Genomic DNA, 72089 nt, shown 5'->3' with positions numbered 1-72089 from the left:
AGAGAGATTAAATTCAAAGAACAGAAGAGAATAGAGAAGAAAAATAGGTTAATAGCTCCAGTGGAGCAGATCTCAAAGTTATTTGCAGCTGGGGTAGTAGAGACCCTAAAATATAATTATGTGCTGTCAAGAATATGCAGACAGAATTTGCAAATCCCTTAAAATACACACACACACACACACACACACACACACACACACACATATGAGCAAAAAAAGTAAATAGCAAAATGTATATATGAAAAATAAGAAATAGAGTTACATATGTGACTAGAAAACTGTCAATAAGGAGCACCTGGATGGCTAAGTCAGTTAAGCATCCAACTGCAGCTCAGGTCATGATCTCACAGTTCATTAGTTCAATCCCAGCACCAGGTTTTGTGCTGACAGATCAGAGGCTGGAGCCTGATTAGATTCTGTGTCTCCTTCTCTCTCTCCCCCTCCCACGCTCATAGTCTGTCTCTCTCTCTCTCAAAAATAATAAATATTTAATTGTTTTAAAATAAAACGGTTAATAAAACTTCCCAGTGAGAAGGGGTTGGTGAAAAGTGAATACTATTGCAAAAATCATAAACCATAAAATGAAACATTAAACACATGTAATTAGCTGAAATGCTATTATAATAATCCAAGAAAACCTGTCTCATCCTTATTCTTAGTTGTTTTGAGTTTCTTTCAAATAATATTTTTGCTTTTAAAATTACTTCATTCAGATGCCATCTTCACAAGACTTCTGGTGTAGTTCAGTGGGTGTAAGCCCAGATTCAGGCATTAAAACTTCTAGACTTGAGTCCCGGCTGGACCACTTACTCTTTAAATGATAGTAGGCAAACTAAACTTTCTGTACTTCAATTTAACTCTATAAAAAATTATGATGAAAGTAGTGTCAATTTCATAGACTTGTTGTCAGGATCAAATAACATGGTTCATGTAAAGTACCTGGAACATGGTGCTCAGTAAGGTACCACTATTGTAGAAATATTTAAATCCAAATCAACTAACCGGTCTTCACATGAGTGGGTGCCCGGCAAGGGGAGTGACACATGATTTCCAAAAGCACATATAATAGTGAATCCCTGAAGCCCTACCTGTTTGAAAATATTGGGGAGTTGAGGTGCAGGAAAGCACCTAGGCATGAATGATACTCCTACACAGATGGAGTCACCTCCTTCTTAAATCTTACAGATTGGAGATTGGATTTCTGCTTTTTTCCTTTTTTTTTCTTTTTTTTGGTGGGGTGGGGATGCTGAGGCCTCCATTTCCTTCCAGCCCTTTCCTTCTACTGATCCAGCGCTTTTAAAGCCAAAACCTAGAGGTGATGGTTGGAATACTGAAGGTGAACAAGGGGAAAGGCTGAAAGATAGTTTTTCTTAACAACTGAAAAAAAATCTCTTTTACCTTTCTCTGTTGTCAGAAAATGATTATTATTGTCCTATCTATAAAAGAGTCTCTGAGGTTTTCTTATGTATTTCCCCCCTATTTTTAGAAAACAAGTCAAGATGGTAGACCAGGTAGGGCAAATCATGCTAGGTAAGGCTTGTCAGGAATACAATTCATATGTTTGGTTCAAATTTATCTATTTCTTCATCTAGAATGAGAGTTAAATAACTAAAAGAGTAGTTTCCTGCCTCCCTTCAAATCAACTAAAATATACATAGGTAACTTTTGCCTTCATGCACCCTTGTACATACCTCAATAAGATGGGTATATGCCAGGCCATTGCTATCAAATGGTTCATATTGTACATATAAAATAAAACAAAATTTCTTGGAGAATTGAAATACAAAAGAAAAACAAATGTTATAAGTGAAAAAACATCCAATAAATGTTATAATTTTTATAAATTATAAAAGTATATTAATAGTAAGTATATTACTTTGTCCTGCAATTATAATTCTTTGAGAAGGAACTAAAAAAATAATGTCATTGAATACCCAGAACCTTTCAGTATAGTATGTAACTGAAAAATTTTTCACTCATTTTTCTTGTCCAGTAGATGAGCATAATTATAATAAAATTCTCCACAAATGTGCTTTAACTATCTGCTACCCAATGCTCAGTTCTCCCCTGCATGCCAAAGAAATGGTGTTCTTAGGGAACCCAGAGACCTTCTATGTCAAGAAGATATGTAATATATAAATACAATTTTTTTGCTGAGTCAAAGTTGCATAATCTACTTTATATTAAAACTCACAAAGCGAAATTAAAAAGTTTTAAAATAATTGCATTTATTCCTTAAAAATTATACCAAGCATCTTTTCTGACCACAACAGTATGAAACTAGAAATCAATTACAAGAAAAAACTGGAAAAAAACATGAACCCCTGGAGGCTAAAAAGGATGCTACTAAACAAGCAATGGGTCAATGAAGAAAGAAAAGAGGAAATAAAAAATACATGAAGACAAATAAAAATGAAAACGCAATAATCCAAAATCTTTGGGACACAGCAAAAGCTGCTCTAAGAGGGAAGTTTATAGTGATACAGACCAACCTCAAGAAACAAGAAAAATCTCAAATAAACAATCTAACCTTAGAGCCAAAGGAACTAGAAAAAGAACAAAACTCAAAATGAGTAAAAGGAAGGAAATAATAAAGATTAGAGCAAAAAAATGACATAGAGACATAGGAAAACAGTAGAACAGTCAATGAGATAAAGAGCTGGTTGTTTGAAAAGATTTTTTAAAAAGTTGATAAACCTTTAGCCAGACTCATTAAGAATAAAAAAGAAAAGATGAAAATAAATACAGTCAGAAATAAAAGGGGAGATATAACAAGAAACAACAAAGATATACACATAACTGTAAGAGAATGCTATCAAAAACTTACATGCCAACAAACTGGATGGCCTAGAAAAATGGATAAATCCCCATACAATCTTCCATCAGTGAATTAGGAAGAAAGAGAACATTTGAACAGATAGTGAATAACATTATTGGGTCAGCAATCAAACAACTTATAAAACATCCTGGGCCAGATGGTTTCACAAGTGAATTCTACAACACATTTAAAGAAGGACTAATGCCTGTTGTTCTCAAACTACTTGAAAAAATAAAAGAGGAAGTTAAACATTCAAATTCACTTTTTTTCCAAATTCATCTTATGAGGCCATGATTACCCGGATACAAAAACCATGCAAAAACAGTACAAAACAAGACAAAACTACGGGCCAATATCCCTAATGAACATAGATGCAAAATTCTTAACATAATATTAGCAAACCAAATTCAACAGATTAAATCATGGTCAATGATCAGGTGGGATTTCTTTAAAAAATACAAAGGATTGAATATATGCAAATCAATCAATGTGATATATCACATTAATAAGAAGATAAAAAAGACAGGATCATCTCAATAGATTAAGAAAAAGTAAATGACAAAATGCAACATTCTTCATCATAAAACTCTCAAGAAAGTAGGATTAGAGGGAACATACATCAACATAATAAAGGCCACATATGAAAAATTCACAGCTAACATCATACTCAAGTGTAAAAAAATGAAACCTTTTCTTCTAAAACCAGGAAAAAGACATAGATGTCCATTATCACCACTTTGTTCAACATAGTACTAAGAAGTCCCAGCCACAGTAATGAGACAAGAAAAATAAATAAAAGGCATTCCAAATGGTAAGGAAGAAGGGAAGCTGTCACTCTTGGCAAATGACATGATACAATATATATAAACCCTAAAGACTCCACAAAAAAAGCCATTAGAATTAACAAATGAATTTAGTAAAGTTTCAGGATACAAAATCAATACACAGAAATCTGTGCATATATATACACTAACAATGATGCAGCATAAAGGAAAATTAAAAAAAACAATCCCCTTTACAATTGCACCAAAAAGAATAAAATGCTTAGGAATAAATTTAGCCAAGAAGGTGAAAGACTTATACTCTGAAAACTATAAGACATTAATGAAGAAAATTGAAGATGACTCAAATGGAAAGATATGTAATGCTCATGGACTAGAAAAATTAATATCATTAAAATGTCCATAATACTCAATCTATAGATTCAATAAAATCCCTATCAAAATACCAATAACATTTTTAGAGAACTAGAACAAATAATCTTAAAATTTCTATGGAAACACAAAACACCGTGAATAGCCAAATCAATCTTGAAAGAGAAGAACAAAGCTGCACTATACTAAGCTATACTAATCAAATCAGTATGGTACTAGCACAAAAATAAACAATAAACACATAAATCAATGGAAGGATAGAGAGTCCAGAAATAAACCCATGCCTATATGGTATATTAATCTCTGACAAAACAGGCAAGAATATCTAATGGGAAGCAGACAGTCTTTTCAATTAATGGAGTTGAGAAAACTAGACAGCTACATGCAAAAGAATGACTCTGGGTCACTTTCTTACAAAAAAGACAGAAATAAATTCAAAAAGATTAAAGATCTAAATGTAAGACCTAAAACCATAAAACTCCTAAAAGAAAAACAGAGGCAGTAATCTTCTTGGACATCAGCTTTAGCAACATGTTTATGAATATGTCTCCTTACATAAGATATACAACAGTAAAAAATAAACTATTAGGACTATACCAAAATAAGCAGATTTTGCAGAGCAAAGAAAACCACCAACACAGCAAAAAGGCAACCAACTGAAAGGGAGAAGATATTTGCAAATTATATATCTCATAAGTGTTAATACCTAAAATATATAAAGAACTCACACAAAAAAAATAAACCATTGGATTAAGAAATGGTCAGAAGAACTGAACAGACACTTTTCCAAAGATATACAAATGGCCAACAGACATATGAAAAGATGCTCAACACCATTAGTCATTAAGGAAATACAAATCAAAATTACAATGAGATATCACCTCACACCAGAATGGATACATTCAAAAAGACAAAAAATAAGAAGTGTTGGCAATGATGTGGAGAAAAGGGAAAACTTGTGCATTATTGGTGGGAATAAATTAGTACAGGTGCTATGGAGAACAGTATGGAATTTCCTCAAAAAATTAAATATAGAAATACCATATGATCCAGTAATTCTACTACTGGGTATTTATCCAAGAAAAATAAAAACATTTATTCAAAAAGATATCTACAACCATGTGTTTAATGTCTCATTATTTACAATAATCAAGACATGGAAGAAACCTAGGCTTCCATCCATAAATGAATGAATAAATGGATAAATGAATGAAGATATGCATACATGTGCGCACACACACAGACACAGACACACACACACACAATGGAATATTACTCCACTACACCACATCCAAAAAAATCAAATATTGCCATTTCCCAAAAATATAGATGAACTCAGAGGGTATTATGCTAAATGAAGTCAGAGAAAGACAAATATTAGATGATTTCACACATATGTGAAATCTAAAAAACAAAACAAATGAACAGACAAGAAAACCAACAGTGGACTCTTAAATACAGAAAACAAACTGGTGGTTTCCAGAGGGGAAGTGAGTAGGGGATGGGTAAGTAGGTAAAGGAGATTAAGAGGTACAAATTTCCAGTTGTAAAATAAATGAGTCACAGAGATGAAAAGTACAGCATAGAGAATATAGTCAAGAATATTGTAATAGCATTGTATAGTGACTACACTTATCATGATGAGCACTGAGTAATGTATAGAATTGTCAAATCAATATGATGTACATCCCACACTAATACTGTACGTCAACTACACACCAATAATATTTTTAAATAAATAATAAATTTATAAAAACCAAAAATGGAAGGTTATATGAAAACTTTTCTTATAAAAGGACTTTAAAGAATAATTATCAACAATCATTTGTACCGTGCTGCAGTTCCTCATGTAACTCAATAGATCAGGCAGTAGGAAAACTACTTTTAGCTTAACTCAGGTTGCAGAGAGGCCCGAGTGGTGTATCAGCTCCACATTAGAAAACATGATGGGTGGAGCCCAGCTCCATATCATAGAGACCTGCTTTTCCATTCTACTCTGGTACTGAGCCGGTTGTTTGGCAACTGAGATAGCTCAAGTGGAAAATGCCTGTCTCATAAGGTAGCTGTGAGGAGTAAATATGTTAATCCATATGCTTAACGGAGTCCTGGGGACTGTGAGTACCTGAGAAGTCGTGGTTGTGGTAGTGGGTATCAGGCGGGGTCACACCTGCCTAGATGGGACATGCACTCAATGTTGCAAACTATACACAAGGAGATGTATCTCAGCTGCTACTTCTGGCAGATGCTAAATCACTTTGTCAGGGACTCCTGCAAGGGGAATGGGAGCAGTCCTCATATCCCATGAATACAGATGGAAGAAGGCCTTCCTTCCAGAGGGACAGAAAGAATGTGCCTCAAGAAAGACACATTATAGAGGGACTTTATGCCCTGAAATGAAGCCCTAGAACTCTTAGACAGTTATAGTTCATGTGAACAAAACTGGATTTATCATCAGAAGTTTGACATGTAAGCCTCATGGCTGCAGGGGCTTCATTGGTCTTGTCTATACCTGTATCCCCTAAAATAGAGTATGGTATATAGAAGGTATTCAATAAACATTTATTGTATGAATGAATCAAACAATTACACCATCACCCTCTCCATGATCATCTGAGTTATCTTGGACAAGTTATTTAGCTTCTTTGAACCTCTATTTTATGATTTATAAAATAGGAATAAAAATAATACATATTTCACGGGACTACTCAAGCATTAAGAGAAGTAGCACTATATTGAAATGCTGTATCTGGTCAGGAAAACTGTCAACAGTGTACACCACAAATTCAGAAAGAATTATCACCATTGTGCTGTAAAAGTGACAGTGGTCATGGCCCTGCAGAGGCTCACTCCGGCAACTCAGCAGTCCCTCGGAAGCCACGGCAGAGGAGAAGTCAGAGGGCACAGCCAAGCTCCCTAGACGCCATGCAGCTTTCTTTCTCTGAAGCATGATCTTCTCCCCCTGCCCCAGGGTAACCTCCCTGAAGGGAACCCCACACATCTGCTGCAGGTGGACTTTCTGGTGTTTGGTTTATCTCACTATATTTTCATTACATATATGTATACATTATATGTACATATACAGAGCCAAGCAGAGAAACACCTCATGTACTTTTTCTTTATCTCATTTTCGTCTCATCTTCCTTTTTCATCATCTGTTCAGTTTGATCTCTGTTGCTGTGTCCAGCCTCTTTGGTCTGGCAGATTAGTATTTAGAATTTCTGGGGTTTGCCTTGGTTTTGCTACATCTAATTGACACATGACTGGTTCACTGCTCAGAATGTCAATTTCCCCACCTTCAAATTTGTGATGTTGTGATATAATAAAAAAATAGAAATTTGGTCTTTTTCCAGTTGCTGGCAGAAAGCTTCTAAAACCCTCATCACATCCTCAGTGGTTGTAGCGACAGAAGCATCGCTTGTTAATAAGCCTCCTGATTCACCAAACCTGAGCCTATGCTAATTAGATGACTTTTGGAACATGGGGACTGATTCCTAGAGGAACCACGCATTGATTAGAGAGGTGAAACTTTCTTTCCCACCACCTCACCTCCAAGGAGAGGAGAGAGGCTGGAGCTTAACTTGTTCACCAATGGCCAGTATTTAATCAATCACACCTATGTAATAAAGCCTCCATAGAAACCCTGAAAGACAGGATTCATAAAGCTGTCAGATTGAATACAATGAAGTGCTGTGAGGGTCATGGAAACTCTATGCCTCTTTCTACATCCCTTCTACTAGGCATCTCTTCCATTTGCTCCCAAATTGTATTCTTCATAATAAACCAATAATAGAATGGAAATCACTTTCCTGCATTCTGTGAGCCATTCTAGCAAATCACTAAACCTGAGAAAGGAGGTATGAGAACCACTGTTTTATAGCCAGTTAGTCAGAAGTACAGGAGACAATTTGGAACTTGTGACTGGCATCTGAACTGGACACAGTGTTATAGGAGTGAGTCCTTAATCTGTGGGGTCTGTACTAACTCCAGGTAGTTAGTGTCAGAATTACTTGGTGTGGAAAACCCACACATTTGGTGTCAGAAGTGTTAAGAGCTGAAGAAACAGGAGGTGACCTTTAAAAGAAAAGACACTCGGGTGCCTGGGTGGCTCAGTCAGTTACGTATCCAACTTCGGCTCCAGTCATGAGCTCATGGGTTCGAGTCCCACGTCAGGATCTGTGTCAACAGCTCAAAGCCTGGAGCCTGCTATGGATTCTGTGTCTCCCTCTCTCTTTGCCCCTCCTCTGCTTGTTCCCTCTCTCTTTCTCAAATAACTAAACATTAAGAAGAAAAAGACACTGATACCAAACTGATGGGCTAAAAGGCTCAACTGAAACAATAGAAGTGAGAACATTCTATACATTGCAAAGTACGTTTTTATTTAGTACATTCATTTGCTCATTCATTCATTCATTCATTCTTGGTGTTTTTAGGCACCAACTATAAGGGATCATTATTTTTTTAATATTTATTTTCAAAGAGAGAGAGAGAGAGAGAAAGAGAGGGAGCACAATTGAGAGAGGGGCAAAGACAGAGGGAAAGAGAGAGAATACTAAGCAGGCTCTACACTGTCAGTGCAGAGTCCCAAGTGAGGCTAAATCTCATGGACTGTGAGATCATGACCTGAGCTGAAATCAAGAGATTCTTAACAAACTGAGCCACCCAGGTGCCCCAATATTCTAACTGGTCTCTACCTACTTTAGCTGATAAGAAATGTAAACTCCTTTAGTAAGTGAACCAGAAACCACAGAAGATAAGAAATCAGAGGTCCAGCAGAAGCATGAGGGGACAGAATTGATAAATTCTCAATAAGGGACCCTGTGCCTATGAGCTGGTATTTTTCTGTATCTGTGTGGCTCTCAAGCTCTCTTTGGCTCCATCCCATTGTGCCATTTTGACAAAGGCACTAGAAGCACAAACCTTGCCAGAACCACCCTAATCACTTTCACACAGCCTTGTTACCAAGCTTCAGGAGCCTAGGCTCTAGTGAATTACATGCTTCAGTAATTAACCTTCTCCATCCTGAAGCACTTATAATGTGGGAAGCCACCACCAAAGCCAAGAATGATGTTGCAGATTAGTTGTTTAAATACAGCCTCGAAGCAGCCTTCAGAGTGAAACAGTACTAATCAAACCCTGCACCCTCACCATGGTGGGTGCTCTCTCAGAGAAGCAAGTGGTTAATTATGGCCTGGGCACCATTTCAGAATTTGATGATCAACTCCTAAGAGGTTTATTAGTTCTTAATGTTTTAGCATCTATTTATTTTGGGGAATCCCATGTATAAGGAATTCTCTGTTGATCTTGGGTCTTTTTGTATTAATTAAGTCATAAGATTACTTGAAGTTAAATGAAGAATTCCCAACCATGAAGCAAATTGGCATTTTTAATAGCAATTATCATTATTATTATTGAAAATTCAGGCATAGGTAATAAAAAGAATACATCAAAATTATTTTGCATTATACATAGAAACAGAAGTATATTTCCACTAACTTAAAGGTTCAGACATTAGTTAATTTTATCCTTTGAAAATCAGAATAGAATATAAGGGAAATAATTGTACTTAAATATAATGTTTTGTTTCTCTTAATACATTTAATGTAGTAATTTAATTATGTGTGGCTGGTAACATCTACAGTAAGTGTACTAATTATGGAAAATCATCTCATTATGATCTGAAGAGGGTGAAGATAAGGTGGCATCACTATTTGAATTATTGTGAAAGTTCCATTAATATTTCTCTCCTGTATCAAATTGACTGCTGTGAAGTTTAAAAGCATAATAAGAAGTGAAGGAACAAGTAGCAAGAGATAGGAAAAACTAATATGCCCCACAAGCAGATATTTCAACAAAGTCTATTTCTACATGTATTCACTGATTAGTTTTTAATCAAAAATCAGTCAAACTTCGTTGACCAAATTTGGCAGAATTATGATCATTGAAATAGCTCTAAATTTGGGCTCCATCTGCGCATTTTGTGTATGTACACAAAATCACATGAGTTATTCAATAACGCATTTTTTGTAAAAAATGCTGGAAATACAGAGAAGCAAGAGAAAGCAAGGAAAAACAAGTCATTGCATTTTAATCAGAGTCTAGGTTATAAGGTGTAAGCAGCTAAGACTGAAGAAAAGAACTATAGAGGAATTCTGCTTCTTGACCTAAGTCAAGAGAGGAAAACAGTAAGACAACCCAAGGAAAAATCCTATAAATGATCATTTTAGACAATATTTAGTAGTGCTTACCTAGTGCCAGGCACTTTATGGATATTACCTTATTTTATCTTCCCAACCAGCCTATAAACATAAGAGATTATCCTCACCATTCTACAGTTGAGAGCACTGAGGCTTACAGAGGGTAAAACAACATGTCCATGGTCATTTCTAGAAGGTGGCAAAGGTAGGACACAAACCCATCAGTCTGATTACCAAGACCATGTTATTAACTACCACACTACTTGCCTCCTTTGTAGTTTTAGAGATTCAAAAACCATTGCAAATCACTGTAAAATTCCATGCAACAATTATGAACCAGAAACTCTACAGATTGATACTGCTCTTAGTTGTAGTAACATGTCAAATCTTTTTCTCAGGTAAACTTTGAGACTTACATTTAAAATATCAAAAAGTCAAGGGGCACTTGAGTGGCTCAGTCAGATGAGCATCTGAGTCTTGATTTGTGCTCAGGTCATGATCCCAGGGTTGTGGGATTGAGCCCCACCTTGGGCTCTGCATGGAGCAGGGAGCCTGCTTAAGATTCTCTCTCTCCCCCCACCCACCTTCCTTGCTCGCAATTGTGCTCTCTCTTTCTCTAAAACAAAAAAACAAACAAAAACAAAGTAAAATAGGATTTTTAAAAAAACCTAGATCTGATTGCACATTATCAAACATGACTTGAAATGACCTCAATGTGTTTCATACTGAAATCACAAAAAACCAGTTTCATTGACCAAATTATTAATTTTATACCTAAACATGCAGTCTTTATTCATACAAGATGAGTAGTTTTACCAGGACCTCACCAAATAGGATATATCTTTTTTTTTTAATGTCAATTCACTTGTGAGAGAGACTGTGATCAGCTGAGGGGCATAGAGGGGTCTGAGGATCCCAAAGCAGGCTCTGGGCTGACAGCAGAGATATCGATATGGGGCCTGAAGTCACCAACTGTGAGATAGTGACCTGAGCCAATGTTAGATACTCAACCGACTGAGGATATATCTTATTTCCTTAAGTCTAAGATGCATTTTCCCCCCAGAAGCTGTGATAAACCTGTTGATGCAGTTTACAATCCAAGAAATATTGTGTTCATTGGTTCCTTGTCTCAGAATTCTATCCCTAGTGTTAACTCTTATGCAGAAGCAAGCCAGTGCCGGTGCATTACCCAGTGTCAGGCCATCATGAAGTACAATCTGTGAATCTGAATAGGAGAAATACACTAACCATTGATAGGCAGGAGAAAACCTCTCAATAGATACCAGAAATAAATATCTTTACAAGCAGTTCTCAAGTTTAGACACAAAAGCTGTTGCAGGAAACCATGTATCCCTATATGTCACATTATACAACTGACTATAAAAACTCAGAACTGCATACTTCATCATGAGCTTTAATTATCTGAGCTATATCTATATCGCTATTTGTAACATGGGTATATAATAGCATAGACAGTAATCTGAAAATTATATATAAATATAGTATAACACTATCACTACTGTTCCTAAGATTCCAAAGTATTTGCAGGAATTGTAGTCCTTTCTACATAGCAAACACATTTCCAGCATGATCATAGGTACTGTCAAGTACAGTAGATTTAAAACTAAAATGGCTTACCAATTTCTAAATAATCCCCTAGGAAACAGTTTAGTCTAGACCATTATCTTGATAGTTCATAATTAGGTTCAATAATAAAGCTTGTTTTGCTGACCTAGGTCAGATCAGCATGTCCACAGCATCTGAGCACAGTGACCTTGCTTTGAGAGGGTATTGTTAGAAAATCCATTATTATCATCACATACACTTCAGAGAAGTGGCTGTTTTGTGAATTGATGGTGTGATGTTGCCACTTTAGATAAAAGAGTCCATGAATTATTGACTTAATGAGTTAATGTTGCCTGATTTCACAACAAAGTCTTTACAGTCTTCCAGTGCTATTTACTGAACACATAATCACAGCATATGAAGGAAAGCTCAGGTGATAGTTTGTGCTGTGCATTTTTGAGCTACATCAAATCTGAAAAAGGTATGACCTCACAGAGGTGTCACTGTTTCTCTCTCCTTGGTCGGTGTGTCTTAGGGCAACTCATAGACGGTCATTTGAGATGGCTTTCTTCCCATTATTTTTGCCCTGTGGACACCAAGCAGTTAATTGTTCCTTCCTCTCTTCCAGAGTTCTTTTTGTGCCCTAGGCAAGTCCTTGGGATCAGTCCTGCATAATCATCCTGGCTATATCACGTGGTAGAAGCTGGGTAGAAGTTTAAAACAGCCTACAAAGAAAGTATCCCTTGCAAGGAATATCCCACTACCCTCATGCATACCATGGCAAAATGGAAGCAAAGTCTTCTGATGTGATGGTATTTTCTTTTAAAGTATGTCAGACACAGGGGAGAGTGTAAAAATCTATATACAAAGCACTTAATAGGTTTTCCAGAGAAATTGGTGAGCAAGTGAGACACACTGAATCAGTGGACTATTCCTAAGTTTGGTTTTGCTGCCATTCATGGATGCTTATTGCCTCCTCAAAGATTTATACACAGTATTTTATTCAGGCCTCCAAAGAAACTAACTAACTGTTTACATATGAGGAAACGGAGGGCCAGAGAGAAAAAACAACCTTCTAGTAGTGGTAGGACTAGGTGGGAGGAGTAAGGATTCAGAGTGGAGTCTGGCTAACTCCTAAGCCCTGGTAAAGGCTCACCCTTGCTCTTTGGCATTGCGGCCTCCTGACTATCTTTCTTTCCATGTATTTCAAGGGTATGTCAATAGTCTATAAATCTCTTGGCCTATGGGATCGAATTTGTAAATACTTCTTATAGCTGCCGCCCCCCCTCCCAAGTCCAGCTGAAAGTCCATGAATTTCAGGATGGCTTACATTTCAGTTCTGACATGACTTTACATCTTCACCTCTCTCAATCCCTACTTGTATACCTTTACTCTCAGCACACACCTTGCTTTTTAATTGTCAAGGTCTTCACTCAGATTTTCTCTTCCTATCTCTATTCAAATTTGATCCATTTTTTCAAAAGGTATTTTTGTAGTTTTGTTTTCATGAAGTCTTTCCAGATCCCCCACCTCCTTTAAAAATTATTCCTTATTCCATTCTTCAAATCCCATAGCACTTGCTTGTGCTTACCTCTCCAGGGGTATTTCATTACAGCCTGATTTGTGATAATTATTTGTTGGCTTGTCTAGCTTCTTGTTGTGGGAACTGGGGGGTCTTTTGAGGAAAGGAACAATGTCTTAGTCATCACTGTATATCCAGGATTTAGCATCATGTTCAAAATGAGGGATACCCAAGGGCATCTGAGTGGTTCAGTTGATTAAGCATCTGACTCTTGACTTCAGCTCAGGTGACAATCTCATGGTTCATGAGATGAAGTCCAGCATGGGGCTCTATGTTGACGAGGTGGAGCCTGTTTGGTATTCTATCTCCCCCTCTCGGTCTGCCCCTCCCCCCCAACATAAATAAATAAACCTTTTTTTAAAAAGAATGAGGGATACCCAATAAATGTTTGTCAAATAAATAATTAGGTAAATTAATTATGAAGAAATAGCGAGACAAATGAGTTGACTCATGGTTCAGAGTATTCCATGCAATTTCTTTGTAAAAAGACTGCTTTGAAAAGGTAGAGAAAGTGGTCTTTCCGTGCCCATTTATCCTTTTGTCTCAGGCACCTTGGGAAAAAAAAATAGACTGATAAGCAACAGAATCTCTGGCCCATCTTACTGGCCTATTTCTTTTGCCTGAAGGAGTTTTTAACCAAACTGGGGAAAGTTCCTGCTCCATTCTGGACAATTTATCTATGTGCTCAGTTTCCTTCATTGAATAAAGAGTATAATAGAATAGAACTTATTATTATTTACCTAATTTCTGGATCCATTTTATATGCCTATTTATGATTTTTCTTTTGTATCTTCACATAGAATGGGTTACTCTGTCAGAAAACCCTTCTTTGTGTTGAGCTACCATCTGTCCCCTTTCAACTTCATCCATTTGTCCAAGACCTGCCTCCTGAGCAGCACAGACAGAACAAAATCTAACCCCACTTCGACCTAACACTTCTAAATAACAAAATACTTATTGGAGACGCACATACACAACTCATTCAATGCATAAGCATACAGGCAGGCACTTAGAATCACAGTGGGAATGATTTGGAGAACTTAAGGGAGAAGAAGCCCATTTCATGGCTCTCTTTCAGACTGGTTGTCTTCTGCTCTGTGAGTCAGTGTGGCACAATAGAAAGAAGATAGATTTTCAAGTCAGATATTCCTGGACTCAATTCCTGACACTATTAGTGATGTAGGGCAAGTCACTTAAATTCCTTAGCCTCATATTTAATGTACTTTAAAATGCTGTTTGAAGACTGAAATATTTTAAAAGACACAAAGGACCCAACACATAGAAAATATTCTAAAAACTGTCAGTTCTGTTATTCCTCAATATCCCTATAACCCCTTTTTCTTTTATTAAAAGACCTCTAGTCAAAAGAAGGCAGTCACAGTAACTGTTATGGTTTCTATAATAAAGTGTATTTCCCAAGAGTATACAACAATTAAACAAAAGCATCTAATAAAACATCAAGTTTCCAAATATTCCAACAAATGGCTATTGCTGATCCATTAAATGTAAATAATTGATTTTTATGATTTAACCTTATTTTCTTTCTTTTTAATTTTAATTTATTTTTGAGAGACAGAACATGTGCATAGGCTTACAAGCAGGGGAGGGACGGAGAGGGGCGCAGAGGATCTGAAGTGGGCACTGTGTTGACAGCAGAGACACTCATATGGGGCTCAAACTAAGGAACCTTGAGATCATTACCCAAGCTGAAATCAGACTGCTTCATTTAACCTTATTTTCAAATTAAGAAAGCAACAATAAAGGTGACAATACTTTTAGGTTATATCATCTGGGTGTTCTATGAAATAAAACAAAAAACAGAAAACATTCTGTGCTTCTTAAAAGGTTGAAAATCACAAATACAGGAGAAGCTCTGGGGAATGGGAAAAGAGAGCTGCAGGTCCAGGAAGAACTGTTTCGACTCTACCCACACTCCCCCACACTTTTTACCTCCAGACAGGACAGACCACATGGAAAAGAGGCAAAGCAGACCTGAGGCCTGTGGGGGAGTCTGCAATCCCTGGCTCGAAAGCAAGTCTAATGTGTCCCTTTCCCTGGGGCCCCCAGCCACTCCACTTCCTTCCGTGCTGTAGCTGCCGGGATCCTCTGTCTGCAGGACCTCTGGGTGCGGTCTCCCAGCAATGTACCAGAGAAATGTCTCCACTGTTATTTGTCACCCACAGACTTATAAAACCTTTGTGTCGAGTGGAATTTAAGAGGTAGACTACTGAATGTGATCTGAGACACAGACCCTTCACCACTCAAGAGGTGCCATGCTTCATCCCACCTCAGTGCCTTTGCTCTGACTGCATGCTCCCCATTCACACTGAAATGTTCTTGCCACCTGTGTTTAAACGAGAGGCCATCTTTTGTGATTTTTTTCTCCCTGACTTTGAGATGTCCCTCCTCATGAGCATTCTTCTGAATGTATAGAAAGGGTAAATGTATGAAAGGCTGCTTTTTTCTATCCTGTGTGCTTGGACAGTATATCTGTTTATCCTTGTTCTTCCTTGTCACTACGACTTACATTTTACCCTAGATGCCAGTATGGTCCTCCTCCCTCCTCTGCACCACAAAACCACGCTTAGATGTTTTCTAGATGTGCTTTTCCCCTTCCTTCCTCACCACCTCACATCATATTACTTTGCATTCTAAGCTGTGGGTCTCCTTCCCCTGATGAAACCAAACCTTAAAGGCACACGGTGACCTCAAAATCTCCTCTGTGCCAAGGAGGGCAGTGCTAAATGAGGTGCTCAACCACAGTGCCTACCTCACCCCAGTGCCTCTTTCTACTTGGCTTTTGAGTTGTCTCCTTAAAATATTAATTTCAGTTGTACTGCTTAAAGTATATTGTGATCTTTTAAGCCTTCACATGCATTTTGGAAGAAGGCAGGAAATAAATCCTAGTTACTCAAGTCACCAAGACCTATGGCTTCCTCTTAGCTCCTCCTCATCTCAGCTCCTCTCTGATTTTTGACACTACTAATGGTTCAGTCACCAAGAAACACCCTCATTGGCCCCATCTCTCTCATGCTTTGTCTCCACATCCTTTGCAGCCTCCTTTTCCTGCCCCATAACACATTTTCTGGCATTTTCTCTTATCCTCTCCTCCCCTCTTTCCCACTTCTTTGTACCCTCACTCTATTATTCTCTCCATTGGTAGACCCCATCATTGCTATAGCATCAATTTAGACTATAGTGTCAGTGACTCCCAAATCTAGGTATCAGTCTAAACTCAAATCATAGGACTACATTGCCAGTAGCCTCTTCACCAGTTCTTCTTGGAACCCCAGACTCTGTAAATCTCATTTTTATGTACTTCTCCCATCTTTTGTTAATGACATCATCATATCCTTAGTCCCCTAGACTTGGGGAGCCTTCTTATACTCCTTGTAGTCCCTCACCCCATCCCTGCCATATCAGCCTTCTCAGTGCCCCACATCTGTCTCCTTGTTTCTATTCCTACGGCCTCTGTCCCAGCTCAGGTCCTCATTAGTTCTTGCCCAGCCTACTCCACAGTCCCCCAACTGGCCTCCTGGTTCTAGTCTTTCCCTACTCTAATATGTTTTTCATGCTGTGCCAGAGTCATCTTCCTCAAATACCTCTCTGATCATGTCACTCCATGTTCTGCCACCTCTGGTTTCTCCCCAATGCTTACAGAACAATGGTCAGATGTTTAGCAAGCCAGTCAAGACCTTCCAGGATTTGAGCCCAATGCCCATCTTTTTTTATCCCCTCCACTTCCTGGCTTTCCAGTCCCAGAACATTCGTTGTCCCTTCTCTCTGCCTTGCCTTGATTCACACCCTTTCGATCTCTTTGATAGGGAAAAATCTGTTATAAGATGGCTGACAGTACTGATAGGGAAATTCCTGTCCCTGACCAAAGACTCCCCTTCCGCATTCCTCTTCCCCCCCTGCCTGCCATCCATGCCAAATTAGTAATAATGTAGAATGCAGAAGTAACAGACTATAAATTGTTCCCTCTGCTTACACTCAAGACTCAGACCTCAGGAGAGTGATCTCCTCTGAGCCCACTGATGTAAAATAAACCTCCTGCCTTCTAAGATCTTGAGCACTGCTTGGTTCTTCTACTGGGTAATCCAGACCAGTTTCCATAACACCTTCAACTAAAACCTAACCCTGTTTTCAAAGCTCCCCCACATAGGAAATCTTCCCCAATCTTTCTGGCCACAACCCATCTTTCTCCTCTATATTTTGCTAATATTTCATTATTATTTGCTATACACCTTAGAAGAAATTCATTTGTGTGTGGTCTGTGTATGTGTGTGTGTGTGTGTGTGTGTGTGTGTGTATGTATGTAACATTCCTATATGGGCCAAGTGGTTTGCAAGTCTGTCCTTACTAACTGTATAATTCTATTAATTCTATAATAATTCTATAATAGATCTTGATGTGGAAATGTTGTGGTGAAGTTCAGAGTCAAAGGCAAGAAAGGATTCTTGAGACATCTTGTTGCAAAAAAATATGGTTTTATTAAAGCACAAGGACAGGACTCCTGGGCACAGAGAGCTACACTGAGATTGTGAGAAGCAATGGATTACATACTTGGGAGTTGAGAGAAAGAATTTTCATATACTAAGGAAGACTCCCAGGATCCTGGAGGCCTAGATATTGTCAAGCTAAGGATGTTTTCCCCTTCAGCAAAAGATTAATATTAAGAGTTGTGAGTTCCTGGAGGAATGTCATACTCTGCCTGCCTCAAGTGTTTGTCAATGGGCTGCAGGTTATAAGGAAATTTAATTTTATCCACATTTTTTCTGCCTTTGTTCCCCACATCAGGTTTTATTAAAACCACTTTACCGATAGGAAAACCAAGGATCATATGGATTAAGTAACTTGGTCAAGGTCATATAGGGAGTAAGGCAGTTACTCTTCCTACCACTCTCTCCATACTTTTTACTACACCAGGTCACCTCTCAGAGGACAAAGAGCCACAGAAATCTGAGGGAACAGATGTGACAGTTTAACAGTGACAAAGCAATGCTGACTTTGGACTGTCCTAGTCCTATTACTTTACTTGGCTTTTCTCTTTCCAGACCCTCTTCTGATATTTGGTTTCTGTTGCCTTTTAAAAGTTTCATTATTATGCATAATGTATTCATTGAAGGGCAGCATTTCCTGTAATTTATGTCTCTTCATTTTACTACTCAGCAATTCCTCAGTATTTAACCTCATAAATTTCCAGTTATTGTCCTATATTTACACATTGCATCTGCCGGAGAAGCAATTTAATACTATGTGGAATCCAAAGGGACACTTACAAAGAGGGTGAGCCTGCAGCTTAGGCTTCTCCTAACAGAGGCAGATTGCTCATGATCAAAAGCAAATAATCATACCTTCCTTCCCCCCACCTCTTATATTTACCTTATTAAATAACAAAAGGACCTGATTTCCCTTGACTTCCCCAAATCATCCCCAGCCTGTTCCTGGGAGCCTGGTTGCAGGCCTCAAAGTTCATTTGTGACCATGATGCTTTTTGTATGCTGTCTGTACCTTTCCATCAGCCTGCCTGCTGGACAGCCTTTTCCTCCCCCTCTGAAAGGCTAAACAGTGCTAAAACCTCACTCATCTGGCTCTCAGCTCCCTTTGTTCCTCTTATATTGTTCTGCCATTGCCCTGAGGCCAAAAGATCTTTTGGGGCTATGGCCCTGTTTGGTGTTTGGCACAATTTCATTTACTGAACATCTCTATGTACATTTATGATGCCATATAACTAATAATAAAAACAGGACAGCCTAGGGCATCGTTTTTTATTGTCAGCTCCATGGCAGCAGTGGGGGATGGGAAGAAGGACAGAGTGAGTGTACAGGAAGGTACAAGACTTGCCAATAGAGGCTGGCCCTGGCTGAGCCCATTCTGCTGAGACACATACCCTTCCAAAGGGCTGTCATACTGACGCGAGGCTTGTCCAGACCCTCATATAGAGCCACAGGGGAACAGACCATGGCAGATGATCTGTGTGCTGTAGGGGAGCTGCCTTGGTTGTGTACCCCACTATTTTTCAAGTGGCAGATCTGCCCATCTCTAGGCATGAGCAAAACGGACGACAGCAGAGCTCACGCTGTTTATCACTGCCTGTTGCTACATTGATGCAGCTCTCCTCGGACGCCATCAGCTGTGCAGTAATCCATATTGATGGCTGGGCTTTAGAGCAGTCGTTTGTATGCTCTGCATCCCTCTGGCTGTCTGCTCTTTGTGGACATGGCCTGGGTGGTGCGTGTCCCTGGATCCTCTGACTTGGACTTTAGAGTGTTGAAAAGTCCATTACAAGGTTTTAGAGGCAAAAATTCCCTCCATGAAGGCATTCCCAGTAAGGTGCATAGAATAATGGAAAAGCCCCCACTCTGAAATTAAGTGGTCTGACTTCATGTTTCTGGTCTGCCCTTTACTATCTGTGTGGCCTTGAGTAAATCACTCAACCTCACTGAGCCTCAGTTTTCCCTTCTGCAAGTAGGGAGAAGAGAATAACTCTCCACCTCAGAAGACTGTTTAAAAAATCCCATATAGTCTTTTTATATTTTGAATATACTTGTTTGCTGAAAAGTGATTATTATCATGATTATTCATACCATAGTCAATTAAAGGAAAGAAAATGTAGAGAAGAAAATCTCTATGCTACATACATTAGTACAGAGATGTGGCAAGGCAATGATAAAGTTGAAACATGTACTGAAGCGCAAAGAAGAAATAAACTGCTCATTTTCATTCTAGATGATTCCTGCCATTGCGGATGCCATGGTTGATCTGGAAAACTTAGCACCATATACCAAAAGCCTAATTATTAGCAGCATCCTCTACAGAAAGAGCAAGTGAACCCTCTCTAAGCTTTAAAAGAAAAATCAATGCCATTTTTACATCTATTCAGAGTGTGTGGCTTATAAACAGTTAAAGAGGCTTTTTCTGTGGGAATCCATGGATTAAAAACTGTAGAGCACCAGGTGGGATGTACTGGAAAAATGAATTCCGACCACCTGATTGGCACTGACTGTGGAAACACATGGTTAGCTGGAAGCGGCCTTTACTACATCTAGTTTGTAAAATGTGTGTCAGTGAAATGCAGATTCATTTTGAGTGGGATGTTTAGTCATGGTGCCAAAGCAAAGACAAACTCAACACACAAAGGAAAGTGAACTGACCACCTGGGATGAAGGCCAGGCTGCATCCTCTTCTGCAATTTCTTTAATGATCTCAGCTGTTTCAGCTCTATATGCTGCTTGTGAAGGACTCAACTCCCATCATCTTTTAAAATGGTTTCTTGTTTGCTTCCATACAAATCCTCTTCAGCACATTGTGCATGCTATTTTGGGGATTATTACAGATAAGTTACTCTTTATCTCTGAGCTGCACATGCTGAATGCTACACCAGGCCCTGCAGAAGAAAAAGGCCAATCTCCCATGTGTTCTAAGGACCAATAAGATATTTTCAGTAACAGGTTAATAAAGAAAATAGAGATGGCCTGTTCTAGGTGAAGATTTTCTTTTGTTCAACAAGGAATGTGCCCTATGGTGCTTTTTTGACTTGCCAATCTGCTAATTTTAATCAAAAAAGTTGATTAAGAAGTACCTTATATGTCTACATTTCTCTATAACTGAGAAATCCATTTGGCCTATAAAAATGATAAAGCCATAAGGAGGTTTCTCTTCAACTTCAGGCAAAGAAAGAGGTGGTGGCTGCTTCAGATTTGCTTTTGCCTCTTCTCTGCTTATTCTGACTCCTGGTTTTTGCATAGTGAACGGTGTGTTTACTCATTGGCCCCAAACCCGGGACTTCAGGTTTCCTCAGTCATTAGCAGGAAGGAAGGGGATCCGGGCAGACACTCACAGCCATTTATCTTCTTCTTCAAGTGCCGCATTCTTTGTAAATGAAAGAGGCCAATCAATAGGGCAATAAGGAAGGAGGAGGTAGCTGCGGGGGCCCCACTGTGAGGTGAGGTCTGTTCTCAGCCAGGGCCCCAGCTACACTCCATCCTGGAGGTGTGACCAGTGAGCACTCCAGAGAGGAAACCTAGAGTTGGGTGTGCGTGTTTGTTTTTTAAACTTAGCTCTCTGTTAAACAGAACACTGAATATTTTCATGCGGGCATCTGTAGAGGGCACATGAGTTTAATATTTGGAGTTACTGACACGAGACCAGGTGTACCCATCTCTAAAAAGGCAGTGCTCTAAGGGGAATGTCACTAACTAGGGGTCAGGCATAGTGGGGTTCCAATTCAGCCTTCACCACTTATCAGCTGTGTCAAACTCTATAGTCACTTTGCTTCCCTGGCCTCCAGTTTCCAAATGCCATACACTGGGATGAGAACAGTGCCTGCCTTGTGGGGTAAGTTGGGAGGATGACATGAGACCATTTGTGTTAGAGTATTTCACAGACACACGTGGTAAGTGCTCAAAAATGTGAGTTCTTAGGGTGCCTGGGTGTCTCAGTCAACTAAGAGTCTGACTTCAGCTAAGGTCATGATCTCACCATTTATGAGTTCAAGCCCCACATTAGACTCTGCTGACATCTCAGAGCCTGATACCTTTCAGACTCTGTCTCTCTCTCTCTGTCTCTGCCTCTCCCCTGCTCACATTCTATCTCTCTCTCAAAAATAAACATTGGGGCACCTGCATGGCTCAGTCAGTTAAGCATCCGACTTTGGCTCAGGTCATGATCTCACAGTTCATGGGTTCAAGCCTGTGTCAGGCTCTGTGCTGACAGCTCAGAGCCTGGAGCCTGTCTACAGATCCTGCGTCTCCCTCTCTCTGACCCTCCCCTGCTCACGCTGTCTCTTTCTCTCTCAAAAATAAATAAAACATTTAAATAATAATAATAAATAAGTAAATAACATTAAAAAGAGTTTTTTAATGTGAGTTCTTGTTAGTTTTATCGTATGGAAACTGAGATGTGAAAAGTGAGGGGACAGAGGAAATAGACTACTGCCTGATAACCCAGAAGGCCCCTGAGGCAGTCCTGGACTGTGGGTATATCTGCAATCTCTGAGCGACAATTTCCGAACTGTAATCGTGAGTTGGATGGACATGACATGTCAGTATAGGAAGATACCCAAACTCAGCGTTGTCAACTCCGTGGCTTTGGCCACATAATCTTTTACTGGAACACAACTCTATAGCACACATGGCCTTATCTCCTCAATGTGTGGAAACCCTCAGAGACAGTAAGTGATGCTCAGAGTCACAAGTTGAGTTAGTGGATTGGATTGAGTCATCTTTGTCTTTCATTCCATCTGAGTAACTTCACAGAATTCTTTATAAAAGAGTACATCAATATTTAAAAGGAATTAAATGTCGCTTAAGCAACTAAATGAGTATTCAAATATCTAAGAGAAAAAGGTTATAAAGTTCCCTATTTGAGAGATATGGCCAAGAAGCCATAAGTATTCTCCCCCAGCACTCAAGCCCGTGCTCCATACTCAGGTCTGTGCATTTTCTCTTTCATCCAGGTTGCAGCCTCAGGATTCCCAGAATCTTCCCACAGTGATCCCTGTTGCCTTTAGATTCAGGGAAGTGTCTATCAGTTCAAATCAGAATTACAAACAGCTACAGACCTCAGGTTTCTATGCATAAAAACTCACTTGGATCACCTAGAGAAACCCTGGTAGACTTTAAGTGTTGTATTTCACTTCCCTAGTACAACAGAATTTCCACACAGTGAGTATTCTGGAAAAAAGAACCCTTCAAGGAGTGATACTCCGGTAAGAGCTGCAGGAGGAATATCACTTAGGACTCAACTGGTGGTGACACAATTGCAAAATCACCCCTCCATATAGCCTCTACCAACAGAGAATGGGTACTTTTGGTGGCTCCTCCCCAGAATTCTGTCTATAACATAAGCATAAGAGAAAAAGTAGCAATTGAAAAAGCAGGCATAAACACACCCTGTGTCTATTTTACCATAATCACCATATATAACTTATAATTTATAAGTCACATGCTTATACAACTTCCAACTCACTCAGGAGACAGTTTGATGTATTGTAATGAAAAGACTATGTTTTAGGGACTAGAGAGACAAGGAGATTTAAATCAGTTCTGCTACTTACCAGCTCTGCATCCCTGGACCAGTGACTTAACATCTCCAAGCCTTAGTTCCTTCATACCTACCACATAGAGTTGTTTGAGTTTTAGAGATATGACTGTTACACACTAGACCTTAATGTGGATGCTGTATAAATCCTGGCGATAATTCAAGTTAAGGGTTTCTATTGCAATAACACTTTAATGAAAAATATACATTCTTGACATTTTAAAATAACTGGCAATACAGAAATACTTTGGATGAGCCATTGTAGACTTATGAAATGAGGTACTGGCTCCAGGTTCTATTTATATATTGACTGGTTAAGTATAAAATAGGGGTTGATAAAAGCTAGATTTCCAAATAAAATACACCTAATTTTTTCCATTTTCCTTGAATTCAAAATTGTAAGTGGTATTTTTTTTTATTAATATTACCTCACTATAAATCACTGGCCATAGTTATTTTAGACTTTGACTTTGCACATTTAAATTCTCTCTCCAGGGGCATCTGGGTGGCTCAGTCAATTAAGTGGCTGAATCTTGGTTTTGGCTCAGGTTTTTGTGAGTTCGAGCCCCCACATCAGGCTCTGCTCTAACAGTGCTGAGGCTGCTTGAGATTCTCTGTCCTCTGTTTCTCTGTCCCTCCCCAACTTGTTCTGTCTCTGTCTCTCTCAAAATAAATAAATAAAATTAAAAAAAAGATTCTCTCCATAATTTCATTTGCATATGGCTCCAAATCATAGCACCCTGTACACAAAGAGAAATACTATTTTCCTTACAACCCTCTTACAGTTGTGACACACGTTCCTCCTAAACTCCCTTTCCTCCTCCATCAGTACCAGTTCCCAGAAGCCAGGCCTTGACCACTGAAGACCACTGAATTGACTCCACACACTGAGTCTTGGCTGCAGGACCCTGTGCAGATGAAGATGTCAAAAGGCAATCTGCAGTGAGAATGACAGTGTGATTAACCAGAATGAGGCCTAAGTCAGAAGTAGCACGGACCACTGGGAAATTAAGGCACCAATTTTCACCGTCAAGATCAGCTGTGATAGCAAGGTATATCCTAGCAACAGCAGAAGTCTTAACCTTGCCATCACAGCAAAAACTAATTTTGCGGTGTTATCTGTTCCAGTATCTTTTAATCCAAAAAGTCTTTAAATAGAGAGTAAATACTTATACGTTTCTTTTGCTAGATCTGCCTTTTGCCTCTAATTGGGAAATCCTTAATTCAATGAATTAAAAGTTCTTAACACAAATTTCATTTGCTTTCATTCTTGATGCAACTGTGGGAAACCTCATTGTAGAGCTGAGAGAGATTGTAACAGTTAACATTAACAGTGCTCATGAAGAAAATGATACTTAAAATCACCCTCGTGTGTCTTCAACCAAACGTAACATATTTTACTACCTAGCTGAACAGTGTTATAGCATGTCCGGTTACTATGTTGATTCAGATTTACCAGAGGGCAGCACCATGTCGTAAAACATAACTTCACATAAAGTAGCCACCCAATAAGAACAGAGGCTTTTTTGTCCCTTGACACCAGTGCTTTAAAGCTTGACTATGATATATTTATATTTATAAAAATAAGCATCATAGACCTTTAGCTGCCAGATCTGTTCTTAAGACAAGATAAATCAGCGATTTCATACACTGCATCAAACTGTCAGAACATGCAGTTTCTCTTTTGAAACATAAGCAAAAATAAAATTGCTCTTCAATGAGCCTGATCCTCCAATTAAAGGTAAAATTGTGCAGAAAGCTAAAATTATTCTGTAAGTCCCTATGTTTCTGGTTAGGAGGCCCCTACCCCAATTCTCTAAATTGCCCCTACAAACCAAAAAACCCCCCCTGAAGCAGCTTATTTACTCAGCCCTTCATGGCAGAGCCCAGCACTCACCAAGAGCTAAGCCTTGTGCTGGGGACCCAGTGATGGGAAGAAGGGCCAAAGCCATTCCCAAAGAGGGACGAGAAGAACCCAGGCCAAGTGGAAATGAGGATGCCAAGGGAGAAGGCAGTTTTAACAACTGTTAACTGTTAGGGGGAAACCAAGTTGCATGCAACCTGGATACTATGAAGCAGTGGACTAATCGAAGGTAGATGTATTTGAAGGTTACAGAGACCTTGAAGAGATCTCTGTGCTTGCATAAAGGCAAAATGCAAGATGAAGGAATGAGAAATTTGGTGGTGAAAGAAAGGAAAAGAACTATGGTAACTCATCTAAGTATCCAAAACTCTACCCATTGGGCTGAACGTGAGCTCCCTTTGTGGTGTGATTGCAGGATTCTAGAAAGCTGACCAAAGGTCTGTCCCATGTGCCTAGCAGGATGCCTAATTCAGGAGAAGAGTAAGTCCTCAGATTCACGGATGGGAAATTCTCTCTATCCCAGAAAGTCATCCTTGAGATAAAATAATAGTGAGTCAACAACCCAATTCCCATGCCAGTTCCCTGGGGGTGGGGGGAAGGAGGGATGGGGAATGGCAGACAGGAAAGCCTTAAAAGTAGGCAGAATGAAGGATCCATTTGCATGCTTCCCTCAAGTTCCGGCAAAGGATTAGATTCCATTAAAGCATGGACATTGGATATAGGAGGAGTCCTCTCCCACTGTGTGAGTACCCAGGAGAGGCATTTTACTGACAAGGGGTGACTTGGATTTTGCACATTAGTGGCTTTTATTCTCTCTGGTCTTTAAGGCCACGTTTGCCTTGGTGATGGCAAAGGACCTGTCTTAGAGCTCTCTAGAAAGTCTCTATATTTTAAGTAAAAATGCTGGTGCAAGTTTGCTGGTATCTTCTGACTGGCAATGCTACTGTGGCCATTGCTGTTCTGACATGTGTGTGAAGCTAGGTCTTGAAACACTGAAGCTTACACTGCAGCCCTCCTGCTTTCAGACACCCATGATCTCAGCCCTGTCACTCCACCACAACGTGTAGGTTTCATATCTGAGGATCAACTTCTACATTTCTCAAGCTGTCCAAGCTACTGCTGAGATGCTCTTGCTAAAAATAAGTCTCTCTTCTCCCCTCTGCTGCCTGCCAGAGCGGGCTGGCAGCTGCTCTGGTCTCCCCTTCCCCACAGCTTCCTGCCAGTGGTCAGGGCAGCATGGTCAGGGCTGCATGTCACAGTACATTCTGTGAAGAATACTTTTTTTTCTTCATGCTTCACTCAGAGCCTGCCAATAACACACTTTACTTTCACCATTTTCTTCCTCTTTCAGAGAAACAGTATAGTGAATGCTACATGCATGGATTTCGGGACAGACTACCTAGAGTAACTGCTAGCTCCAATACTTCCTAGCTATATGACCTCTAACAAGTAGCTTAAGGTCTCTGTGCCTTTTTCAGGGCAGTCTTTAAGAACAACTTCTCGTACAACTATCTCAATCAAACTTTTGGTGTCTTAATTGTAGGAAATCAGGTAAGAAACTTCCTTTGCAGAATAATCTCTATATAAGACTTCCTTCTATCTGGCACTACTATTCATAAGGGCCAATACCACTATTTTGCTTTATTTTGTTTTGTTTTTATTTGCCAGACTTTCTGATGAACTTATTCATCAACTTATTACTATTGGATTGTTTGTTTTACAGTTTATGTTTCTGCAGTACACTAAAATACCATACACTGACATAGTTCTTTGCTGTTTGGCAAGAAATTCACACAAAGCCTTTCATCAGATCCTCAACAACCCTATGAGATAAAATATTACCTGAATTATCCTAATGATGAAGCCCAGTTTATAGGAAATCCCTTTTTCCCAAGGCCAAATGCAAGCAAGAGTGGCAGTTGGCACACAACATATTGTAATGACTGTCACATTACTATAAACAAGATTTCACACTCACTTTCAACTTGAATTGTTTGTGGCCCTTAATAATCCTCCCAAAGATTTTACAGTCAAATTTGGTTGCTTTTTGATTCATTCCTTGGGAAGTTTCCAATGAGGATGGTAAACATCAGTCCCTGTCAAAAGAATGGCTGGCTTGATGCACAGTGATGTGTGAGCACCAAGAGGATGCTGTTAATTGATTCACCAATGCCCTTAAGCGTGAACAGGTGTGATGAAGTGTAAAGAAGCATGTGATGTGGATGTGGCAGAGCTGTCACATACAGAGGACTCTGACCATCAGAAGAGATGCCTCTCCAACTGCTATCTACCTCTCTGTCCAAACATATGTCCCAAACCAGCCTGCCTTGGCAATTTCAGGAACCATAGGAGATGTAGCAAAGAGGCATGTGCCATCTTCTTGCACATTTGATTAGACATATGTCACCATGCTGGAACTTGAAGGTGGATTTTCCTAGGGGAAAGGAATCATCTCTGACCTATAGTTAAGGACAAGATCATTGCTAGGATTAGGACTTTTTTTAATTGAAAAATTACAACCTCATCAAAATCCATTTTTAAATTAAGAAACCTGCATCTAGAGAGTCCTTCAGTCAGTGATAAAATATCCTCACCAGGGGTGCCTGGGTGGCTCAGTCTGACTTCTGACTTCCGCTCAGGTCATGGATTCAAGTCTCACATCAGGCTCTGTGCTGAGAACTCAGAACCAGGAGCTTGCTTTGAATTTTCACTGCTCTCCCCTGATCATGCTCTCTCTCTCAAAAATGAATAAACACTAAAAATATATATATATCCTCACCAAAATGTAGCCACAATGCAAAGTCTAGGTAGCATTAGAAAAGAAAAATATAGCCAAGAAGTTGAGGCCAGAGCGTGACAAGAACATGCCTACAAATGGGAGGAGAAATACAATTTTGTAAATGTCTGAGCCAGGTGGTGTTGCCTATCACTCCTTGCATTCTTCCAAATGTTTACTGTTTACTCTGTTTACTGTTAGGCTGTTTCCTCCTCTCTCATAGCCAATAAGAGGTTAACAAGTCAGAATATCATCAGCCTAGTTCTGTGGACTATGACTTTTGTACTATCCCGATAGTCTCTGTGTCTGCGAGGGAAAATGTCAGATCCTCTGCCCTAACTCCTTCCTACATACTATACCCGCTTATGTCTGGGGCTCTTGGTTGGTTTGTGTTTGGCTTTCCTCCAGAGCATTGATGCTTTATGGCAGTGGGAGTTTGTGGAGGGGGGGGATCTTCAGAAGCAGAGGCTAATATAGAATCTGATGTGCAAGATGCTTATCAGAGATCAATACCTAAGACAGGGAGAGGAAGAAACATATCAGACAGAGCATCAAATAGGATGTGATCAGGTCTGAGGTCAGACAAAACTTGGCCAACCCAGTGGGAAACTGTAGAGTAGATGTGGCTCATCTGTGTTGTCATTGGATGAGCAATTTATACTAGCTTGCCCAAGATTTTTCTTGTTTCAGCACAAGGAGTCCTACATTCCAGGCATCCTATAATCCTTAGCACTTGTCTCATGTTGGGTGTCATATGTCACTAATGCTCAGGCTGTGATGCTGAGGCATACCTTGAAAAGGCAGAGGCTATATGCTGAGCCTATTATGGAAACTGATAGCAAATCCTTGCTAGAGAGGAGGTGTGAGTGGTATAGGCTTGGTTCCACCATAGGGAGATAGGATGTCCCTAGTCCCACATGCCCTAACTCTCTTCCATTCTTTCTCCTGTTTCCTACCTTATGAGGCTATGGCAAAAATCCCTACTAGTCAACAGAGAGCAGGTTCTTGGTAATAATGAACCAACATTATTTTTGCGGATAAATCTCCCACTTTGGAAATGGGAAAGAAAACTGCTTCAAGCATCCCACACTCTAGTAAGCTTCCTGCCTCCTCACACTTCCCCTGTCATCCCCTTTCTATAGGTGCCCTCTCACCTTTACCTACTTTCTTGATTGGTTCAACATCTGTGCAATCTAGTGAAAGCAACAGCCCCTGACAACCAAGACTTTTGAAATACGCTGTGGCAGAAAATGCTTTTTACTCAGGGGCCTTCTGCTCTCATGAAAGTCTGAGAGTCAAAGAAGGCCTGCAAATAGTCCATGTTCAGTGAGCTCCTTGCAATTCTGAACTGTGGGCAAGGAAAGCGTAATGCTGACTGAGCTTGGAAAAGTACAGTGAAAGACAAAGAAATTAATGATTTAAGGTTTTGGAAGAAAGACTTTTGAAGAAAGCTTGACCATAACCTCTGGAGCTTAGAGCAAAGCTCTACTCAGTAAAGGTGCATTTCAGCAGCAAATTGGTCTGGACAAAACACACAGAGAGTCATTACGAGAGCAGGATGCCCTCCTCACTTTGTTGGGGCAGTGATGGCTGATAAGAGGTGTCCTTAAAAGGCAGCCTGCTGGGAGGAATTGGGCTAATTTCAAAGATAATAGCAATCCTCATTAGGGCCAAAAAGCTAGGGGCTGTGAAATAGGGGCCAGCTTGCCAGGATAGTTCCTGAGCTGCTGGCCTACAGCTGGTTGGCCCAGTTGGATACAGTAGACAGTTAATGAAGCCAAGAGCAGGAGGCTGAGTTTCTGCAAAGACCAGCCAGCTTTATACTTTCTACTGACATGGATTCTACCACTCTGCTAGACCATGAGGCTGACACTTGTGTGTTTGCTTATTATCTACATTCTTCAAGTTTATTCTCTGGGGATTTCACTAAATTCTTAGCAAATGTGGAGATATCCTAATTATTTGGAGGTCCAACCAATGATCCAGGCCAGCAATAAGACAATAATTCAATCACATGTTTATTCATTCTGTCAGTCAATAATATTTGAGTGCTTACTTGGTAGAGGTATTGTGAAAGATGGCAAACAAGAAAAAAATAGACTTATCACCGAAGAAACAGGACATTCAACACAGGAGAGAGGCAAGGAGAATACCCAGGTTGATGTGAATATAAGACTCATGCCCCTCCCCCTCTCATGCTCTGTCTCTCTCTGTATCAAAAATAAATAAAACATTAAAAAAAAAGATTCATGATGATAACTGACAGTTGTATAGCAACTGTAGGAGGGAGAAAATGACTCCTGCCTATAAAATGAGGGCAGAAATCTATAGAAAAAGATAACTCCAAGAGGAGAAAAACAAAACTCCTGGAATAACCAAAGAGTTTAAAAGTAAAGAGGAGTGCCTGGATGGCTTGGTCGATTAAACATCTGACCTTGGCTTAGGTCATGATCTCATGTCTTGTGGGTTTGAACCCAGCATTGGGCTCTGTGCTGACAGCTCAGAGCCTGGGGCCTGCTTGGAATTCTGTGTCTCCCTCTCTTTCTCCCCTTCCCTGCTCATGCTCTGTTTCTCTCTCTCTCTCTCTCTCTCTCTCTCTCTCTCAAAAACAAATAAACATTTAAAAAAAATTAAAAGTAAAGGAAAAAGATTTTCACTTCTATTGATAAATCTGGGGTGAATAAGTGGTACATATATGGAAAATTAAGAAAATTTACATATATGGAAAATGCCTGGGTGGTTCAGTCAATTGAGCAACCCACTCTTGGTTTCAGCTCAGGTCATGATCCCACAGTCATGGGATTGAGCCTCTCATTGAGCTCTGCATGGGCATGAAGCCTGCTTAAGATTTTCTCTCTCCTTCTCTCTCTCTTCCCCTCCCACGAAAAGAAAAAAACTAAATGAAGAAATAGGGCAATTAATATTTCAAGAAAAAATAATGAATTATATGAGAAAAGAAATGAGTCCAAGTAAATATGTTAGAAGTTCCATATTATGAACTAGCAGAACAAATATTATTAAAATGTTGATACTATCAAAAGCAATCTATACATTTAATGCAATCCCTATCAAAATACCACCAGCATTTTTCACAGAGCTAGAACAAACAATCCTAGAATTTGTATGGAACCACAAAAGATCCCCAAAAGCCAAAGCAACATTGAAAAAGAAAAACAAAACTGAAGACATCACAATTCTGGACTTCAAGTTATATGACAAAGGGTGTAGTAATCAAAATAGTTAGGTACTGGTACAAAAATAGACACATAGATAAATAAATAAAATAGAAAATGCAGAAGTTAACCCACAACTATATGGCCAATTAATCTTTAATGAACCAGAAAAAAACATCTAATGGGTAAAAAACCTTCTCTTCAACAAATGGGAGTTGGAAAAGCTGGCCAGCTACATACAAAAGGATTAAACTGGACTACTTTTTTACACCATACACAAAAATAAATTCAAAATGGATTAAATAATTTAAACATAAGAACTGAAACCATAAAAATCCTAGAAGCGAACACAGGCAGTAATTTCATTGACAATGGCCATAACAACTTCTTTCTAGATGTGTCTCCTGAGGCAAGAAAACAAAAGCAAAAATAAACTATCGGGACTACACCAAAATAAAAAGCGTCTGCAAAGCAAAGGGAGCAACAACAAAACAAAAGAGTAACCCCTGGAATAGGTAAAGATATTGGCAAATGACATATCTGATAAAGGATTAGTATCCAAAATATATAAAGAACTTATATAGACCCAAAAGATTAAAAAAAAAAAAAGGAACAATCCAATTAAAAACTGGGCAGAAGACCTAAATAGACATTTTTCCAAAGACATACAGATGGCCAACAGACACATGAAAAAATGCTCAGCATCACTCATCTTCAAGGAGTCACAAATCAAAACTATAATGAGTTATCAACTCACACCTGTCAGAATGGCTAAAATCAACAACACAAGAAATAACAGGTGTTGGTGGGGTGTGAAGAAAGGAGAAACCTCTGATACTCTTAGTGGGGTATCAGTGCAAACTGGTGCAGTCACTCTGGAAAACAGTACAGAGTTTCCTCAAAAAGGTAAAAATAGATCTACCCTGAAATCCAGCAATTGCACCACTAGGTATTTGCCTGAAGAATACAAAACTCTAATTCAAAGGGATACATGCACCTCTATGTCTATAGCAGCATTATTTACAATATCTAAGATATTGGAAGCAGCCCAAGTATCCATCAATTGATGAATGGATAAAGAACATATAAATATATATAATGGAATATTATTCAGCCATTAAAAAAGATAAAGAACATGTGGTATAATATAAATATATGTGTGTAATATATATAATGGACTATTACTCAGCCATAAAAAGGAATGAAATCTTGCCATTTGCAATGACATAGATGGAGCTAGACGGTATTTTGCTAAGTGAAATAAGTCAGAGAAAGATAAATGCTATATGATCTCACTCATATGTGAAATTTAGGAAACAAATGAGCAAAGGGTGAAAAGAGAGAGAGAGGCAAACAAATACAGACTCTTAACAAGGAAGCACAAACTGAGGGTTACCAGAAGGCAGGTGAGTGGGGGGATGGGTAAAATAGGCAATGGAGATTAAGGAGTACACTTGCTGTGATGAGTCCCAGATGATGTATAGAAATGTTGAATTACTATATTGTACACCTATAACTAATATTACACCAACTAACTAACTAGATTTTTTTAAGTTACATAAGGAGTTGAAATTAGAACTGTAGAATGGGGAAGGACGAGAGACTGCTCTTTTTCATTATAAACCTAGACGTGCCATTTGATTTTTTTTAACTTAAATGCTATTGGTCTTTTATAAAAGCAAGAGTCAGCAGGCATTTAAAAATCTAAAAAAAATGAGTAAATAGAGATGACATTGAATCATAGTCTATAACAGGAAAAACTGTTACAGCTTAAGTGTTCATCAATAGGGGACTGGTTAAATAAGTATCAGTAACTCCATAAAATAAATGGAGTATTTCATAGCCTTTGAAAATAAAGAGTAAGTTGATATGTATTGATATAGAAATATCTCTCCATATTTTTTAAGTGAAAAGTTCAAGTTGCAGAAACTATCAAAGTGTGCATGTATGTATACATATGTGTGTGCATGCATTTATGTCTGTGTACATGTTTGTACATACATGGAAAAGTGTATGAAAAGATACAAAATAAACTACCAACTGTGGCTACCTCTAGGGAGTTACTGGAGCAGGGTCAGAAAGACTCTCATTTTTTCTCTCTAAATATTTATTTTCTGCATTAATGAACAAGTACTACCTCTATTATTTTTTTTGAATGTTTATTTATTTATCTGTGAAAGAGAGAGAGCACCAGTGAGGGTTAGGGGCAGAGAGAGAAGAAAAAAGCAGATTCTGTGCTGCCAGTGTAAAGCCCGGCATGGGGCTTGATCCCATGAACTGTGAGATCATGACCCAAGCCAAGATCAAGAGTTGAAAACTCAACTGACTGAGCCACCTAAGATAAAATCCACAAAGACAATATCTTTTCACTAAAATACAAACATAGAAGGAGCTGACTCAGTTGCATCTGACTTCAGGAAGCTCATCAGCAGCAGTGTTGAGGACAGGCAGGGTAGTGGAGGGGTGGAAGGCATGTGTACCGTTAGGAGATAGTGCTGGTCTAGGCAAGAGATGGGGACCTGCAGTAGGACACCACTGAAAAAGGGGGAAAGTGGTGCAATTCTGAATCAGGAAAGGTGTGGCATATGCTTTGTGTTGATTTCCCAGTAAAGATGAGAAATTTGTGGGGTTTTTTTATGTTTATCTATTTTGAGAGAGAGAGAGAGCATGAGCAGGGGGAGGCACAGGGAGAGAGAAAGAACATCCCAAGCAGGCTCTATTGTGTCAGCACAGAGCCTGTTGAGGGGCTGGAACTCAAAGCCATGAGCTGAAATCAAGAGCTCGATGCTAATTGACTGAGTCACCCGGTGCCTCATGCGGAGGAATTTGTTTCGATAGTTTGTTTTGTGGTAGAAAGAAATGGAGAAGTGGCCAACATCTAAAACTCCCCAAACTGTGAACAATGCTGTTTAAATTTTTTTAACATTTATTCATTTTTGAAAGACGAAGAGAGATAAAGCATGAGCGGGTAAGGGGCAGAGAGAGGAGGAGACACAGAAACCGAAGCAGGCTCCATCCAGGCTCTGAGTTGTCAGCACAAAGCCCAATGCAGGGCTCTAACTCACGGACCATGAGATCATGGATACCTAACCGGCTAAGCCAGCCAGGCGCCCCATGAACAACCCTGTTTAAGACTCTAGGTTATTTCTGTCCAGAGAATAAGTTTGGCAGCTGACCAAAATTTGGTATGAGGCCAGCTTAGGTTCCCACACCCCAGCGGGAAGACTTTGTGGTCAGCAAACTGCATGTTATCCCTGGAAGTCTATGGTTTTTATTGTAGCCAGGCCTCTTTGGCCCCTTTACTCTTGGTCAGAACCTTCGAGACTGTCCCATACCTATGATGAGCAAAAGGAAAGAAAGTCACTACAGACTAGAAGGCAAGGTGTGTGTATGGAGAGGGTAGGCAGTAAAACACCAATTAGCTGTACCTGCAGCTGAAAGTAGCTGGGGATGGATGGAGCCGTAGAGGAGGGTGTGCGGGTGAGGTGACATAGTCCACATTGGTGTGGAATGTATCTCTGCTCAGCTGCCTTCCCCTGCAGAGACAGGTAGAAGAAGAGGAGGAGGGGAGGCCCGGAGAATATGTCCCCTCATCTGACAGAGCTATCAATAATCTTTGCTTACACAAAGGGAGACCCAGAGCTGGGTTTAGAAGGGAGGGCAAAGGAAAGAAAAGGATGAACACACTTATGAAGGATGAAAGCCTGAACTGATGGAAAGAACAAAGAAACAATAACCACAATATCTACTATTCAGTTCTAAGTTGTTTGCCCATCCCTGACATAAACTGCCTCCTTTCCCAAACATTTAGCAAAGTCTGTTATATACACAAAGGCCTTATAATTGTGGGCTTGGGGAGTGAGCATAGATAAATAAAATAGATACTTTGGGAGCAAAAAAGTCCCATTCAGGACAGCAAGACAATCATGAAGCTGGTAGATTAATTTCATCTGAATCTTAAAAGAAGAGACAGTTCACCTAACATTTAGGTTAGATGGTGACAAAATTAAGTCACTTGTAATATGCAGTCCCTGGGGATCAGGCCTGGCGTGCGGAGCAAAGCAGAGAAGGGTAGGCAATGTATCCAGTTAGCAAACAGAATTCCCAGCACATAGGGACACCCCACCTTCAAGGAGGGGCAAGGAAGGGCAAGGAAATGCAATTCTCTTCCATGCCCTGAAGGGAAGAAACTAAAACAAGTGGTTCACCAACTGAGAAAATTTCTTAGCCTGTATAGAAACAATGGGGCTTAAGTGGGTTGGGGAATACTATTTACAAAATGTTCCTCAAGCAAATGCTCCACATTTTTCAGTTCATTATTCACTCCTCCAAAATGCCCTGTGAAGTATGATTCCTGGTCCCTCATAGCCCTGTACTCTGACTGCCATGAGCCAGACTTTGCTTATTTGGGTATATTTGAGAAGTGGTAATTAAAAAAGAGCTTTATGTTCTTTACATCTGTATAATGATTTGAAGTTTACCAAGCCTGCTTGAAGCACTCTCATTTTGACTTGAAATGATCCCATGAGTATTTACCATTTTGGGGATGGAAAAAACAACTCAGAGAGGTGAAATGGCCATAGAGACAGAATGAGTTGGCACTTTAATGAGCTTTTACTGTGAGCCAGACCCAATACCAGACCCCAGTGATACAACTATGAAGAACATTAGATCCTTTGCCACTTGAGTCTCTCCAGCTTGTGGCCATAAGGGCTACCTTCCTTTTGGGATGAGAAAAAATGGCACAAGCCGCATAGCCTCAAGCAGCACTAAAACTGATGGGTTTTTCTTTTTTCCTCCCTTCCTCCCTCCTTCCTTCCTTCCTCTTTCCCTCCCTCCCATTCTTTTCTTTCTTTCTCCCTGCCTTCCTGCTGGTCCCTCTCCCTCCCCCTCCTCCCTCTCCTCCCCCTCCTCTCCCTCCCCCTCCTCCTCCTTCTCCTCCTTCCCCTTCTTCTTCCTCTTCTTCTCTCTCTGTCTCTGTCTCTCTCTCTCTTCAGAGAAAGCAAGTGGGGGAGGGGAAGAGAGAGGAGACAGAGAATCCCAAGCAGGCTCCACCTGTCAGCACAGAGCCCGACACAGGGCTTAATTCCATGAACAGTGAGATCATGACCTGAGCTGAAATCAAGAGTTGGACTCTTAACTGACTGAGCCACCCAGGCACCCCATAAAGCTAATGGGTTCCTGGAGCAGTTGCTACCTGGGTATTCATGGGTACTTCATGTTTGGAGTCTACTCAGGTGGATCTTAGTGCCTAAAAGCCTGAGTTTTGTATATCTTGTCCTATTTCATTTTGAATTGGCACTCTTGGTGGAAGACCTCCTGGGAGTAACTGATTCCAAAATACAACCATGGTGGCTGCTCAGAGAAAATGTCTGACCCCACTCTGAGCTTCCGACCAAACCTCTGATTTAAAAACTACATGGAAAATATGATTGCAAAGTTTGGTAAGTCATTTGTGACTCATTGAGATGTAAAGCAGAGGATCCTTTCTTCTAACCTCCCTCCCCCACTTTTTTTTTTTTAGTCTTGGATGGGCACTAAATAAAGAAGTCCTTCTGGGCTTTACCCAGATGTACTGACAGGCCAAAACGGCCAAAGGGTGCCATGAAAACAAAAGCCATCCCCTAAGAAAAATTGTAGCAGTTGAAGAATCTCGCTTCTTGCTTTCATTGATCTTTATGCTCCTATCCTCAGGGCGAGTCAGAGGCGACAACCGCCCAGAAGTAATTCACCCTGTAAGACAGATGGGACTCCAGTTGAGGCTCAGGAGCTTCAAGTGGCCACACTGGCAAGTTTTCTCCAGAGCTGGGGATCTGCTTAAATTGTCTTGTCCCAGGAATTTGCTCAGTGGGTGTCTTCAGATGGTCTGGATGTGAATCCTGGATCTGCCTCTAGTATCCATGTGACCTTGGCAAACTTCTCATCTTTTCTCGGATTCATTTCAGAAATAGGAAAATGGGGTAATAATAAAACTTACTCCCAGGTAATACATGGTACTCTCTTAATAAGTGTTAAATACTATGACTATTGTTGTTGATATTTTATTGAACAGAGTTCCAGCACCACCACAGGTTTCCAAGATAATTATTCTAATTTCTGAAAGGTCCTCCACCTGTGAGGAAAGAATGGCATGCTACCAGAAGTTTACTGACGGCTGATCTCCCGCCTGGTAGAAGGCAGATCATTTCAAGAGGCACCAGCTATCCCACAGTGGATGTTCTTTGGAGGTTCAAGGAAGAACCTGTGCTTTCATATCCAAGCTCTCAATCCAGACTCTATGCTCCCTACCTATGTAAATGTGGCAGGCTATCAAATCTCTCCAAGCCTGTTTCTGTATCTATAGGTCAGAAACAAAGTGTAAGTCCAAGTGTACTTGTGTGGATAAGAAATAATATATGCAAAAAGACTTATATGGCACCTGGCTCATTTGCAGCTAGTATTTTGATTCTTATTATTCCATCTGATCAATGACTAATCCTTATAACCAGGACATAGAAATGCATACACATGCACACACACACAATTTTCCTCTCAGACCTAGAATGGCCAATGTTATGGGTGTGGTCTTTTTCTCATGGCAGGAATTGGTCTTGATACTGATTTTAGGAACAATGAGGAGTAGATGAGGGAACTGATATGGACAAATATAATAGAAGAATAATCATAATGCCTAATGATCACATTGCATTTTATAGTTTACAAACTGTAAATTTCACCAAAATTGCCTCAGGTCAATGTTTTTTATTGAAGTGTACTTAACATACAATACTATATTCACCATAGTGATTCAACATTTATATATATTATAAAGTGATCACCACTATAAATCTAGTTACCATACCTGACCATGCAAAGATATGTATTATTAACTATAGGATCTATGCAATATAGAAAAGTTATACCTGTCAGTCTTCTTTCTCTATTTTGCCCGCACCCTCTCCTTTCTTTACCTCTCTGGCAACTACCAGATTATTCTCTGCATCTATAAGTCTATTTCTGTGTTGTTTTATTTGCTTGTCTTGTTTTTTAGATTCTTTATATAAGTGAAATCATATGGTATATTTCTTTGCCTTATTTCACTTAAGATAATACATCTGGGTACATCCACGTTGCCACAAGTGGCAAGATTTCATTCTTTTTTATGGTGCCTCAGGTTACATTTTAAGCAGTGATCTAAATCAACACCTCAAACAAGACTGTGTTCTGAACCAGCAGCCCTTATTGTAGACCATTTTATAAATGTTCTCTCCATAAGCAGTTTTATAAATGCTCTCTTCTTGCTACTTGGTTAGTTTCTCTGTGTCCCTAGATAGTGGGACAAGGATTATAGTTAGTAGCATTGGACTTCCACTCCCAGTATCAGCCTTGTCCATTAAATCCTAAACTAAACCACAATCTCAAAGCTGCTTAAGTAAATAGATAGCAACCATTTTACCCACCATGATCTACTGGTGTTTTATCTTTTTTCAAACCTTATTGTAGAGCTGGTCTTAGATAATGGTAGACATTAAAAAATAGATATATACAATCAGTAAAAATTGATTTCTAATCACTATACTATATCCTAGACTATTGCCTTTCTCTTGAAATGAATTCAGATTAAGACTAATTTACATTGATTTTTAAAATCTAAATTGTGCCTTTCTCTAACTACATTCAAAACACAAGACCAAGTTTTATATTATTGTTTAAACCTTTTGGAAAGCTTAACTGAATAGCATTTACGGGTGACACCGGTCTGTACTGAGAACATCTTATTACTTTTAGTGTTTTATATCATTTGATGTGGTACTTTAGAAACTAAACAGTCCACTTTACATATGTATTACTTGAGGCCTTTTGTTCCCTTATCTCCCATACCACACCAAAAAAAAGGTCTGAGAGCCTCTTATGTGTTTGGGCAAGATTATGGTTGTGAAATTGTTGATAGCCAAGTTCTGATTATTATCATGTACCTAGAACAGAGTTCAGAACAAAATAATGAACCCACTAATTATTAACATTAATAATATGCACTAATGGAGGGGAATGTGACACAGTTAACCAAAGTTATGAGTATTTGACACTGCCAATTAGATGTATCTATCCTCATATTTTCAAGCAAACTTCCTTAGCATTTTGGGAATTCTCCTAACACCACCTGTGTGCCTCAAGCAAAAGTGGCCCATCATCCCTGTCTCCAGAGATACAGATTCTGAGTAGTCTAGAAGTTTAGATACTTTTTCTTAGAGAGTCAGAAAGTACGTACTTTAGATTTTGTAGGTCAAGAGGCATAATCATTTGAAAAGGCAAAAACCATCCTTACCTCTTAAACCATAATTAAAAAGTGGCTGGCTGGATTTGGCTGCAAGTCTGTTTTCAGGCCTTTGGTCTAGGCCATCATGACAATTCCATGCTCTTTGCCAGTTTTGGCCACAGAGAACTTTGCTTCCCTGAGAACAGTTACTGGTCTAGAGATGAACACATGATTTGAGGTGGCCCAATAAGACCAAGGAAAAGAACCTGATTCTATCATTTGGAGAACAGTCCTCTCTCTTGCTTTCTCACGTCTTCTTTCTCTTTCCTTCTTTCCTTTCCCTCTTACTGGAGATAAGTAAGCATGTTACAACAATTGCTGCTGATAGCCATCCTGTGATAACTAGAAAAGCCAACCTGAGAAGAAAACATCTACGTGGAAAACAACAGAGCTGAGAGAATTAGGGAACAGATGCAGAACCCTTCTTGTATATATATGAAACCCATTCCACCTCGGTACTTATTATGTGATATAAAAAACATATTAAACTAACTTAACTCAAGTTAACGTTTTCTTACATCCCAAAGCATTCTGATGCAATGTGAAAATGAGGTGTCATTAATGACAACTAGTATTAGTTGTCTAATATTAGCTAATATTAGTTAATAGCCTTAGGCTACTCATATAGGAATTAACTGGTCTCCCTGTACCCTCAAGTATCCCTGATTTATTTCTGAACGAATGTTAAAAGCACATCAACTCATATTTTTCTCCTCCAGCCTCTGTTGATGTCTGCTTCCTGTAAGCCCTGGTATCTGGAGATCCTGCTGCAGCTAGATGGAGATGCCTGCCAATGGCTTCTGTGGAGATGCTACCTGCCCTTCTCAAATGCCATCTCCTGTACTCTCTCCCACTCAGTCAAAATACTGGCAGAGCCAGGTTATGTTCTGAGTAGAAATGTGGGAAATGTTTTTCCTTTCTGTTTTACAATAGGATAAACTACTGCAACAGAGAGACCCCAGAATTTAAAGGAATAGAGGTTATTTCTCTTACACATTGAGTATTGAGTTTACTGAAGAAGATTTTATGGTAGGAAGCTCTGTTTTTTTAATGCTTATTTTAATTTTGAGAGAGAGAGAGAGAACACACAAGCCAGGAAGGGGAAGACAGAGAAAGACCAAGGGTCCAATGCAGGCTCTGTGCTGGCAGCAGGGAGCCCAATGTGGGGCTTGAACTCAGGGAACTATGAGATCATCACCTGAGCTGAAGTCGAATGCTTAATGGACTGAGACAGCCAGGTGCCCAGGCTCTGTTCTTAATATGAAGGACTCAAACTGGTGATGGCCCTGCAATTTTTATAGGTAGCTTCTAGATTACTCTGTTAGCATCCCTTCCAGGGAGAAGGAAAGGACATGGAAGAGTGAATGTATTAGGTTCTGAAACAAGCCTGAAAAGTGTCACACATCACTTCTCACAATCCACTGAAGAGAATTTACTCAACCCATATATCCACACCCAGTAAAGGAAGCTATCAAATGGAATGTCTCTGGGCAGCCATGTACCAAAAAAAATCATTCAAATGCTGTGGAAGAAAGGAAAGAAGGTGGATAACCACCTCTGCCACATTTTTGTGTGTTATTAGCCAGACCTCCAAGCCACACAACCTGGTCAACAAGAATCACATTCCTTGTAAACACAGTCCCTTTGGCTCACACTCTAGTCTGTTTTACAGGTAAAAAACAAGAGGTTAAGTGACTTGTCTAATATTATCCAAGTTTTCAGCAGAACTGAAACCTGGCGAAGACTCTTTTCTTAAACAAACTCTAGATATGTTCCTCTGAGCCTGACCAGGTCTCATTCTTGGGCATGTCCTCAAGAGCACAGTTTTAGCAAGAATCCTTTTCTGTCAATGTAGCCAAAATCTCCCACCCTCAATATCTGACCAAGTCCTTATCCCCCACTATCTCCTAGATGATGTCGAATCACCTGGTCTGCCTTCAGCAAGAATCCTGTTAGGTAAGTATAGCCAGGAAAACCCCTCCAAACACACACACACTTGATGTCTCCTATTAGTAATTTTCCATCTACTGACTCTCTCACCCTGTTCCTTGCTTATAAATACCCACTTTTCCTTGTTATATTCCAAGTTGAGTGCATTCTCTTTCCCCTAGTGCAATATCCTATCACAATATTTCTGAATAAAGTTTGTCTTACCATTTTAACAGGTGTCATGAATATTTTTTTTTTATTTAACAGACCAGATTTCAGTTTTCCTGGTTTAAATTTGGTACTTTTTTCATGAAGATGCAGACCAGACAAAAGCAACACATACTTATTCTCACTCACATGTTCTCATCACAAAACACCAATAGGAGACCACATATCAAAGGCATAAGAAAACTATCTAGCCAGAGAGGCTTGAGAGCAAAAGGTCCAGAGGAAAAAGGATAGTTGTTCTGTATCTCTCAGTAGCCTCTCATCCATTCTCTGTCTCTTCTCTGCTCTGCCTCTACTATGGAGGCATTTCCTGGTCTCCCTTGCTGACTGGTTTCTAATTACATTCAGCCAGTGAAAAGCATTGAAAAATATCAGGAGCTGGGCTATCTCTTCCCTGCTCCGTTCCTTCCTCTCTGGAAGTTACTGCATCCTTCCACATCTGCCCTTTGCCATGAAGCCCCTGTCCTTTGGCTCCACCTTCTCTTTCAGCTCCAGCCACACTTTGCTCTCCTAGCCCCTTTAGTCCTAGTGGTGATAAGGTTTCCACAAATCTAGTCTCTGGTTGCTTCAACATCTCCCAATGTTTTTTTTAACCTTGCATTAGCCTTGCCTCTTCTGTATATTATTTCTTCATTCGAACTATCTGGGATAAATTATTTCCTTCAAAGGTCTTGAATGATATAGAATACACGCAAAACATTGGATTTCTAACTAGAGCAAGTATGGCTGAAAATCATTCTCACCTCTACAATAAGCTCGCTACTGTCCTAACAGAACCATCACAATAACCTTTACCCTCCCCCAAATCAGCATATAGACACCACCAGGGAAAGCTCGCTCAGTCTTGGGATTTAAAGTTGAGTTTTTATATTCTCTTCTTTCTGCAGATTCAGATTTTGGTCAATGCTTTGTGGCGTGTGGTTTGCCTGCTGGCAGCAGCAGTGGGGAGGTTAATCAAACCCTCTGAAAGCACAGAGAACATTGGGATGTTGTTTTATGCCAATCAGAATTTCTTCCCAGTGCTTAGAATACTCAAGAAAATTTTCACTAGGGAAAATGAGGGACTACCATCCATTAAAAAAGGATTAATGATTGCAGGCTTTCACCCTGTCTAAGAGGGTTTTGGTAATGTTAATAACAACAATATAATAGCTAACATTCACTGTTATTTTGTGCCAAGCTTGTTCTCAGGACTTTACATGTATTTACTCATCTAATCTTCATGAAGGAGGAAGGGACTGTACCTTGGGAAAAAGAGATAAAACTTTTTATTCTGACTTAACAATCAGAGAACAGTGGAATAGATGGGAACGTGTGGTTCAGTAAATTTATCGTTCTTTCTACAGATGAGGAAACCGAGACCTAGATATATGATATGGCTTTCCCACATCAATTTGGCTAATTGGTAACAGAGCCAAGACCCCACCCCAGATTCCTCTTTCTTCTCCTTCAAACATATTAAATCTATAAGTTAACATGAAGCCATAAGTTATCAACTCAGCAATTCCTAAGCCACTTAGGTGGACCCACAGAAATGGGGAGGAGTCTAAGTACAAGATACTCCACATGCTGCCTCTTTGCACATTACCAACATCAGTGACTACAGAGAAAATCAGCATGGTAGATGAGCCCTGGGGTTCATGAAGTTCAGAGGCACTTCTGAAGCCAGGTAGTTCTTTATCACCAAGAGGAAGGATACTCTCCCCAAGACAAACTGAGACTTCTGAGTATGAACTTATCATCATCCCTCTTCTGGACTGGAGATGGTAAAAAACAACTCTCTAGACAATGCTTCAGCAAACTCTTTCCATACAAAAGGCCAAATAGGAAATACTTTAGACTCCCCAGGCCATATGGTCTCTGTTACTATTCAATTTTAATGTCTTTCCAATCTCCAGTCTGCTATGGTCCCATTTAATTTAGCATTTATTACTCACAGATTAGATGTCATTGTCTTAGCTGTTGGGGAGAGGGAGAAATTAGACATTCCTTCAATATCTGGCTTCTATTCCTAGCAATACTGCAGCCTACATTCAAGAATGCTCTGATACTCCTATACCCGAAAGTGACTGCAGGCTGCCCGTGCCCTGGTCATTGGTGGTGCGGGAAGAGGAATCACTGAGAAGAGCTTGCATTCAGAGGGTCCAGCCATCCCTTCCTAATCTGGAGCTTTCCCACCAAAAAAAGAAAAAAGCTCTGATAATACAGCACACTTAACAATACTTAATAAAAGATTAAAAACAATAAAGTATGGCTGTGATGATGGGAAAGCAAGAGAACTTTGTCAAAATCAGAAAAAAAATATAGAAAGTTGCTAATGCACAGGGGATAATGTTGGAATCAGCATTTGTCCTCGAAAAATATGTCCATTCTGACAGTCATAACTGAGTTGTAATAGACATCTACAGGAAATAGGAGGAAAAGCCTATGACCTGGGTAAAGAAAGAAGTTGGATTGAAGCATCCCCTAAAGCCAGTATCTTCAAGGGGTAATACCATCAGTGAGGGGGAGAAAAATAACCCTACAAAGGATGATGGCTGTGATATATGATTGTCTTGGTCTTGGCTCTGGATTACTGAATAAAGGGAAATTATCTCTGTATGCTACACTCATGGAGATGTAAGCTGAAGGGAATACTAATTATCTGGCTCCCCCCAAATACAATTTAAATTAGTTCTGTGTTAGCAATACCACCAAAAACTAGAAGTACAAGTCTTTTATGAAGGGACATATTTTAAAACCAAGTCTCAAGTAATTTCCACAGATAAAGTCAGTGGTAGGCCAAAAAGTCATCCCACAAAATGTCCATGTTCTAATTGATGAAACCTGTGAATGTTGCCTAATAGAGCAAATGAAATTTTGCATATGTGATTAAATTAAGGATGTTGATATGAGGGGACTATCCTAAATTATCTGAGTGGGCTCTAATTGTAATCACAGATGCCTTTATAAGAAGGAAACAAAGGGAAACTTGACACAGGAGATTGTGATATCATGACACAGCAGAGAGATTTGAAGATGCTACATTGCTAGCCTTGAAGATGAAGAAAGGGTCCATAAATTAAGAAATGCACCTGTTGGCTAAATACCTAGTAGTACAATTGCTGGGTCACAGGGTAGATCTATTTTTAATTTTTTTTATAAACCTCCATACTGTTTTCTAGAGTGGCTACACCAGTTGGCATTCCCACCAGCAGTGCCAAAGGGTTCCTCTTTCTCTAGCATCCTCACCAACATCTGTTGTTTCCTAAGTTTTTAATTTGAGCCATTCTGACAGGTCTGAGGTATCTCATTGTGGTTTTGATTTGCATTTCCCTGAAGATGAGTGATTTTGAACATCTTTTCATGTGTTTGTTAGCCATCCAGATGTCATCTCTGAAAAAGTGTCTATTCATGTCTTTGTCCATTTCTTCACTAGATTATTTGTTTTTGGGTGTTAAGTTTGATAAGTTCTTTATACATTTTGCATACTAACCCTTCATCTGATATGTCATTTGTAAATATCTTCTCCGATTCTATCAGTTGCCTTTTAGTTTTGTTGATTATTTCCTTCACTGGGCAGAAGCTTCTTAACTTGACGAGGTCCCAATAGTTCATTTTTGTTCCCCTTGCCTCCAGAGACATGTCAAGTAAGAAGTTGCTATGGCCAAGGTCAAAGAGATTGTTGCCTGTTTTCTCCTCTAGGATTTTGGTGGTTTCCTGTCTCACATTTAGGTCTTTCATCCATTTTGAGTTTATTTTTGTGAATGGTGTAAGGAAGTGATCCAGGTTCATTTTTCTGCATCTCACTGTCCAGTTTCCCCCAATATAATTTACTGAAGAGACTGTCTTTTTTCCATTGGATGTCCTTTTCTGTTTTGTCAAAGATTAGTTGGCCAGAAAATTGTGGGTCCATTTCTGGGTTCTCTAATCTATTCCATTGATCTATGTGTTTGTGTTTGTGCCAGTACCATACTGTCTTGATGATTACAGATTTGTAATACAGCTTGAAGTCCAGAATTGTGATGACTCCAGCTTTGGTTTTCTTTTTCAACATGACTTTGGCTATTTGGGGTCTTTTGTGGTTCCATACAAATTTTAGATTGTTTTTTTTCTAGCTCTGTGAAAAAGGCTGGTGTTATTTTGATAGGGATTATATTGAATATGTAAATTGCTTTGGGTAGTATTGACATTCTAACAATATTTGTTCTTCCAATTGATGAGCATGGGATATATTTCCATTTCTTTTTTACTTCTTCAGTTTCTTTCATAAGCTTTCTATAGTTTTCAGCATAGAGATCTTTAACCTCTTTTGTTAGGTTTATTCCTAGGTATTTTATGGGTTTTGGTACAATTGTAAATGGGATAGGTTCCTTGATTTCTATTTCTGCTACTTCTTATTGGTGTATAGAAATTTAACCAACTTGTGTACATTAATTTTATATCCTGGGACTTTGTTTAATTTATGTATCATTTCTGGTAGAGTCTTTGGGTTTCCCATGTAGAGTATCATGCCATCTGTGAGGAGTGAAAATTTGACTTCCTCCTGCCAATTTGGCCTTTTATTTCTTTTTGTTGTCTGATTGCTGAGGCTAAGACTGCCAACACTGTTGAACAACAGTGGTGAGAATGGACATCCCTGTCGTGTTCCTGATCTCAGGGGGAAAGCTCTCAGGTTTTCCCCATTGAAGATGATATTAGTGGTGGGTCTTTAAAACATGGCCTTTACGATCTTGAGGTATGTTCCTTCCATCCCTACTTTCCTGAGGGTTTTTTAATAAGAAAAAATGTTGTATTTTGTCAAATGCTTTTTCTTTTTTCTTTTTTTTTACACAATTAATTTTTTTAACATATGCAATTATTTTCCGTCATTTACAATACAGTAGTTACAATGATACTCCAAACAGAAAAGCGAAGTAAAAAATCAAAACCCCCACTTCTATTTCATGTAATTAGACTTATACAGAAATTAGAAGGTTAGGTACCAACTAGTTAATCAAATGCTTTTTCTATATCTATTGAGAAGATCTAGTGGTTCTTATCCTTTCTTTTATAACATAATGTATCACATTGATTTATCTGCTTATATTGAACCAGCCCTGCATTCCAGGAATAAATCCCACTTGATAGTGGAGAATAATTCTTTTAATATATTGTTGGATCTGGTTTGCTAGTATCTTGTTGAGAATTTTTGCATTCATGTTCATTAGGGAAATTGGTCTGCAGTTCTCTTAGGTGGGGTCTTTGTCTGGTTTTGGAATCAGGGTAATGCTGGCCTCATAGAATGAGTTTGAAATTTTTCCTCCCATTTCTATTTTTTGGAAGAGCTTCAAAAAAATAGGTGTTACCTCTTCTTTAAATGTTTGGTAGAATTCCACTGAAAACTCATATGGGCCTGGACTTTTGTGTTGGGAGATTTTTGACTACTGATTCAATTTATTTACTGGTTATGGGTCTTTCAAATTTTCTATTTATTCCTGTTTCAGTTTTGGTAGTTTATATGTTTCTAGGAATTTGTCCTTTTTTTTTTTTTTTCAGACTGCCCAGTTTGTTGGCATATAATTGCCCATAATATTCTCTTATTATGTATTTCATAGTTCTGGTTGTGATCGCTCCTCTTTCATTCATGATATTATTTTACTTGGGTCCTTCCCTTTTTCTTTAAAAATTGTTTTAATGTTTATTTATTTTTGAGAGACAGAGACAGATTTCAAGAAGGGGAGGGGAAGAGAGAGAGAGGGAGACAGAATCCAAAGCAGACTCCAAGCTCTAAGCTGTCAACACAGAGCCCATTGCAGGGCTGGAACTCACAAACCAGAAGATTATGACCTAAGCAGAAGTCAGTGCTTACCTGACTGAGCCACCCAGGCACCCCTCCTTTTTCTTCTTGATCAATCTAGCTAAGGGTATATCAATTTTGTTAATTCTTTCAGATAACCAGCTCCTGGTTTTGTTTATCTGTTCTATCATTTTGGTTTTTTTTTTATTTTTGGGTTTTCTGGTATCATTGATTTCTGATCTAATACTTATTATTTCCTGTCTTCTGTTGGTTTGGGGCTTTATTTGCTGTTCTTTTTCCAACTCCTTTAGGTAGAAGGTTATTTGAGACCTTTCTTCCTTCTTTAGGAAGGATTGGATTGCTATATACTTCCCTTTGCTGCATCGCATAGGTTTTGGGACTGTCATGTTTTCATTTTCATTGGCTTCCATGTACTTTTAAATTTCCTCTTTAATTTCTTGGTTAATCCATTCATTCTTTAGTAGGATGTTCTTTAATCTCCAAGTATTCAAGGACTTTCCAAACTTTTTCTTGTGGTTGATTTCAAGTTTCATAGCATTGTGATCTGAAAATATGCATGGTATGATCTTGATCTTTTCATACTCATTGAGGGCTGGTTTGTGACTCAGTATGTGATCTATTTTGGAGAATGTTTCATGTGCACTCGAGAAGAAAGTGTATTCTGCTGCTTTAGGGTGAAATGTTCTGAATATATCTGTTAAGTCCATCTGATCCAGTGTGTCATTCAAGGCTATTGTTTCCTTGTTGATTTTTCTCTTAGGATCGATCATCTGTTCATTGCTGTAAGTGGGGTGCTGAACTCCCCTACTATTATGGTATTATCAGTGATGAGATTCTTTATGTTTGTGATTGATTTACATATTTGGGTATGTCCAAGTTGGGGCATAAATATTTAGCTCTTCTTGATGGATAGGCCTGTTAATGCCCTTCTTCATCTCTTGTTACAGTCTTGATTTTAAAATCTAGTTTGGTATAACTATGGCCACCCTGGCTTTCTTTTGACATCCATTAGCATGGTATATGGTTCTCCATCCCCTCACTGTCTATTTGTATCTGTCTTTAGGCTAAAATGGGTCTTTTATAGGCAGCATATAGATAAGTCTTGTTTTCTTATCCATTCTGATACTCTATATCTTTTGATTAGAGCATTTAGTCCATTTACATTTAGAGTGATTGGTGAAAGATATGAATTGAGTGCCATTGTGTTGCTTGTAGAGCTGGTGTTTCTGGTGACGTTCTCTGGTCCTTTCTAGCTTTTGTTGCTTTTGGTTACATGCACCCCAATGGTTATAGTAGCACTACTGACAATAGCCAAATTATGGAAAGAGTGCAAATGTCCATTGACTGATGAATAAATGTTTTATATATACACAATGGAATGTATACATCAATAAAAAAGAATGAAATCTTACATTTGCAACAATGTGGATGGAACTAGAGTGTATTATGCTAAGTGAAATAAGTGAGAGAAGGACAAATATCATATGATTACACTCATATATGGAATTTAAGAAACAAAGCAGATGAATATAGGGGAAGGGAAGAAAAATTAGACAAAAACAGAGAGGGAGGCACACCATAAGAGACTCTTAAATACAGAGAACAAAATGAAGGTGCTGGAGGGGTGTTGGGTGGGCCAATGGGCTAAAAGGGTGATGGGCATTAAGGAGGGCACCTGTTGGGATGTGCACTGGATGTTATACGTAAGTGATGAATCACTAAATTCTATTCCTGAAGCCATTATTACACTGTATGTTAACTAACTTGGATTTAAATTAAAAAAATAATAATAATAAAAGAAAAAAGATTTAAAAAAAGAAATGCAAGCAATGCAGCTGTAAGAGCTGGAATAGGCAAAGAAATGCCTCATCTTTCAGAGCCTCTGGAGGGAGAGAAGACTTGAAAGTAAATTGGTTTCAGCCCAAAGAAACTGAATGTGAGCTCACAAAAAGAAAACAAAAACAAAAACTACCAATCATACAATAAATAAATTTTCATGAGATATAATCTGGAAAAACAACACATTACACAATCATATCTGCAAATAACAGTAGTTGTTAAACTTCATAGATGTAGAATATTAAGCAAGATTGATGAATATGTTTGAAGAAATAAAACAGAGATTTAAAAGTATACAAAGGAATGATGTCATAAAGTAAGCCAGGTAGTTGTGAAAAAAAAAAAACTGGATAAAATTTCTAATGTGAAAAGTATAGTGCCTGAAATTAGAAACTAAACATATGTGCTAAACAGATAAGACAGAGATAAAGGGAAAAATTGATGAACTGGAGGATAGACATGAAGAAATTACCTATCTAGACTATAGCAGAGAGATGCTATAACAAAAAGATGAAAAATATGAGAAGAAAGTTGAGACATAGAGAATAGAATAAAATGGCCCAGTATATGTCTAATCAGAGATGTAGAATAGACCAGAAAGAGAATGAGAGAGGGACACTAAGATATTCAATGAGATAATGACTGAAAACTGTCCAGATATGATGAAAAGTATCAAGCCCTCAATTTTAGGAATCTCATCATCTCCAAAGCAGAATAAATAAAAATTAACCCACAGCTAGACATAGTGTGTCAAAACTACAGGACACTTTCCTCATATTATCTGAGTGGAAGGCAAAGACACTGATAAATGTTAGACTTTTAAAAATGAATATTAAACCTTCTAAAGAATGACTAAAATAATATAAAAAGAATTACGATTTTCAAGTGAATAAAAGAAAAAATATAATGAGGGAGAAAATATCTCAATCTGAAACTTAGAAAAAGTAATAAAAGGCTAGAAAATACAGGGCAAAGATAAAGTATAAAACATGGCAGAAATTAATAAAATATTTCAATATTCACAAACATTATAAACTGACTAAATTCTTCAGGCAAAAGATAAGGATTTTCAGAATGAAGTTTTAGAAGTATAAAATCTTGCATATGAAAACACACACTTAAAGCATTATGGCACATTGAAAGTAAAGAAATGGAAAAAAAATAGCAGTAAATTTCTAACCCAATAGCTCAGTTATATTAATATTAGAGAAAATGCATTGTAATGCAAAAAAAAGCATTATTAGAGATAAAATTTTCACTGCATCTTGATTAAAGGTCTAGTTCATCAGGAATATAAAACAGCTCTAAATTTTTATTTATCTAATAATAATGATTCAGAATATATAGAGTTAAATGATAGAATAAAAAATTAACACATCTGCTATCATAGGAGAATATTTTAAATTATTTTTAATATAGTTTATTGTCAAGTTGGTTTCCATATAACACCCAGTGCTCATCCCAACATATGCCCTCCTCCATGCCCATCACTCATTTTCTATGGTCCTCTGTTAAGTTTCTCCTGTTCCACATTTGATTGAAAACATATGGTATCTGTCTTTCTCCATAGCAGAATATTTTAATACACTTTTCTAAATAACTGATAAGTCAAACAGGGAAAAAAGGAGCAGGGATCTAGTTCTAAATAACAGAGTCAGCAAAACCACAACCAACTGCTTCCGATTATCCCATATTTCAAAACATCAATGGAACATTTATGAAAACTGCTCATGTACCAACTCATAAAGCTAGTCTCAATAAGTTGAAGATAGAGGCCACATTTTCCAACCATAGTGAGACTAAGTTAGAGTCAACAATGAAATAGTAATTAAATAAGACAAACTATCTGCCCCCCCAAGAGGTTTATATTCTAGAAGCAGAGACATAGAAGGAAACAACTGATTAGAATAAAAAGCAGGATAAGTTCTAAAAGAAATACCAAAAGCAATTTTGAGGGAATATAAAAGAAGATAGACTAATTCTGACTAGTGGGATCAGGAGTGAGCTAATGGATGTGCTAATATTCAGACTGTACATGAAAGATGAGGGTAGAACGTGGAGGTAAGAGCCTTCTAGGCAAAGGAACAAAATTAAAATTGAGTGCACAGCAGTTGAAAGAGGATCATTTTAGGTCAGTTTTTCTAAACATTATTAACCTTTCTTTTGCCATAGGTCTCTTTGGCAGTCTAGTGATGCCTGTGGACTACCTCTTCAAATTTTTAATGCATAAAATAGATACAAAGGAAACCAAATATAGTAAAATACAGTTAAAATATTAAAAAAGATATGTTATGTTTTGTTAATTTCAAAGTCACAATGAGTTGTAAACAATATCTTTCAAGAGACTTGCAGCAACCATAGTGTGATATGAGAATATCTGTCATTTCTATTGGTGATAAAGTCACAGCACTGCTATTACCACTGTGGTTAGTTTCCTACATTCATTATTACTGGAAATGCTAAATTTCAGTTAAAAGTTAATGAAAATAGGGTGCAATTTTCTCCCAGACTTTAGTTTATAGAATAAAATACAGGCCTGATCATGTCATACTTTAAGTGTTAGACTAGGAAAGCAATTTGAACCCTCTGTGTGTGCTGGGGGGGGGGGGGGGTGGAGAATGGGTATCACACAGGATTTTGATGCAACATTTAGTTTTGTGTTACTGTGTTTTTTCTTCTGCATTAATAAACTATTAAGTGACACTGATACATTAACATATACTCTTAGTGCAATAAAAATGACAACTATGGTTTTAGTTAGGAGTTGTAAATATAGACATTCCACAATTCCAAGGCATTAAAAGGTCCTGAAATTCAAGGTATTGGTGTGATCCCCTACTGCATATGTAAGCTTAACTGTTAACCACCTTTGGAATATCACATTCCATTTTTCATCTACCACCTCATGTTTGCATAGCAAGTCTGTTTTAGTTGCCTGAAGTGCACATGCCTCATTTTGGTAATCTACTTTAGTCTATTTCTGTGCACTGAAAGACAGTCCAATTCAGTATTCCACACTTCAATATTAATTTGTCTTTTCAGCTATTTCAACAGAGGATGTGTGTCTTCTGCTACAGCTTGGCTCAAATCCATCCGTCATTTTATTGACCTACTGGAAACAATGTCCAATGCATTCCAGCTCACAGATTGAGTTTGCTTTAGCCACACATGAAACCAGGACACTGTTAAGTGTCTGTTTTTAAAAAGAACATTCACAATGACAGAGATTTTCCACATGGAAATGAATATACATCATAAAAACTAGCAAATGGAATAAGAATAGGAGCTTTAAAAATTTCAAAGGTTAAGCAAATCACTTAAAATTACAGATGTAAATGAATGATGTATGCATTTACTGTTGACTCAGGAACAGTCTTATGCATTTCCTTTAAATTATAAAGGATTTATAAAGGGCATTTTTCCCAATAGTTTTAGGAGAAGCACTCAGTGACATAGGTAGATAATGTTGAAAAAGAATATCTGTTTGCTACAAAGAAAACAAGGCTATTTGGGGGAGAGAGGGACAAATTATTTCCCAACATAAAAATTTCCTTCAGTAAACACATTTATGAGACCAAGAGATGAGGGTGATTTTTTTTTTTTAATTTCTTTAAGGGCATGTGATCCTTAATGAAATTGTACACAGAAAAATCCAATGTAAGTATAATTTTGATCCCCCTTATCTGTGGCACAGTTCATTGCATTATAAGAGAGGGTTGCTGTTATTTACTTTGTGATTTACATGGCCTCAAACAAATAGGAAACTGGCAAACACTCATTCCATAAATGTGTAGTGTGCAGAATTAGTGGGATTTTTCTTAAATCCCTAACCAGGAGGAATGTAGTGCTTTATTTATCAGGTAAAGAGGAGGGCTCTGCTGACAGGACAAACAGAAAAGCCTCATTGGAATTAGGCTCTGTTCTTCATACTGTGTTTACAAATGCCTCTTTCTCTAGGCAAGAAGCAAATTGTTCAATATGATTCCCAGGGTTGCTCTGCCTACAAAAGCTACATAACATCTTCTCTATTACCCTGAGTTGCTTTTTTTTATTTCCAGGGACATTATTTGCCAGATTCACAAAAAAGGAAATAATTCTCAAAGTGGATCTCTTCCAAGGCCTTCTAAGAATAAAAGATTTTCTCCCTCTTCCTTAAAATATTAACATGAATTTTGGAAAATAGTCATTTCGAAAATCCATACTTCACAGACCACTATATAGATTTCCAACTGCATTTTAATTTTAAATCAGCTCTTACATTTGCCAGAAACACTGGTCCAAAACATTTTTGTTAATTCAAAGACATATACATGAAATTTACAATCACAGAATATTTAAAACATTAATTTAGAAAACTAAAAATATTATGTAGTTGTGAAGAATATAATTTCAGAGAAATACAGGCAACCTTTTGATAGCAATTATCTTTAGAAATGACTAGATTTCCAAACTTTAATTATTGGGTATAGTTTATTTCTATAAAAATTAAGATTTCTTCTCATGCATAAATTAACTAGCAAATTTTTCATGGCATAAAGATTGCTAATCTGAGTTCAAATTTTAGCTTTTCTGTTTTCTAGCTGCCTAACTTTGTAAATCACAATCACTCAGAAACAGTAACATGAGAATAAAATTATTCACCTCTTGAGTTTTGAGGATTAAATGAAATAATTAATGAGAACATGTTTGGAACCTATCAAGTGTTATTGAAAGATTAAGTATCACCAGTGCTTCTTAAAGTACAAACTGAGATATCATTACTCATATTTGATATATTGCAAAATGTCTCTCTCAATCCTTTGTCTTCCTAAGCCCCTCTTCCCTCTCTAAATTGGCATGAAAACTTATTGTTTCTGCCAAAACAGTCTGGATGTGAACAGCCATTTATTTAAAGATGTGCATCAACATTACTTGCAAAAAAAAAAAAAGAAAGAAAGAAAGAAAGAAAAAAGTTACCAGTGTATTATGGCATTATAAAAATCACTAGGCATTGTTATTACCTCAATATTTGATACAGAGAATATTAAGTCAAATGCATGAAAATGTCTTTTTTTGTAGATCAAAAAAGGCAAAATATTGGCAATGTCATATGTTCAACTTATTATCTATTGAAATAAGAAAAGAGACCTGAATTCTCTAAAAAATATTTAGGTGAAATAAAGGATTTTAACTATCTTTAACACATACCAAAAAAAACAAAGAAAAATGATCTTCAAACACCAACCAATAGTAGCATTTTGTTGTTTCCCCTCATTCAACTGACATGTCTTACAGTCTGAACTAGGTCTTTTTGACAAGCTTGGAAGAGTCCTATTTAATAACAAGGTACTGATTTATTATAAAACTGTTTTTTTTTATTTTAGGCAGTTATTGTGTTTATAAAAATAATGAATGTTCAAAAAAATAATGAATGCTCATTGTAAGAGATCTTAAAAATATAAAGAAAAATAATTTTTTCATTCACACAATATTTAATTTCAACTTTTTTCTCTATACTTATATTTGGGAATAGGTGGAATAATATTATATATATAATTTTGTCCTCTGCCATTTTATACTTAAAAATTTTCTGTAAGTAAGTAATTTTCAATGTTAATTCACTTTTGGTAAATGTAATGTTTATTGTTAAGGTAATTTCTCATTATGTAGGTATATCTTCCTGAATCTTTTCATAATTGTTAGACATACAGAGTTTTAAATCCAATATCTCAATGAACATCTTATACATATTATTTTTCTGTGTCATATTTTTCCTTATGATGAAGTCTCAGAAATAGAATTCTTGGGTAAAAGGACTTTTTTTAATGCTTCTGATACACAGAGTATAGTGCTTTCCTTAATTTGCATTCTTATCAATAGTATTTGAGAGTATCTATTCAACAAGAACCATTATCATCTCCAAGTGCTATTAAATGTTTCAGTTCTTGCTTGTCCTCCTACAGCTGTAGGACTACAGCATCAAGTACTGTTGATTGTAAATATGCAATTGATTATTTTAATTCAACAGAAAATTTTCTTCCCCACTGAAGAAATTAGTTTTAACATAATGTTCTTTGTGTTAAGGTGCCTGAGTGGCTCAGTCGGTTAAGCGTACAATTCTTGATTTTGCCTCAGGTCATGATCTCAAGGTCTGTGAATTCAAGCCCCATGTCAGTGTCTACTCTGATAGTGCAGAGCCTGCTTGGGATTCTCTCCTTCTCCCTCTCTCTCTGCCCCTCAGATGTGCTCGCTCGCTCTCTCTCTCAAAATAAGTATATAAACTTAAAAAACCTATAATGTTGTTTGTGTAATTTTGACATATAAAATATACTTTGCCCTTGTTGCTATAGTACAACCCAATTAATGATAAATTGTTTTTAGTTACTTACGTGGTTATTTAATTTATTTAACAGATAGTTATTAAGCACGTGCCCAGGTACTTGGTACTAGTTATTTCAGATGGACATAAAACAGTGGAAATTAGAGACAATGAAAACATAAACCAATGCAAAAAGTAATTTAAAATAGAAATAAGTGCTAAGACAGAAATACATTTATTACAAAGAGAACTGGGACATTTGAACAGGGACATACGTCATGAGATTCTGGCCCTATGACATTCAGTAAGAATGAAGTCCTTGAGGTTGAAATAAATGGACAAAAAAGAGAAAATAAGAAGTTGCTTAAATTCTTATAATGTGAGAAACAAGATCATAGCTTGCAAGTGCAATGGAGTGTAAATCTGTGCCAAGACTGAACCACAAAGGACACATTCCTAGTTTCACTGGGTAAGGGGTGTTTTTCATGTTAATGACATTCTAATGAGAAAAACCACGTGCAAATGAAGCAAACTACCATCGGCCTAAGTAGCTCTAAGAGGAGCTTGGGAGATGTTTGTACAGTATAAAAAGGATGAGATCTCAAGAAAGTGATCTTAGGTTGTAAACAAATGAGGTCTGAATCTTGGAGCTGAAGAACTTGATTCTACGGGTAACATGGATAAAGTCAGTATAAGGAACTTGAATGTTTTCTAGAGTCCACATTGGCTCATTCTTTTGGCCAAATGGACTTTGCTGCAAGGGAAAAAACTTCAAAAGTCAAGACATTTTCCAGCTCATCTTTCTGGTAGCTTTGATGAATGTATGTAGGTTTCTAGCAAAGAAGGCAACATGTTATTCTGAATTATGGGCCTATTTATTATTGCACGAAGGATGGTCAAGCACAGCCAAAGTTTTCAATAGAAGATGGGAAAGTTAAAATAAAAAATAAATATTTGATGATTATTGTCTGACCACAGATAAAGGAAGCTGAATCATATTATCTCCATGAATATGATGGACTGTACATAGAATTCAGAAAATCTCATACTATATATACTATGGGAGCTTGTGTCCAAGAGGGGCACCATCAGTTCCTTCCTTCCTTGTCTGCCTATGTCATCTAGTCATTGAGAGGTAGAATCTATTCCCCCTCTCTTCTTTAACCTAAGCCAGCCTGAGTTATTTGCTTGGCTAACAGAATGAGATGAAAGTAATATTCTAAGACTACTGAGGCTAGATCATAAGAAGCTTCACAATTTTTACCTAGGCCTCCTGGAATTATCACTCTGAGGGAAGTAAGCTACCATGTAAAAAGTCCAATTATCCTGAAAGCGTCATAGTATAAGAAACCTAAGCCACATGAAAAGGACTGGAAGAAGAGATACCATATAGAATGAGTGGCCAAGGAACACTGACACATCAGACACATAGTAATGAAGTCATTTTGGAGGTGGGTCTTCCAGCCACTTTTGTGAAAAAACATCTTATTTTCTGGATCACCTAATTACTCAGTCTCTCTATTCATTATTGTAGGGAGCTTACATTAATATGAATTAGAAAAAATATAGTACATTTTGTTGAAATAATCATCTTTAAAACACTGCCCTCCTAAGACAGGAGTGAATTACTTCAAAGTAATATCATCTTTCAACTTCTTCCAAGACATTTCCAAAGTGCAAATAAAAGAACCAAGAAGAATACTAGACAATATAAAGACAATACAGTATTAAATGTCCAGCTAATAGTGAATCATATGATTCAATTCAACAGAGAAGGCTCCACTAAGTCTGTAATAAAAAAGTAATGAGTTTTATAACAAAACTGAAAAGAAATGCAGATAGAAATCTTTTCTGTACAAAAGACAAGATTTACAATTGAACACTGAAAAGGCTCACAAGTTCGAAAACCATGACTGATGAACTCTGAATATTCAACAATCTTTAGTTGAATACATTAATCAAAATACACAGTAGAATAATAACTGCATCTCATCATTTTGCCTTTTCACAGCTACAGTGTGAAATGAGAGCAGAGGGAAGGAGTGCAGGCCAGCGGAAATGCACACACTCTTCAACTTGTATAGGAAGCAATAGCATTTTCAAGCTGCAGAGGACCTGAAAAAACAGAATTGGCCTTCCTCATTTTACAGTTGAAGAAGCAAGATGGTCAACAAGAGTTAGCTGCTCAAGGACATAGAGCAAGTTTTTATCAGAAATAAAATAAGAATCCAGGTATTCTGACCCCAGACTAAGAACCAGGTTTATTTCCCCCATAATTACTTAAATTTCCAAATTATTTTTATTTTGTTTCTAATAATATGCATTGAAAGAATAATATTTGGATTTTTAAACACATAATTAGTGAAAACATAATTGGCTATCTATTAACAGGAGGAGAAGGAAAGCCAAGGGCCAAGCTTTGTCAGGAATAACGACGGAACATAAAATGTTATCTTATACATAAAATGGTATCTTATACCAAGAGCTGTGCTTGTTTTCATTCTTTTTGCCTTCTTCCTAAAAACAAATCATATCCTATTGCACTCCTGCCTTCTGTCAGGCCTTGTGTTAAGTTTTAAAGGAGATTACTTAAAAAGTGGACAAAATGTAATTTCTGACCTGAAAGAGCACAAGTTTGGTCTATAATTTTCCTAAAAACCTAAAATTCTCATTTCTAAAAAAAATTAAAAAATAAAATGTTCAAAATAAAACAAAATATGAGGGTCTTTGATTTGATTGTCTCACTTGACATATTCAAAAGCAGGCAGCAGGTATTTCTTGGCTAAAAAAAAAAGAAAGAAACCTTTCCAACACCTTAGGTATAAAGCCACAGATGCGGTTTGTCATGAACCTACACAGCCACAGTTTAATGAAAGGTAAAGTGAATCTAAAATCCATCTTTTAGAGGAACCAATTCTTACAGAATGTATAATTATTTTTCATGCTAAAATATTGTACCACTCAAAAGGCTCCATTTTTTCCCATGCTAGTACATTCTGTCATACCAATGTGGACAAGCTTTGGCTTACAAAGTCCTTTGGATTTAAAGGTCAATTAGTTTGGTTCCACTTTAATTAGAAGCCATCATAATAGTGCTGTGTGAGTAATTTATAGAGGCATAAATATTGACATCAATTTTTGTCAGATATTCTGATATCATAAACATCATGTAAATCTAGGCACCAGCAATCAATCTGCACATAATAGACAAATTTTATTAGAACTGTATGACTGCACTACTTGGATTTTAGAGTCCCTCTTTTCTTGTTACATTAAATCATCATTTTAAATCATGTCATAGTGTTCCTCACAGCAAGCAATCAAAAACAGAAAATTTAAGTTTATTGGATCCTTGCCTAATTTAATGATTTTTTTTCCAGAGTCGTGCTCTCTTGGAGCCCTGCGATGAAGTTTTGGCTCTGTGCCTAGAAACACTTCCATGTTGCAGAACAGGGTAAGGCACAAACCAAAGCTATAGCAGGGAAAATCCGTTGCTCCTTCTAGACTCTGAAGAGATTTGTGTGACAACTGTTTCTGTTCAGGGAGGATGCTTGGTGAGGAGACTTTCCCCTCGCTGCTCAGACTCAAGGGGGGAGCAGTCCTCAAAGGCTCCTGTGCTCAGATGTTTCTCAACCTGCAATCCGTAGGGATATTTTCAGGAGTCCTTGAATTACCGATGAAAATGTTTTTTTTTTAATTCAAAAGTAATTTCCCTGTTTGTTATCGCTATTGTTCATAATCTGTTTCTTTCTCCTGGAATATAGTCTCTGTTAGGGCAATTTTGTCTATTATGTTCTTAGATAAATCTCAAAGGCCTAGAACAGTTCTAGCATAAAATAAGTACTTCTTTGTTCAATGGACTAATTAAGGTAAACAAATTTTGAGTCAGTTGGATGACTACCATATAATAGAAAGCAGTCCCAAGGTTTCAGTACCAGAATTTGGGCCTGCATTTTCTAACTATGCTGTGGCAAGAAATCAAGTTTAACATTAAAGCAGTATTCCTCAAACTGGGGATAATGGGTCACTAGGCTCTATGGAAATGTTCACTGTGGTCCACAAATTCTGAAGACAAACACTGGTCAAACCCAATTTATTTATTCACTTTATAGATGAGGAAACTGAGGCCCCAAAAATGGACAGGCTTCCTCAAGGCTGCTCACTCAGTCTAAGAGCCAGAATTAGCAGCCAGATCTTTTATTTCTCATTCTACTGTACTAATTTCTCTTTTGGACTTCTTGATCTTCCATTCAGAAAATCTAACTATGAAAACCAAAACTAGAGCCAATCATTTCAGTAAGGAAAGGAAGACATTTGATTGTCAGTGGCTCTTCTTTTTCTTGCTTTTCAGTATGCTATTTTATAATGCTAACTTTATATTTAAACTTTGAAATATTTGTAATTTGTGTGTGTGTTTACTCTCTTGGTTGCTTCTTTCTTTTATGTGACTAGATTCTGAATGATCTGAGAACCTGACCCATGGTTTCACCATGTTATTTGCCAAAATCCAGCTTCCAATGGGTTTTAAATGACAATAAATGAAAGTGTGCAGGAAACACTTTCTTGGTATCAAGAATATCAAACCAACTGGATTTATATTTATGTTCCTCAAATTAGGAAGAACTCTCAGACTAAGGGATATCCCTTTTAATCACATCTCTCTCTAAATAACCGATTTTTTTGCATTTCTTTCAAACTTTCACTTGACTCAGAACACTGCTTCTTTTACATATGGAAGATACATATCAACTAGTTTCCTAAAGAGAAACATAATCCAGTGTAGTCCAACTGGGTTGAATAAAAACACTGTCTTAGAATGTTACCAAGTATCTTCTTCAGTCATGTTTTTCCTATTTATTTGTGTTAGTAAAATTCATAGACTTATCACTCATTCAAAATTATAAAATATTTAAGGAAATCATTGAGATAATGTTTTTTCTAAGATTTTGTAACTTATCCATCTAGGCACAATGCTCCATTAAGAGATCTGTAGACTGTTTTTCACAACATCATACAGTCACTGAGTTAGAGCTGGAAAATATTAGGATCACCTGATCCAACCCAATAAAGAAAAAACTGAAAGCCAGCAAACAGAAATGCTTTGCACGAGGACATGCAGCTAGCCAGTGTGATACTGGGATGTGATAAAGGCTTCCAAATTCCTACTCCAATATTTCTCTTGCTTTGGTAACATACAAGTAATTTATATTCAACAAGTGTCTCTGCCATGCTTCTTGTACTGCTAATGGGAAATTCCTGTTAGAATGTAATATGTTTCTGAAGGAGTTGAGAATTCGGCCATGTTCAGTCAAAGGTCTCCTGTAGGACATGTATAGCTTTGCTCCACATTCTCTCTGATCATATGCTAATCAGAACTCTTCCTGAAGATATTAACCATCCTTTTACTGTGCGGAAAAGATCTTACTTTATATTTTATTAGGCGATTGTTACATTTTGTATAAATTATTTTTTAATGTTTATTTATTTTTGAGAGTGAGAACAATCGGGGAGGAGCAAAGAGAGAAGACAGAGAATCCCAAGTAGGCTCCACCTCAGTGCAGTGCCTAATGCAGGGCTCGAACTCACAAACTGTGAGAATGATCATGACCTGAGCCAAAATCAAGAGTCAGACCGATGCTTAACCAACTGAGCCACCCAGGCACACAGTTTTTATAAATTAATTTTTATTCTAATTTTTTTTATTTTTGAGAGAGAGTATAAGGCATATTTTGAAGAGAAATTATGCATTTACCAAAAACACAGAGGCACAAAATTCACTACCCCTGGTAGATACTCCATCTCAAGAATAAGCCAGCCATACTTTCTTATCTCTGCTGGCTACATTGACCTGCTTGCTGCTGATTCTTCACTGAATCCATCAGTTCGTTGGCATAGCCATAGCTTTTAGGTTACATGTTTTGGTCATTATGATGGGGATTCTGTTGGGAGTTGGGGGGTGGCAAATGTGTATACTCTTTATTAGAAAGACTACAAGAATGTGGTAATGCAAATTTGAGCAATCATATGTATGTTCCATGTCCTATATAAAACAATGACTGACAAAGATTCAGAAAGAGGACTCTGACAAAGATCATGCCTTCCTGGAGCTTACAATCCAGGCATATGTACAGACTCTGGTGGAAATGAGAGTTAACAGCAAAGAATTTCAGGAGAATAGAGGTGGAGAAGACTTTTGATGGGGAATGAGATAGGGTGGGAATCAGGGATGGTTTAGAGTGCAAGACCACATCTAGATGCCATCAACTAGTATGTATGTATGTATGTATGTATGTATGTATGTATGTGTATCAGATGATTGTGTATCAGTTGTTTCTGCCTCCATCCAGGTAATAGCTGAACACTTAGGATTTATGAGCAGCAAGTCTGCAGATTAATTATTTGATGTTTCACTACTTATTTCATGATCAATATGGAAATGATGGCTTCAGGAAATATTATAGACTCAGTCTCTAAATTTAGGATGTAAACAATCTCTTCAAAACTTCTGTGGAAAGTGGGCCTCTAAAGCAAGGGACATTTTGAAAGTTCTTGCTTTGAAAGGGGCAATAGGCCACACATTGGTCCATGTGCTCACACTCACAATTAGTGCAAATATTATCAATTTTTAATAGACAAAAGTCAAAGACAAACTAACAAATATGGAAAAAGTGAAGATTTGAATATTCAAGGCTGAATACTCTTTCTCTTACATATCTAATCACTAAATCCTGTCAGGTGTACTCTTAGCTAAGTCTTCGTTTATCTGTTCCTCAATATCCACTCCAGAATGCCTCCATAATAATTCCAGTCATTCTTTACATTGCAGCCAAACAGAAATTCTCAATGCACAGATATGAACTTCTAATTCTCTTGCTTAAGGATCATCTGGCTTTGCTTAACATCTCTCAGTGGGTCCTCATTGCTCATCAAATAAGCTCCAAGTTCCTGAGCATGACATTCAAAACTCTTCTTTTCCCTAAATTCTTTTCTCTTCACCTAAATATACCCAAACTCTAACTATGGTTTTCTTAATATGTCATGCTAGGTCATGTAGCCATATCTTTGCAAATGTTGTTCACTGTGTTTAGAATTCTCATCGGTTAGTTCTACCCAAAGAATGTCCAATCATGCTTCAAGGCTCTTTTTTTAATTATAACTATCTCAATGAAGCAAATCACCACACAGAACTGTATTACTCTGTTCTTGATGACCATTAGTTATCTGCACACACTTGTGGTAATATGCATCTCTTTTCATTGTAATAATGCATATGCGTTCCTGACTGTGATTTCATTGAGTGTAGGGACTCTCTTTTTCGTCTTTGCACCTCATAGCACTCATCAATTTGCAGAATGAATAAATGTCAAGCGTTTGTTACATTAGTTAAGACTTTATGCTCTGACTACAGATTTGAATTTTAAAAAGACAGTTGGCTGAGCTGGGACCCCTGGATATTAAATGAAATTCAAAGATGCTGGTGAGAAATCAAATCATTTTTATGTGAAGATGATCACGAATAGCCTTAAGCAAAATAGAACATTCATTTTAAAACAAGTGATTGATCTTGATAACAGCAGGGCAAGCCAAAGGACAACGTCCCTTGCTAGCTCCTTGAGAGGAAGAATTATTTTTTGGTTCTTTCTTATCACATGCAAAGTGTGGAATACATAGCAAACCCTCAATAATGCTTGTGGAGAGAACAAATAATGTTATAAACATGGGGATGAACCTCTGTATTCTAAACATGCTGCTCATTGTCCCTTACCTCAGACCATGACTTGAAGTTAGATAATATAAAATTTAGTCAGCAATATCAATTAATCTCAACATTAGGTGCTATGATTGCCTATTGGGAAGTTTCTCATTATCTTAGTATAGCAAATCTTTTACATTAAGATCTATATATGCATTAAATATCTGGATTATTTTCAACCCCTCTTCTCCAAATCATTTTGGATCCCAGTTGGTTATTTGAGTGATCACTTTGAGGTCAAAGATGCCAGCATGAGCACCTCTGTGTATGCTTTTGTGATACCCAGAACACAGCAGGTCCTCAACAAATATTTGCTGAAATTAAATAGTTAACCTACATTATCAAAAAACAGAATTTAGAGATAATACTGTCACACAAATACACACAAATATGGCATTCTGAAAAAACAGAAAGGATACTTGCCTGAAATAGAAATCATTTAAACTCAGCACAAAGAATAAGGATGTACATTTTAAAAGTTGAGATAGCAAAGCGAAATAGTTCAAGAAGCATAAGTTGGGAGTCAAACAGCCCTGGGTTCAGTTTCTGGCTCTGTTACCAGCTCAGTGACCTCAGATAAAGGTTTGTGTCTCAGGTTTCTCCTCTGGTAACACTGGATTAATAACACTTTTTAAATACTCTGGTCAAAATTAAATATGCTAAAACACCTGAAAGCATTTACTACCCGTGCCCTGGCCCAGACCAGTCACTCAGTGATATCTTATTTTAGCTCCTCTTAATTGGCAATGATGGCTGCCTAATACTTTCATTAACCTCTCTAGAGTAGTTGTTGGTACCAGTGATGTGCTGTTAAAGAACCAAGACCCTTTTGAGCTGCATTTTTCAAACCTTACCATGCAACACAATACCCTGGAGGACTTGTTAAAACACAGATTGCAGGGCTCCATCACCACAGCTTCTGATTCATTAGGGTCTGGGCGGGGGCCAAGTATTTGCCTAAGTTTGCCCATTTCTAACAAATTCCCAGATGATGCTGGTGATGCTGATCCTGGGATCACTCTTAGAGAACTACTGCTTTTGAAAAACTGTTCCTGCATAAGAAGAATTACTGCAGGAAGGGGGATAAAAGGTATATATGGGTTCTTGAGTGTGGATATGCCTGAAGGCCTCGTAGGGCCTGGATATATAGAAACGGAATATTCTCACCTGCCATCCCTACACCGGGAAAGATAGAAATCACTTCAGGTTTGCCAGCAATTCTCAATGGGGAAACCCAGAGCAATCACCAGATAGGCTGAGAGGGGATGACAGGGTAGAGGACAAAAGATAAGAATTCTCAAGGCCCTCAGCCACCTGACTTCTGCTATTTTCACAAGCTCTCTTTCACTGACCTTGTTTGGGGAAAAAAAGGAACTACTTTGAAAATTACATATGCTGAATGTGTATTTCCCTCCAAAATTGTGCAACTATAAAACCAACATATATACTGGGACAAAATCAAAGAGAATCATGTGCAGTTTCTGCCATAGAAGAGCACAGAATTAGGGAGTTTGAAAGACATGTTAATAAAAGTAAAAGAGATCAAATATATCTAACATTAGTGCTATAATAGAAAGAAAAAGGTCATAGGGGATATAGAAACATATAACACAAAGACTAATAATAAATAGCCAATGTATTTGTGGTATTTACTATAAGTGAGGCATTGTTCTATTAATTAATTTAAATTCTCAGTACAACCTCTGAGATAAGCAATATGACAAGTCCCATTTTACATATTAAAAAACTGAGGCACAGAATGGTTAAATGAGCTGCCCAAGGTCACACAGCAAAAATGTAGCAGAGTCAAAATCTGAAAACAGGCAATCCTGCTCAATACCTTTGCTCTTAACCACTATACTATCTCAAGATGAAATGAGATGAAATTTAAAAAGATAGAGACAAAAGATGATTTATGAGAATGGTTCAAAATTTCAACCAGAAATCCATCTCTCTTCTTTCTTGTATACCTGATATCATCTTACTATTGGACTTTTTCTACTCCAGAAGCTGAACAAGTAGAACCATTACTACATTGCCATATCCTAAAACAGGATAATTTAAAGAACCACACTGATTACATGCATTGACTTCTGATATGTTGCACTATTTCCCTAAATATCCACAGCAGAGAAAGTCTCAATAAATTATGTCTCAATCCTGTGCATTAGTGCTGGCCACTCTCCCACAATGTCAAAATTGTAAGCAATTGGCACAGAGTCATTGTGACAATATGTAAATTACTTGTAAAGAGAACTTGATCTTGTGTAATAAATGCTATTTGAATCTTAATTTGCTAACAATATTTTAATGCAGTAATTGAGGTCATGAAAGACGTGGACTAAAGATGAAACCATCTATAACTGTCAATTTTACACAGGTTTATAAAATACTCCAAGGAATTAAAAGGCAAATTTAATGCTTATACTTGCTATGAATAAGCACTGACAGGTAAGTGTAGAAAAAGAAAAAATATGCTACGGGACCACAGGAGGCGTTTGGAACAGGTGATCAAAGATTTTATCTGCCTCTAAAATTCCTTGGTTCTCGGATCAATGTCCCCTGACCTACCTAGGTTTTTCCTTAATGAAATGAAGGGACATCTCATTAAATCACATGGCCCCACTTTAATTCTTAATAATTTGGGGCACCTCCTCATCACTATCCTTTCATAATTAATCACCAAACCTCCTTTGTCCTCTCAAAGAAAGCCCTCAACCAATTGTCTGATCTTCTTTCTCTTTTCAGTCCAGCTCCTGATCAAAATCAGGATCAGCATCTGTGAAATTGACCCTCCAGTGTGAAATCATTTTTTAATGATAAAGTGCCAAAAGTGTTCTGTAAGTATAAGGTATTAATTGAGTGTTATAATTATTATTATGCAGCCACTTCCCATAGTGATGACCTTTGCTCTTCTCTACCTCTCCTTCATCTGCTCTATTTTATGATCTGTCATTTTTCAGGGTTTAAAGCCTCTCTTCTTTTCTGAAACCTGAAACTCTGGTATTATCTTCTTTCCTTGACTTCTGCCCTCTGTGAACAGAGTTAAATCTTTCTCCAAGCCCAGAGGACACTGTATAGAGAGCAACATTTGGCTCTTATTGGGGCCAACAATCACTATTTATCCATCCTTATGTAGCCATGCAAAACCCATATTGAGTGATTCCCACTTATGCAGGTTGGCCAACTTTTAGAATAGGAAGGTATTTTGAAAGGAACCACTCATCAGCAAAGACCTAAAACAAACCTCCCTTATGTTATGCCCTTTTTGAGAAACCTAAAACACTGTCCTCTCTTTATCACATCAAGTCATAAGTCTTTATTGAAGACCTGTGGTCTTGTTGAATATAACCCATCCAATCACCACTCATGTTCACTTACTTCTGGCTTCTCTATTCAGATGTGTGTCCCTGATGTCACTTTTCTCTGTACCTCTTCTTGCCCCTCCAAATGAGGACTACTGATCCTGATCTTAGTACTAGCCAGCTTTCCAGGCCACGTTAAAATCTTACTTTTACAATGGAGCTTTGAACCACCTCATTGGTTCCATTTATTTCTTCCCTTCAAATTCCTCCTCAAAAGTTATCTCTTCTAGAATTAGTTCTATTCTCTTATGGGCTTCCAAAGAACTCTGCTGATAATTCTATAAAAACACTTAACTGCAAGTATTGTTTCTATGTCTTTTTGACTGTATTGTATATTCTACTAATAGAATCTTTATTTTGTTCATGTTTATAATTTAAAAAGATAACAAAATCTGATATATATTAGATACTTGATAAACAATTGTTGGATAAAACAATAAATGGTTGCCCAAAGCTCTGAAAGATGTTGAAATTTCTCTTCATTTGCTCATTTATAGTTTTATCCATTTTTCCATTATTCATTGTGCTTATTAATTTGTAAGTTTCCTTACATATTCTTTATACCAATATTGTCAGTTTATATATATATATTATGTATAATTTATATTCAGCACCCTTTGTGTTTTGTTTAAAACAATCTTTCCATACCCTATTTAAAAGAGCATTAAGATTCCAATTCAGAAAGCCTAGATTCGCATCTTCTACCATTTATTTTCCGTGAGAGCCTGCTCAAAACATTTCATTTCTGTGGCTCTCTAATTATTTTATTATGAATAGTGAATATTATGTTATTTATGTGAAGAGTTGTTTTATATGTAAAGTGCTAATATGTATGTTAATTACAATAATGGCTAAGATTAATGTTTGTGCAACTGGAATAGCCTGGAATTTCCAAAATGAAAAGAATACCACAACAAAATTCAGAAACCTAGAGTTCTAGACTACTCATTTCTGCCATGACCTCTGTGAATAACCTCTGACTTTTAATCCTCACCAGCATCAGTTTATCATCTGTAAAATGGGTATACTATCTGTCTCCTTATGATGCTATGAGCACATGGGAATGTTTAATAAAAAGGACTGGGACTAGGGTGCAACGAATGAGGCCCTTACCTCAGGTGCGAAATTTAAGGGGACACCAAAAAAATTTTAATAGAGATAAATAATATTTTAATGTAATATTCTTAAGGATTAAATTAGAGCAAAATTCCATGCCAAATGAGATGTCAAATTTTTAAATAAAAATAGGATTTTATTTTTAGTAGAGTATTTGTTTTCCACGTGTAAGAAATTTCATCTTCTACAATATGAGAAATTATTACTCACACAATTATCTATTATAGAATGGCCAGAGGTAGAACCAGAAACATGGGGGTGGGGGTAAGCTTATTGTTTGCAGCTTTTTAAGAGCACTTGCAAACACTTGATCTTTGTTCTCTTCAGCAACAATAGATGCTGAGTGGTCGCTGCTCAGCTGGTAGGTGACTGTGTTTTGAAAGCTTTGGAGGCCTGTTTCCAGCTGATTGGCTATTTTCACTATTGGTGAGTTACTCTGTCTTAATCATAGCTGACTGATCTCAGCTGGCTTCGTTCTTTGGCCCTGGACCTCTTTCCTCTCAAAGCCAATGCTAATAGCAAAGGTGTCACTTTCCCCTGTGACTACTGAACCCTCCCTCTGCGTAAGGAACAGCAAGACCAGTTAAGGGGCTTTCTCATAAACACAGAGCACTTCCAGCACATGGTAAATAATAAACTGAAACTCAGCCAGCTGCTGACAGGATTGGCTGGTGACAGGATTAGTGACACAGACAGTTTAGGGGCTGGGGAGTGTTTTAAACCTTATAAACACTAAACATTTCCCATCTCCACATGCTTGGAATGCGCCAATAAGTAATGAACTGGATATGATTTCTTGCTTTGGAAGCATCTCATGATGAGATTTACTGAAGAGGCAGAGGAGACTCCCAGATCTATAATGCACATTCAGGGGTATGATAGAGGAGGATAAATGTACTGTATATAATAGTCGAACATACCTTCTGTTTTTACTGTTGTGAATATTGACTTCCAAATGGATTTAATCAAAATCAATAACAAAATGTACAGTAATGAAGTAATATAAAATGCAGTAATGTATAGGCCAAGAGGTTGAATATGGAATATATTAACAGAAAAGCAGCTTTGCAAGAATAACTCATCCCTCTTTTAGAATCTTTCTTCACCTAATATAAGACAATAAGAAGGAGAGGCAAAGCTCTAGAGCTGGGCCACAAAGTGGGTCCTTACAGAACTTTTAAAAATTATCTTTTTAGCAAATTTAGTAAGAAAGGATTGGGCCACAGCTGGAAAGACAAAATAAAGAAATCTGTTTATAAGACCAGAAGGCTGACCTACAGTTAAATGGCAAAGAGCACAATTTGTAAAGAATTGTCTACTTATTAAATTTATATCCTAAGAGGAAAAAGAGGGAAATGTATTATCTAAAATTGTCCAGGAAGGCCCAAGGTGATTTTTGAATAACTCATATTTTCCAATATCTGCTATAGCTTTAAAACAGAGAAAAATAACCAATGCTGGCATTCTCTAGAAATATTTTTTCTTTTCTTTTTAAGGAGTTTAATGATTTGCTGGTAAAGACTGACTATAATACAAAGATTTCAAAGTGTATTTTACCAAGAAGGAAGAGCATTCCCATTTTATAGAAAACCAAACTCAAGTTTCAGCATAAGTCTCACTATAAATCACTGGATGAACTCTTTCACTCATTTATCATTTGTATTTCTTTCTTTACAACTTCAATTTACTTTTCCCTTCTCATATTTGGCTGTCATTCCTCTCGATTAACCTTTGTGTTACCATCTGCATTCCCTCATTTCCTTCCTCCTCTTTTCCTATTTCTTCTTTGACCATCCTTTACTCTCTAGAGAAGCTTTAAGAGAGGAAAGAATAAAGGCAATAAACGAGGAAAACAACCTACTTTTAAGCATGGGCAGAATAGCATATTTAAGGCAAGAGGTACCATCTTTTGAATATCTCCTTTTAAAATGGATGAAAGGATCAAAAAAAAAACCAAAACAAAACAAAGGAAAGGAGAGAGGGAGGGAAGAAATTAAAAGGGGAGAAAGAAATATATGAGTGAATTACTGATGTTTTCTAGCACACTCCTGCAATGATGAATGTGAACTCCACATGCCATTTCTGTGTAATGTCTGAGCGTTATTAGAGACAAGCACTGACATACAAAAACATTATTAGAATCTGAGCAGCAAGAGTGCTTTAGGGGTGGAATGGCTCAGAATTCAGAAATCAGGCACAGAACATCCAGGGCCTAGTGGCATTTCCTACTCCTCCTCAAGGGACTCCACCATGACTGGAGTAATAGAAGTCAAAACTTCAATCAGGCCCTTATTAGTTACTTTGCACACAGGATACGAGGTACCGTTGTTGGTGGCAAGTAAGAGCTATTGCAGCTTAGAACTGACAATGCTTTTTTTAAAAGCTATCTTTGACTGCTCAATATAAGGTTAGGAGCAGGTCATGTACCAGGTTTTTTACCAAATTAATGCTATCAGGGGAATTACACTTAAATGGAATTCTTTCTATCTAAACAATTCCATCTCGTTTCATCACTGCTTCTTCTCCCCATCCCTCCCTATATAAAATAATTCAGACAAGTAGACATCTGGAATAATATATTTAAAAAATGAAGTTATCAAACAAAGACTTACCACCAGGTCTGTGCCCATTCTGTAAGCTATCTAGGAAACCAAAGTCTCAAATAGCCAGTAATTTTTTTGACAGATTTCAAATAATCTTTTACCTTTGGCTTCTTGGTACATAAACTTTATTCAAATAACCAAAAATAAAATTTAAAGAGACTCTTTTATTTGAGAATCATTTTCTTTATCTATTTTTCATATAAACAGCATGTTGTGTTTACGAGAGGGCTTCCTAAGTCAGTCATCAAATCCATGTAGGAATCTAAATCTAAATCACATCATAACTTATTATTCCTTACTTAAAGGCAAGTTGCCTTTCTGAGATCTATTGTTTTGTTTTGTTTTTTCAATTTTAACAGCTCTCCTGTATAGTACTTTAGAATCATTTTGTCATTCCTATGCCTGTCCAATGAAAGAAGACTTCATTACACCTATGTCTACGCACACAAGTAAATGGGATATTTGTTTTCAGTAATTGAGTTAGTGACAATTTTTTAAGCATCTATGTGCCCACAGCCAATGTATGTGTTTGAGAGGGGCCATTAGAGATGGAGAATTCATAAAAGTACACTTTAAAGGGACTCTAAAAAGCATAGTAAAAAAAGTGACACTGGATTGACAGAAGTGACCTTGAGTTGCTAGAAAGTCCTACACTCTGGAATAAGAGATATGTGAATTTCACCCACAGAATGAAATTGACTTAATGTAGATTCTTAAGTTGAGAAGTGATGAGATAAAGGCTATGTTTCAGGAAGATATGTCTACTGTGGATGCTTGACAATTCGTGGATAGGGAGAAAAGGATAAGAGAACAAGAGTAGATGGGAAGGAGACAATAATCCACAATAAAGTAAAAATGGCCTGCTAACGACTAAATGTTTGTGTCATCCCAAACTCATATGTTGAAACATAATCTGGGAAGTAGTGAGGTGATAGGATGGAGGTGTCATGAATGGGATAAGCATCCTCTTAAAAAAGCAACCCTAGGGGCACCTGGGTGGCTCAGTAGGTTAAGCCTCTGATTTCAGCTCAGGTCACGATCTCACAGTTCATGAGTTTGATCCCCATGTCAGGCTCTGTGCTGACAGCTCAGAGCTTGGAGCCTGCTTTGGATTCTGTGTCCCCCTCTCACTCTCTGCCCCTCATCCACTCATGCTCTGTGTCTCTCTCTCTCAAAACTAAACATTAAAAATTAAAAAAAAAACATCCTGGAAGCTCCTTCACTTTTTCCACCGTGGGAGGACACAGTGACAAGACAACTGGCTGTGGACCAGGAAGGAGGCCCTCACCAGATACTGAACCTGCTCACAGCTTGATCTTGGACTTTCCAGCCTCTAGAACTATGAGAAATAAATGTTTGTTGTTTAAAAGCCGCCTAATCTGTGGTATTCTATTGTGTAGCCCAAGTGGACTAAGACATGACCTAAACAACAGAGGGGAGAGGAAAAATAAGAAATGCAGATCAGAGGAAAATTGTGATTATTCTAAGTCTGGAAGGTATAGATAAACAGACAACTGTAAAAGATGAATCCTAAATTGTGATACCAGAGAACCAGGAGAAGATTTTAGCGCTGACAGGAAAATAGGAGTCAGCAAAAAGCATTGATTTAGAAATAGGAAGAAGTGGGGAAAAGAGCAGGGAAATTAAGAGGTTAAATAGGTGGTTCAGCATTGTTAAATGTGAGAGGATGAAGTTACATCCATCTAGAGCAA

The 72089-nt window shown here is 37.8% G+C and overlaps 1 non-coding gene across 1 annotated transcript; it reads left to right on the top strand.

Annotated features, from left to right (window-relative positions):
* Positions 1 to 43675: 43675 nt before the first annotated feature.
* LOC115303143 lies at positions 43676 to 43803 on the top strand. The gene has a single exon (XR_003913850.1). It is a non-coding gene; the product is annotated as a small nucleolar RNA SNORA71 (small nucleolar RNA).
* The last annotated feature ends 28286 nt before the right edge of the window (positions 43804 to 72089 follow it).

This window comes from Suricata suricatta, chromosome 9, assembly GCF_006229205.1.
Source record: "Suricata suricatta isolate VVHF042 chromosome 9, meerkat_22Aug2017_6uvM2_HiC, whole genome shotgun sequence".
NCBI lineage: Eukaryota > Metazoa > Chordata > Mammalia > Carnivora > Herpestidae > Suricata > Suricata suricatta.
The sequence above is the reverse complement of the archived record's forward strand: the minus strand, read 5'-3'. Positions and strand labels throughout refer to the sequence as shown.